Consider the following 70915-nt stretch of genomic DNA (forward strand, 5'->3'; position numbering starts at 1 on the left):
GCATCTGGAAGGAAGGTGGCCAGTGTGAGGCAAAGGGGTTGATTAAGATTTGAGCCATAGTCTGTGTATCAAAGAATAACACTGAATTTTCAATAAGTTGTGGTTTTCAAATCACCTGAGGAGCTGTTAAGAAAAAAACTTTACATAACCAATTGGAAGACATGATGTCATGTGAAGAAAAGACTCCACAGCCATAAATACTATAGAATAAACTTACCAAGACATGTGCAAAACCTGAAAGTGGCTCCAGAAGACACAAAAAGGGATTTTCTTTGCTATTGAAGATTTGACATTATAAAGATGCCAGTTATACCCCAATTAATATATAAATGTAACACAATCCCTATAAAAATACCAATAATTTTTAGTGCTAGATAGTTGATTCTAAACTTTATGCATGAATAATAAAGAAAGCCCTGGGGAAAAAAAGTCACAAGCATGCAGTCCACCAGATATTAAAACCTCCACTACAGCATCAATAGTGAAGAAAGTGTGCTGGTGCCTGAAGAGACAGACTGACAAAAAAACAAAAACAAAACACACGATCAAAGGCCCAGAAAACAGCCCAAATGCACATAAAGTTTGATTTCTGATGAAGGGAGCATCTCAAGGCCCCGGAGCAGATAGATTCTTTAATAGCAGTGGAGGGACAGCTGGATGGCCATTTGGAAGAGGATAAATTTGGATCCATAGCTCATACCACATAACAGATTAACAACAAGTATCAGATCCCAATGTGAAGAAATGCAGGAAGTACTAAAAGAAAGGTGGGGTGAATTCCTTTACAGTCTGGGAGTGGAGAAAGCCAACTGTGTCTCAAAATGCAGAGAAGTCAAATAAAAAACAAACCAAGTTAACATCATGACAATTAAAGCAAACCTAATGACAACTAAAGTTAGCAGAATATAAATTCAGTTTACATTACAAAGGGATAATCTCCTAGTATAGAGATCTTCCAAGTTAAGAAGAACATGAAACCTGAGCAAACAAAGCAGTTAGCTCACAGATAAAGACAGGTGGCATCCTATATAATAAAGAGGTAATATGCAGATTGATCATCACTCCAACACACAAGATGGCCACCCCCATGTGGACACAAGATAGCTAGCAGGGGAGGGCAGTTGAGAAGGGACCAGGCCTGCAAGGGAGGGCAGTTAGGGGCAACAAGGCTGGCAGAGGAGGGCAGTTAGGGATGGCCGGGTCAGCAGGGGAGGGCAGTTGGGGGCAACTGGGCCAGCAGGGGAGCAGTTAGGTGTGGTAGGGAGTGGTTAGGGTGTGATTAGGCTGGCAGGGGAGTGGTTAAAGTGTGATCAGGCTGGCAGGCAGGCAGGCAGGCGAGCAGTTGGGAGCCAGCAGTCCTGGATTGTGAATCAGACATCCCTCGAGGGGCCCCAGATTGGAGAGGGTGCAGGCTGGGCTGAGGAATACTCCCCAGTCCCATGCACAAATTTTGTGCACTGGGCCTCTAGTTTAAACATAGAAAAATGCTCACTGTTTTTAGAGAAATGCATATTAAACCACACTTGCTCACCATTTTGAATGGAAAAAAATCCAAACACTGAGTAACATGTTCTGTTGGGAGACTGTGATTAAATTCATACTCTTATACTTTTCTGATGGGTAAAAACTTGTGCAATTGTTATGGAGGAGAATTTAGAAAAAATTAACAAAATTAAATAGAGCCCTGGCTGGTTCACCTACATTGGTTGAGCAGTGTCCCATGCAACGAAAGGTCACATGCCCAGGTTGTGGGCTCCATACCCAGTAGAGGGCATGCCAATTAATATTTCTCTCTCCTCCCCATTCATCTCTCTCTAAAATCAATAAAAACACATATATATATTTAAAAGTAAATAGCAATTTTCCTTTGACCCAGCAAAACTGCTTCCAGTAATCTGCCCTTAAGATCTATGTCCCCAAGTACTAAACATTGTAAGCACCAGGTCACCATGTTTACATGAACAGTACAGATCGCAAGTAGCCCAAGTATGTACGGATGAGAGACTTGCTGACTGAATTATGCTATAGCCACATGATGGAATATGTGGATCTATGGTTATGCAACAATTTAAAAAAAAAAAAAGAATTAGAAAGATCTTTATGAACTGAGATGGAATTATTCTCAAGGTATATTGCAAGTGAAAAAAGAGAGGTCCAGAACAGTGTATATAGAATTCTACCTTTTGTGTGAGAAAGGAGACATAAGAATATCTATACATATTTGCTCATTTTTGCAAAAAAAAAAAAACCCCAAAAAACAAAAACACAGAATGATAAATCAGGAACTCATAAGAATGGTAAAAGTGGTTACCTACAGGGGGTGAATGTGAACCATGAGCTCTGCCTTCTTACATGGTCTTGACTCTGAGCCATGTAAATGACATGTATTCAAAGATAAATTTAAATTAAGAAGAGGGAAAAGAGCAATTCCTAAAATTGAATACAAACTGAACAAATAAACCTAATGTACAACCACACTTTTTTTTAATAGACTAATTCCTGTCAATTTGGAAAAGTACTGTGTACCTTCTTAGGGAGATGTATTGAAAGCATAAAAGAATGGCAAAGAAACTGGGAACACCTCTCCAGTATGTTTGTTACTAATTATAATACTGGATTATAATTTCAAATAATTTATATTTTTTGGAAAAGGCAAATAACTAAACAAACATATCCTTCTTATGAGAAACAATTATTTTCACTCTTAAAAAGAAATGACAAGAAGGTAAGAAAAATCCCTGCAAAGTTCATTTGAATTTTGCCTGTTAGTATGAATCAATCTGAGAATCTGAAAGAATAATGACTGTAGCTGAATATCAAATAGTCCATGAGGCTTATGGTGAGACAGGGTGGAATAACCTCCAGGGTCATTAGTGACGTAATTCATAACTGAGTAAAAAAAGGTAAACTGAAAGGATAAAAAATGCTTGTGTGACTGCTCTTTTAAAGGTAACACACAATTTGAATAGTGTTGTATGCAAAAAGAAAAGTTACTTGGGAGATTATGGGTGATTTGAAACATATTCTTTAACCTTACATGTAAAACTTTATATTTTGCAGATGCTTGACAATTTCAAATCACTTCAATGGGTTCACGTTAACCTCTAATTCTCATGTACATTTTATTGGAATCTCTGCTCTCATGCCTAATGTATCAGCTGCATTCTTGTCATTTCTTCCAAGTTTATGTACAGGATTCTTATGCTTTTCAAATAAAGAGCATTTCTTGTTAATTCCATTGAAGACTTCAGTGAAAAGATACCCTCTAACTCACCCAGGTAAAGACTTGGAAGTGATGTTTTGCCAAAAGGCAGCCTTGATTTCAATTTCCTAAGATTTATAATCAAAAGGATGCCCCATGGGGACACCCCATTTTGGATTCCTATCACCATAAACACCCACAGCAGTGGAACAAGTTGAGACTTGACTAGAAATTGGGACCCAAATTCTAATCGAGGTTCAGAAGGGCACCACTTTCACCTGTGGAATTGCCTCATGTATCGAGATTTGGACGTTATCCTGGGGCCTCTCTCCCTGCTTCTAACCTCTCCATCCGAAGCCTTTTAACTTGACACTGGAATGAAGAGCAAATCAAAGGTTTCTTCAAAAGCTGCTGCTCCCTTTCTGGATCATTCCACAGGCTCTACCCGGAACAGCTGGGAATGAAGACCATTTTATCTAGAGCAGGCATGCTGCAAAGTGACCCACACAGCTGTGTGGTGGCTTAAACAGACCCTTTTAAAGTGTCTGGCATTTTAGACACTTAGCATCTTGTGACATGAGACTAGCCTTTTAATAAGTCCTCTTCTTGACAAGGTTCCTGGGCCAGTCATTCTGACCTTGTAACTGCTCAAATGAGTACCAGAGAGCAGGGGCTCCAACTAGACATGTATTTCCTCCCGATTCTGGAGGCGAAGGCTGAGATCATGGTGTCAGCAGGGCAGGCTTCCTCCGGAGGCTGTCTATACAGGGTCTCTGGGCACCCTGATCTTCTCTGATGACACACCAGTCAGACTGGATGAGGGCCCACCCTGACAGCCTCATTTTAACTTCATCACCTTTAAAGACCCCCATCTCCAAATACGATTAGGATTTCCACGTATGGATTTGGGGAGATACAATTCAGCCATAACCGTTCATGATTTTTCTTTTTCACATATTTTGACATGCCTTTAGAGTAATTTAACTAAGTATTAAGAAGACATAAAACCCAAAAGATAGGCCTGTTTCATGTGCACGAAAAATGTAACTGATGTGCACAGAGAATCTGTGGTCTGACTAGGCGCTATCCCTGCTGTGGTAGGATCTGAAAAACTTTCAGAGGACTTTGCCCTATGCAGCAGCTACAGGTGGAAAAAGTGCAATTCAGAACAAAAGCCAGAATTCATTCCATCACTCAACAGTCATTTCCTGGCTGTACTTCACCCAAGGATATTTTTCCATTGTTTTGTTTGTTTGTTTGTTTTTTAGGGAGAGTGGAAGAGAGGGGAGAAAAAGAAACACTGATGTGAAAACACTTGATTGGTTGCCTCCTGCACGAGCCCTGACCAGGGCCTGGGCTAGAGAGGAGCCTGCAACCAAGGTATGTACCCTTGACCGAAACTGAATCCATGATCCTTGTGTCCGCGATGCTCTATATCCACTGAACCAAACTGGCTAGAGCCGACTGTGTGTGCTTTCACTGACACATTAAGTGATGAGTCAAGTCTTCACTCAGCCCCATGCAAACCTTGTTTTCTCATATTTCTCAAGGCAGTTCCCAGGCCACCAGCATTTGAAGCACTTCAGAAGTCTGTGATGATCGCAGCCTCTACATCCCACCCGACTCAGTGAATCCAGCTAGGGGTCTGGGAACCTGCACTACAGCACCACCCCTTTGTCACCTCCAGTCTGGGGGAGTCTGTCCTGAGCTGTGTGCTGCCATCTACCCTTTCTCTCTTCACCCATGAGAAAGATCACGCTTGTCCAAGCTGCAAAACTGAAAATACATTTATTTCACAGAGCACTCAGTACAGGCAGAAAAGGACTATTTCCATTTGCTGTGTCATTGAAAACCCAGCACATCCTTTGACTGAAATTCACATAAAAGTTCCCCAAAGAGCCGAAACCGGTTTGGCTCAATGGATAGAGAGTCGGCTTGGGGGACTGAAAGGTCCCGGGTTCGATTCCGGTCAAGGGCATGTACCTTGGTTGCGCGCATATCCCCAGTATAAACATCTCTCTCATCGATGTTTCTAACTATCTCTCTCCCTTCCTCTCTGTACAAAATCAATATATTAAAAAAAAAAAAAAAGTTGCCCAAATAAATGAATCTAATAGTTTTACCCAAACAATAGTCTCTCTTCATCAGTCAGACCAGCACCTGCTGAGAGGGAATGCAATGCAGACCTGACAGTGATATTTCTTAACAAGGACGACTACACATAAGCTTTCAAGTGTAAAGATCAACTTCGAATGCCAGCGAGCCTAATTCATCAGCCACCAGACTCAAAGGGAAGCTACATCAGTGTGGGCGTTACACTCTTCCTGGGAATCCAGCCCCACAACCTGCACGGGCAGGGGTCCAAGACAAAGCAGAGGCAGCAACTGAGCAGCGGGCCCAATTCCCAGGCAGAAACGCACAGACTATGCTCCTTCTGGGCTGTGTCCTTCTCCGAGGTCCGCTCCACTGGCTTCGTATTAACTTGGTCCTCCAGTCTGGCGGTGGCTATTTGGGAGACTTGGTTGTAATCTGTAAGTTCCAAGAACCTACACTGGCTGATTCCAAGGGTAGCATGCCCTGTCCAATATACAGATGCCCTCAGAGTATGAAGGCCACTCTGCAGGTTGCACATATATGTCAGCGGTCTCCTATGGGAGACAGAGCTCCTTCCTCTTCTGCAGAGAACAGTGCAGAGGCAGCGGCTTTGGCTAGCTCATCCTCTTGTGCTCCCGCATGTGCGCAGCGATGGAACCCGCTATTTCTGCATTCCTCTTGTTCTGGCCATAATAATCGAGAAATTCCCCGTCTGGTCCAACCAAGTACATTATTATGGTATGGTCCACCTGCAGAGAAAGGGGCGGGGATGACAAGATTACCAGAAGCTGCTGCTTATTTTACAGGTTAGGTGCTATGGATAACAGAACTTCACACTGATGTTTCAATAACTCGTGGCACCTATATTTACGGAACGGGCCGAAGGCTATCCACCGTGACACATTATCTCAGATAGCTTGTGTTCTAGAACTCTGCACTGACCATCGCTTGAAACATCAGCAATAATTTGGATTTCCTCTGGCTCAATCCTTAGCATATCCACATAATCTCTGCAAAAAGAACCCACTTTTAAGAAACAGCGGCTCTCTAGCCTTTGTAACACAGTCAATGCTTGTGGGTGATACTCTCTTTGGAAGAGCTGACATTTATGAGTAAAATATTTCATCGGACCCTGGACCGTTTGACAAAGACAGAGCACATGGAATTAAAGGTGTTGGGGAGAAATCATGTTCTTCAGTAAGTTCTTTTTTCTTTTTAAATATATTTTTTATTTACTTCAGAGAAGGAGAGAGAGATAGAAACATCAATGATGAAAGGGAATCATTGACTGGCTGCTTCCAGCACATTGGACCGAGCCAGCAACCCAGGCATGTGCCCTTGACCGGAATTGAACCTGGGACCCTTCGGTCCACAGGTCGATGCTCTATCCACTGAACCAAACCAGCTAGGGCTTCTTCAGTAAGTTCTTGGGTATATGCCTTTCTTTGGGGAGAACTGGCTGGCTGGCTGTCAAATAACTCATCACGACCTGAATTCTGCTTACCATGTTTCATGAGAAGAAACCAGAAAACCAACTAACTATAAAAGTTACAGACTCTAACACAGTATTTAGTCCTGATATCAATGATTCAAATGGAAACATGATAACAGGTGTCTTTCTCCCACAGGAGATTTTTACACTGCACTGGACAATCCTATCCGAAGCAAAGCACCAAGAAACTCCTGAGGAGCCATAACCCTACACCTCAGAGGGATCACCTAAAATCCACTATCCATTTTCCAGGCAAAGTTCTTAAAATAGTCCTAGCTCTAACTTAAATTTAGAGTAGTCACCAGTCTTTCTGAGTTATCCGATTCCACAAAATCCCATTTCAAATGAGCAGAAGACTGGGAATTTAGAGTCCTTGGAATTTACTGCAGGCTTGATTGCTATTTGGCAAGATTAAAAGACAGGAATGTGATCACACATACCAAACTGGAGACAGCCCTCAAATATATCCGAACATACGGTACATGTGTGAGGTAATTACTTTTTTATAAACACACATTCATAAAGACACAGCAAATGGAAAGAGCCACCTGCCCCTCAGCGGCGGAAAGAATGTACAGCGCAGGCTCAAGCAGCTGTGACTTCATGTCTTGGATCTTTTACTGCAGGAGCAGGACAGGGGCTCTCTGCTTCTCCCCCCATTTGAAATATTGGTCAAAACTAGGTCTCCAGCTCATATTCAAACCTTATCCTGAAGCTCAAATCCTCCCCCCTCCCCCCACTTCTTCCTTTTCTCTATCTCTATCTAAAAACAGAATTTCAGTGCACTGAACATAATCGGAGTATTCTTAATATAAGTTACTTCCTGCCGAAACCGGTTTGGCTCAGTGGTAGAGCGTCGGTCTGCGGACTGAAAGGTCCCGGGTTCGATTCCGGTCAAGGTCATGTACATTGGTTGCGGGCACATCCCCAATAGGGGGTGTGCAAGAGGCAACTGGTCGATGTTTCTCTCTCATCGACGTTTCTAGCTCTCTATCTCTCTCCCTTCCTCTCTTTAAAAAATCAATAAAATATACTTAAATATATATATATATATATATATATATATATATATATATATATATTACTTCCTAATACATAATAAAAATATTCTACTATTCATGTACGTCAGACTTGTCAGTAGTCAAGTCTCAATGCACATTTGGTTAAGGGCAGAGCAAACTACCACCTGTTTTTGGCGTAGGATACTTTAAAGTTCCTAGAAGAGAAAAATAAACCAAGCCACCCTGGCCAGGGCACAAGCTCTTTCCATTGCCACCTTAACCCAGGGGATAGGTAGTAGACAACAAAATAGGCTGAGAGGATAAATTATCAAATTGGTAAATGCCAGACTGAAGCTTAGAACCTAGATCTGTCCAATTTCAAAGTCCTCAATCATTTTATATCACATTGCCACTATCTCTACTTGATATACACGAACACACCTTTTAATTTTTGAAAAGGTAACCTATGTTCATAAACAAGCACAAACTTATTCAATGAAAGTCCTCCTCCTCTTCCAGACCCTCCGAGTCCTCGGTTCTCCTTAGAGGGAACCCCGCTGCCAGTTCCTCTGTGTTCTCCTAGAGCAGGGGTGGGGAAGGTCCAGCCCGTGGGCAGCAAAAGGCCCATGAGATCACTTGGTCTGGCCCTGCCAAGGCATTAGGGGTGAGTTCGTTAATGTCTGACCACATGTAGCAGCTAATTTTTAAGTGGATAAATTTGTAAGGCCTGGGGATGATGTTATAAATATCCACATGGCCCTTGGCAGAAAAAAGGTTTCCCCTTCCTGTCCTAGAGAAATTCTCTGCCTTTGTTAGTGTCAGTTTCTATCTTCTTATTTCTTTTACCACCTGTCACCTATTTCTCTTTACAAAGAAGTAACAATATACTGTACTTTACTTCTCATTTAGTGGTGTACTGGACATTGTTCTATTATCAGCACATACAGAGTAAGCCTTTAAAAAATGGTTGTCTGGTTTTCAGTCTTTTTAGGAGCAGTGCTGTAGGTTACAGCTACAGGATAAATTCCAAACAGCAGAACCTCTAACCTAAAGAGTATCTGACAAACTGCCCTCTTAGGAGGGTGTTCCCGTCAGCAATGCAGGAAGTACCTCATCCCAACAGCACCTTGGCTCTTTCCCCAAATTCTACTTTGACAACGTATTTCAAACGTTTGATCTCTGCTGACCTAACTAGTGAAAATGGCACCGCAAGTCACATGTCTTTCACTGAATGACACTGAATATGTTTTTGGTTTGAAAGACATTTATATTCTTTGTCAAAAGTAGTTTCTAATGCATACAAAATCACATGACATTACATGCATACAGCGCAGTGCTGTGCACATTTAGCTTTCAGTGGATTCCCGAATGTCTGGCACACCAGTACACACACTACCATTCCGAGGGCTCCACTGGCCTTCGGAAGCCAGAGGCGTACCTTTTGCTGCTGCTGTTTGAGATAAAAACCTCATTCCATTACAACTCAACCTTTAAGATACTCCCTGCCTCTTTGCAGTTCCTAGCATTGCAACAGCAATTTCCCACACCATCTTGTGGATGAAAATCTGTGACTTCCAGGGCAGAAGCCATACTAATGATGAGCCAAGAAACTGGCGAGTGTCTCCCCCTATTGGTTGATTTGGCAGATTTGAAACGTAGAGCAATGGACTCCACATTGTTCCGATAAAAATATTAACATCCCATTCTGGATTATGCACACAGTACAAATCTCAGTGCCCAAACTCGAAACCAGTTAATACAACTCTCTTTTATAGAAAGAGTACATAAGCTGGAATTTCTTGCCATGGCTTCCTCTCTCATTCTTCTCATGCTGCTGGTGCAACAAGGGGAAACCACAGCAGGGTTTCCTCTTTCCTTAAACTTAGGGCTTAAGGAAATATGCTAATTTCTTTCTTTTTTTCCCCCCTCATGAATCCAAGTTTCCCTAAATCTAGGAGGCATCAGAACTGGAAAGTAAGATTACGGAAAATGAGATTAAAGCAAAGGGACCAGAAGCCTAATTTAGGCTGTAGGCTTCAGTGTGCGCCAGGTGCAAAGGTGACGGAAACCGCAGGGCCGCAGACAAAGCACACAGTGAGGTGTCCCCTCTGCACAGTGCTCTTGGAAATGAGCCATGGCAAGCCAGAGATCAATGACTCAGGGTCCTGGCCATCTTTCTTTCTATAAAACAGCTTTGCTACTGAAAAAGCTCTTCTGATTAATCACTTTTGTCCATCCAAATTAATACAGAAACCAGAGTATGAAAATTGAAGAAAAAAATGGAAATGTTACTAAAATACAATGTCAACTTTAAAAAAAAAAAAAATATATATATATATATATATATATATATATATATATTTCTATTGATTTCAGAGAGGGAGAGATAGAAACATCAATGACGAGGGAATCACTGATTGGCTGCTTCCTGCATGTCCACAATGGGATCTAGGCCCCAAACTGGGTATGTGCCCCGACTGGGAATCAAACCCTGACTTCCTGGTTCATAGGTTAATGCTCAACCACTGAGCCACGCTGGCCGGGCAATGTTAATTCTTAATGTGATGGGAAACTTTCCTATTTAGAAAACCGAATAGAGCAGTGTGCATGCCCCTTCTTGGTGCTTCACTGTGAAGCCACTGGTAAGAAACGGAACCCAGGAACTTGGGCATTAGCCTGGGGCTCCTGGGCAGTGCTCATGAAAGTAGATAGCTCTTGATGTATGAGATACAGAAAAACAACTTAACGGAATTTCTGTTCATCATCAAAAAGCACATATTAAACACCTAATGGTGCCAGTCATATAGAGATATAAAAATACACCTGCCCTAGCCAGATTGGTTCAGAGTATAGAGCTTCGGCCTGCAGACCAAAGGGTCCCAGGTTCGATTCTGGTGAAGGACACATACCTTGGTTGCAGGTTCCTCCCTGGCCTAGGCCCTAGTCAGGGCTTGTGCAGGAGGCAACCAGTCGATGTGTTTCTCTCACATCAATATTTCTCTCTCTTCCACTGTTCCTAAAAATCAATGGGAAAATATTCTGGGGTGAGGATAAACAACAACAAAAAGTGTCCTTGGGCCGAGACTGGTTTGGCTCAATGGATAGAGCGTCGGCTTGGGGACTGAAGGGTCCCGGGTTCGATTCCGGTCAAGGGCATGTACCTTGGTTGCAGGCATATCCCCAGTAGGGGGTATGCAAGAGGCAGCTGATCGATGACTCTCTCTCATCGATGTTTCTAACTCTCTATCTCTCTCCCTTCCTCTCTGTACAAAAATCAATAAAATATTAAAAAAAAAAAAAAAAAAGTATCCTTGGGTAAGGATTAACCAAGGAAAAAAAGGACAAAAAAGAAAATACACCTTATAGGAAGTCTACCTATCTGTGACTATCCTATTTTCTCTTGCTTTTCAAAATTCTTATTCATTCAACCCAAAAATACAGTTCCTCATGGCCAGACACTGCTTCTCAAAAGAAGCATATTTCTTTGACCTCTTCACAGGGGACACAGAAACAATATGATGCTTTTAACAAGTAAAAAAACTTTGCTCCAAAATGCTGGCTTCTCTTTATTTCCAATATGGTATAAAATATTATGTTCTGTTGTTTCTAAGGCACCACTAATTTTATATTGCCCTGTAATTTTTCTAAGTTATAACTAGAAAAGAAAAACAGGCAAGTAAATTATGGGAATATATATTAAATAAGCATCCTTAAAAAATTATACTTCTACTCTACTTTCAAATATCCCTAGTTCCTAAGGAATTTGCAAAAATCTCAGGTTTTCTTTCCTCTCTGATGCCAGTCATCATTTAAACCTATGTGAACATCTGAGCCCTCAGAGTTGGTCTGTGGGTAGAAACCTGAGCAAGTACTTACTATGTAGTCCTCATCTTCGTCCCTGGGGCCAGGACTGTAATACACTCGGTAAGCTCTGGCTACTTGATCAATCTGTTCTTTTGTGCCAGTCAAGCCAACCAATTTGGAAGAAAATTCTATAAAAAAGAAAAAGAAAAAGAGAGAAGACAGTGAAAAATGAGAAGCGCACAAAACGGCCTATCCCTACATGGAAAAGCAGTACTAATATAAAGCAGCCCTACTGCTACTTTCTTCCTGAGTGTCCCTAAACATTTCCTCATGTTTCAAAAGGAAAAAATATTCACATAGAGAACAAATAAAATTTCTCCTGTTATATATGTCACATTGAAATTAAACTAAAAATCAGTGATAGAAGATAGCTAGAAAATCCCAAAGTATGTGGAGATGAACACACTTCTAAATAACACGGGTCGAAGAAATTTCAAAATAGAGTAAAAAATATTTTGAAAAATGAAAATGGAAATGCAACTTACCCAAATTTGTGGGATGAAGAAAAAGCAGTGCTTAAGAGAAAAATTTATAGCACTGAATGTATACATTAGAAAAGAAGATCTAAAGTCAGTAAGTTTCCTCCTTAGGAAACTAGAAAAAGAAGAGCAAATTAAACCCAATATAAGCATAAAAGAAAAGTGAGAGCAGAAATCAATGGAGTTGAAAAACAGGATATTAATATAGAAGATCAATGAAACTTTAAGTTGGTTCTTAATAATCTATCAGTCATATCCTTTCATGACTATCTAGTTAAGAGGGAATATATTCTACTTATTTAAGTCACATTTCTTAATTAGTTGTTTTTAAATGAGATATGCTAAAGTTCAAAGATATAGTCATGAATTAAGCACTATAGTTTTTATCTTCATATCAAACTAGAGGCCCGCTGCATGAAAATTCGTGCTCCCTAGGGGGATCAGGCCTAAACTGGCAGTCAGACATCCCTCTGGCAGTCCAGGAGCCCCCAGGGGATTTGAAATAAGGGCCTAAGCAGTTAGTCGGACTTCCTTAGTGCTGCCACAGAAGCAGGAGAGAGGCAGGAGAGGCTCCTGCCACACTGTTGCACTGATATGCCATGAGTAGGCTTCTGGCTGAGCAATGACCTGTGGATGAACAGTGACCACCAGGGGTTAGCTCCTGTGTTAAGCGTCTGCCCTCTGGTGGTCAGTGCATGTTATAGCAACCAGTAGTTCCTGGTCGTTCTGCTCTTAAGGTCAATTTACTTATTACCCTTTTATTATATGGGATCATATGAGATAAAATTTTGTCTCATTAGTTCACACTAGGTCAAAATATCTGTATCTCATTTCCCAGAAAATAATCTCATACTACAAATCTGCTGTTAACTTTTAGGAATTTATGTACGTAAGCTGGTTAAAGTCACTTAAAACACCTGGATTCATCATACTATTAAAGGGATAGTCCAACATTTAACCATAGTACCTTCAAGTTGAGAAAGCCTATTTTCATTCCTTGGACTAATTCATTTTAAACTGAAAAATTGTTCAGGTTCTGAAAAAGCAAGATGGCTTGTCTTTCTTCACTGCTCTGTGAGTAAATGAAGAGAAGGTAAAAGAAGCCTGAACTAGTTGCACATCCAGATCTTTTTTAAATTGTTGAAATTTCAATAATTTTCTGGCTACTAATTTAAATATTTTGAAATCCCCCCAAATGCAATTACTAATGATTACTTCACCAATCACTGTCATAGATGCTGTTGAAGAATATCATCAGAAGGTTTTTTTGTTTGTTTTTCATCACAAGGTTTTGGCAGTCTAGTTAAGTGCAGCAACTCAGATATCTATTCATTTGGGGACATTTATAGTTTGACTACTATTCCTGCTTTTTCTTGCTTTAGAAAATATGCTATTGCCCAAGTTTCTGACAAACTTAAAAACTATGAACATTAAATCTACTTTTACACACTAAAAACTCTAAAGGAGAAAACATAAACCATTGTAACCTTAGATTATGCAAAGATTTCTTACATATAAAGCTAAAAGCATTATCTATACAAGAACAAATTTATAAACTGGATCTCATCAAAATGAAAAATTGCTCTTCAAAAAACATGGCTAAAATGACAAGCCATTGGAGAAAATATATGCAAATCATACACTTGATAAAAGACTTCTATCAGGAATATAAAAAATTTAATAAATAAAAAAACAGCCCCAAAAGATATAAAGAAACACTTTTTATTGAAAAAGTCATGCAATGGCAAACAGCATGAAAAAAATGCTCAACATAGGGAAACTCATTAAAACCACAATGAGGTGCATATCCATGCTCCTAGCAGCTTTATTGGTAATAGTCAAAAATTGGAAATAACTCCAGTGTCCATCAACTGAATACTATTCAGAAATAAAAATGAATGAACTATTGATACATTCTATAACATGGAAGAATCTCAAAATAATTATGCTAAAAGACGCCATTCAAAAAAAGAGTATATATTCTATAATTCTCTTTACATCAACTTCTAGAAATACAATCTAATCTACATAGACAGCAAGCAGATCAGAGATTGCCCGAAGCCAGAGGGTGAGTGAAGTGGAGGGGAAGGAGGGAGGGATTAGCGAGGGTACAAGGAAGCTGCTGAAGGTCATGGATAAGTTTATCCTTTTTGTGGTGGTGGTTTCCCAAGCACACACATATGTCAAAAGGTAACAAACTGCACACTTAAATATATACACTTTATGTCAATTATATCTCAATAAGTCTGTTAAATAATAAAATATATAGTAAGGTCCTTCACAAAACACATTTTTAAAAATAACCTCAAAGGTTTAGAGGACATGTGCACTGGACTGTGTCATAATAAAAACAAAATAAAACTATTCACTAGTCGTTCTGTCCAGTAATTTAAATCAATTTCACCATAACTAGAATTTAAATTCCTGATTTTTAAGCACCCACCTTCTGCACACTAGTATAAGAACAAAACCTGTCTGATCAGATTTTTATTATCAACATACTTTTAAGTTGAAAAAAACTTGAATCCAGAGAAATTAAGCAACTCACCCAAGCTCCTAAGACCTAAGTATTCACCTTTAATTCTACCATAATTTAGTCTTTAAAAGTACCTAATAGGTTTTGACCTGCATGTTGAGATGTTTGAATTGAAATCCTTCCACTAATAGTTATGTTTTTTTCATAATCAATGTTTTGAGTTTATAAGGTATGCCCTGAGTTCAAAATGTGCTTACATAAGATTTATTTTTTATTATTATTATTTTTTTAATATATTTTATTGATTTTACACAGAGAGGAATTGAGAGGGACAGAGAGTTAGAAACGTCGATGAGAGAAAAACAACATCTTGCACACCCCCCACTGGGGATGTGCCCGCAACCAAGGTACATGCCCTTGACCGGAATCGAACCCGGGACCCTTCAGTCCGCGGGCCGACGCTCTATCCAAACCGGTCCCGGCCATAAGATTTATTTTTAATCTCCCAATATACACACTCTCAGAACGCATGCAATGTTAATTTTACAAAGGAGAGAATGATACACAGGCAGAATTAGAAACAAGGCGCCCTTACTCTCAATTCAAGACTTATTAACTACCTTTGCTGATCTACGAAGGCTGAGTTCAGTTCCCCGACCCTGACAAATAAAAGGACCCAGGAATTAAGAAGCCTGTGTCTTATTTATGTACTAGCCACAGTCACAACTCTGAGCCTCATCTTTGTATTTGACTATAAAATTGGGGATAACATTTGTCCTCACTATTTCACAAGCATTTTTAAGATCCAAATGAGTTGATACTGCAAAAACCGTAGAGCTAAACAGATATAAGTATTATTAATGGAACACACCTTTCACATAATTTGCAATGGCTTCTTTTGTGTCCCTCTCTGGGTCAATAGTGATGAAAAGTGGAGTTAAATCTGGCAGACTTGGAATATCATCTGAAAGAAAGTTCCCGTTAGTCAGTATTCACACTGTAAGGGAAATGACAAAGAAAACCAGCAATTACAGTAGCTACAGCAAGGCTTAGGGAAACAGGCACATCTGACAGTGTTACATGACGGGGAAGGGGATGGCATGGCCTTGAGGAGAAACAGATCGTATACTGCCTGTGGTGGCATCAGATAACCTACCAAATACCTGCACCAGCATATCCTTTCTCCTAATCCAGCCCAATATCGTAGGTTATTCCCCCCACCATGCCCCAAAGGCAGGACAAACTATTCATAAGAACCGAATAGCCTGGGATAATTCATTTTAAGAAGGATGTGGCCTGTCTTCTTATTGGTACTAACAAATGCCCCTGACTGCACATCATAGACCATCCTCAAATTTCAGTCTAACCAACAGTATCTGGGAAAGGCAACAGTGGAGTCAATGATGGAACTCTGCTTTGTGTCCACAACAAAGGAAGGGACACAACGCAGAGTTAAGGGAGACCCAGACCACACTGACATTTTTTAAAAATCCTCACCTGAGGGTATTTCTCCACTGATTTTTAGAGAGAGTGGAAGACAAGGGGAGAGACAGAGAAACATCCATGTCAACTGGTTACCTCCCTCACGTGCCTGCACCAGGACTGGGGATTGAGCCTGCAACTGAGGTACATGCCCTAGACTAGAAATTGAACCCAGGATGCTTCAGTCGGTGGGCTGACGCTCTATCCATTGAGCCAAACCGGGTAGGGCCACATTGACATTTTTAAGCAAACTAATATTTAGCATAATAACCAGCTTCTTTTGGTGGAGAATTTATAGGTCATGGAAATCCAAGCAACAGACAAGCCTAACACTAAGATTTTATGTTCACGCAAACCAAATAATTACAAACCTCCATCTAACAGTAATAAAAGAATGTGAAAAAGCATAGTAACATTAAGGACATTGAGTAAATATATATACTTTTCATAGTAAGTGATGGCTTCCTTACCTATTTCATCCACGACTTGAATCATTTTTTCCAGTTCTTCGGGACAAACATCAGGGCAATGAGTGAATCCGAAATAAATCAATACCCACTGACCCAGGTAGTCCTTATCAGTTTTGGGCTCTCCAGTATGAGTTACGAGGGAAAATGGTCCCCCAAGTAGAGGCTTTCCAATGCTTCGCTGCCGTTCCTTCTCCAGCTCTTAAAACAGAGACAAAGACACACACACACACACACACACACACAAAAAAAAAATCAATATAACCATAGGTACTCAATACCTGATATATGATCCATACTATACTAATGGATGTGTGGGGCACAATATGTAGAAGAAGTAGTGTCAGTTTTCAAGAACCTTAAAAAAACCTGTTAAGGAAAATAAGCATACAAAAACCAAAATCAAAATAAATCTAATGTGTACTAAAGACTTTAAGAAACAAAAATATTTGGCAAAAATATTTCTTCTGGAACAATTCAGTCCTGAGCCAACAGGTGTGCCATGATGCAGGTGAGAGGGGGCATAGCTATACAGAATGTCTGAGCCCAAAGGGCACGGTGGGTGGCCTGCCACTGTAAGTCTGAGCCTGAGTGTGCTGAGGGCAGCTGTATGCTGAGGGGAGGGGACAGCGGTGATGGGAGCTTACTTACTTACTGGGAATTGATCAAGTAAATACACTGAGTGGCCAGATTATCATGTGTTCAGAGATCATAATAATCTGGCCACTCAGTGTATATTAGAGATAAGAGAGTTACAAATGGGCAAGGAGTTAGAACAGTAAAGAAAACTAGAATGAAAACTTGCAGTACTGGAAAGAAACTGGAGGTATAATATGAACTTATGGTTTCTATATATACAGAAATATAGATTTAAAAAATATATATATATGTGTGTGTGTGTATATATATACATGTATGTGTATGTGTATGTGTGTGTGTGTGTGTGTGTGTGTGTGTGTGTGTATATATATATATATATATATATATATATATATATATATATATATATCTTACCTAGCTCTGTCTACTGAGAGGACCTGGGAGAAGACACATTGAATGAATTCAGATAACAATAATAAATGAACTCATGTCCTGACTTATAATTATCATCTTCCACAAAAAAGCAGGGCTTTTAGAGAAATAGCTGATATCAGGTCCTGAAAGTCAAGTAAAAACTGAAAAACTTTCAGATTGAAGAAGACTAAAAAAACAACTAGGTCTGAGGGTGGCTCTAAACCAGAAAACTTTGGCCATAAAAGGTATCGGTTGCGCCACTTAAAGGAGGTCTGAACACTGAACAGTAAAGCATATCAGTGTCCATTTCCTGATTTTGAACACTGTACGTGATTATATTGAAGAATGTCCTTATTTGTAGAAATATACAATAAGTATTTGGAGATGCTGAGGCATCATGTCAAGCAAATATTTTCAAATGATTTAGGAACACTTTTAATATTATATCATAATACATTTTCAATAAAAAATGTTACTAATTGCAGGTGAAATTCCAAACTAAAGTCAAACAAAGCTTGCATTTCCTTAAGTGTCTTTACCACCACTTCCTAGCTTTTCAGTTTTATTTCACTGTGAAACTAAAGAAACTTAACTGCCTATAAGAATATGAAAATTATACCAATGAAATACTACAAAAGAAAGGTCTAAATATCTGCATGAATCTTATATTGCTCAGGTTCTAAAGCGTATGAATTCTCACTCCCAGATTTAAACATCATCCTTTGCATAATGGCATCAAAAGAGACACTAAAAAAAATCAAAACAGATTCAAGTGATATTGTCAAGATTTGCTGAAAACTTCTAAAGCAAACCTTAAAAAGTCCTAGAATACTCGCTAAAGTATAAACCTCTTGTAAACAATTTCTAAACACTTCAAGTGTCTGTCCCAAGAGGTTTCTAGCTTTCTTTCTCTGTCTTCCATGGTCAGTCTCTGGCCTTTCTCCATCTGCTGACACCCAGTGGTGTTTATAATGAGCCTTCCTTTGGCCCTCAGAGCACCCTGGACTTCCTTCCCTCTGGCCTAACAGAACCTCAGCTAGTAAAATCTTTACTCCTGTGTGTTTCCCTATCACAGCATCTCAAAGGCTGGAATGCATCTTGGTTATCTTTGTAGCCTCTGGACTTCAAACTACCCACATTCAAATCTGCCCAAAGGGAAGTCATTTCATATTGTTGGACAGTGCTATGCTGGACTGGATCCCGGAACAGAGGTGCTAGACCATAGGCAGAAAAGATGTTATTCGGAGCTGACCAAATGATATCTACTCACTCTCCGTCTTCTCCTTCTTGAAGTACTTCATTCCGGCCAATAAAGCTCCTCCAATAGCAAACGTGACTGCTAAGGACTTCCAGGAAACAGGCTACTGGGGCAGAGATGTCAAAACCAAAACCACTTGTAAGAGGCAGACATTTAACCATACTAAGCAAATGACAGTAGTTTTAAACATAAAAAGAGGCCTTGATCCTGTTCAATGTACAGAACGTCTCATGTTATCTGGGATGAGGAAATCCTGAACGTTTCTGGGGATGCAGTTGTATCTGGGCTTCTAAACACAACCACAAAGGCAGTTTCCAAGGTCAAATCCCCTAAGTCCATTTCTTTTCATTTGGGGGAGAAAAAAAAAGAAAGAAAGAAAAGACTAGCAGCGTGCCTCTGGTCCCAACTGCTGACTTGAAAACCAGTTAAACTTGTGCTGGTGTTGTGAATATAAATAAACCAAATACAATTTGGGAGGCGAAGCTGGCTTCCAAAGTAACAGAGGCAAAGTAGAAGAGGCTGCGAGGGAATTCCTGCAAACCACATTTTTATTTCCTTGTTCTCTTCAAGTCCCAAGAAGAGGGTGGACTGCGCAGGCCCAACTCAGTAACATCCCGCCCAGCTCCGAAAACCACTTCCCTCACCTACCACGTGGAGGTGCTGGCTTTTAAGTTCTTTTTGGGTCAGAAGAACCTGAAAGAACATCCCTCTCAAAAAAAAAAAAAAAAGGGACATATCCAGCAAGCAACAACGACCCATATTTTGCTCAATTCCTACATACACACCGAACCTCCGAAGGGTCGAAATTCTAAAAATGCTCGGACTCCTCCACCATGCTAAGTTTCAGGCTGAGAACGCTAAAGGAAACCTAACAATTTGATCCAGGGAAGCCGGCTGAGCCGCAGGCGATCTCAGGCCCGGCCGAGTGGTTTCTGAGGTTCTGACCGGGTGGGAGGGTTGTCCGACGGCCGCGACGAGGGAAGGGGGTGCTGGGCACTCACCCCGGGCTTCGAGGGGCGCGAGGGGTGTCGGGGGCCCTTGGGCTCGGGCCCTGGCGCCCCGGGCGGCGGCGGCATGGCGGAGCTGAAGCGCCGGCACGCCGGGCAGCCGCGGGGGAGTCCCCGGGCCCGCCATCCCTCCTCCTGCCGCGCGCACAGCTGCCTCAGGAAGACGCCCACGGCCCCGCGGGCCGGGCCCCACACCCCGAAACCCCGCGGCGAGAGGAGGCGAAGCGGACCGCCCGAAAGCAGCATGATCCGGCCCGCTCCCTGCAATAACGCCGCCATTGAGCTGCGGAGGTCACGCCTCCTTCGGCCCGCCCCCTCAACTTCCGGTTCCGCCTTCACTTCCTCCGGAAGTCGGAGGGCTGCTCTTCCCGCCCGGCTCCGCTCGTTGGTGACGCCGTGGTGGGGTTAGTCCGGCCGCCCTTCGCTCGGAGCTGCACGCGGTAGGTGGCTCCTCGTGGTCGGAGGCGGGTCGCCCCGGGCCGGGCGGCGGGACGCTCCGGAGGAGGGGCCGCCTGGGGGTCCCGGCTTCGCGGCGGGGCCTGGGCCCGGCGGCCCGAGCGCTGCGGGCCCCTCGCTCCCCGGGCAGCCCCCGGCCTCGGGGAAAGGAAAACGGGGTCCGCAGACCCGCGAGCCCCCGCAGCCCTCACCCCACCTTGCCGCCCGCCTCCTGCCTGGAATGGGGGTCTCCAGTTGGCTGTTGACCTCTTTGCACCTCCAAGCCGATCTATTGGCTTGAAGTGATTATTGCTAATAGTAAGGTGACCAGTCGTCCCGCTTTTGGCGGGATAGTCCCGATTCTCAATAATTTGTCCCGCGGCGTTTCAAAAAAGTCCCGATTTTTAAAATAGGGACTTTTTTGAAGCGCCGCGGGGCAAATGGTTAAAAATCGGGACTGTCCGGTCACCTTATAATTGGGATGATTTCAGTGGTCGGAGTAGCAGGGGCGAGCCGAGTAGGTCGGTGATGCCCAGGCTCCAATGTAGCCGGAGGACAAATAACGGCACCGGGCGCAGCAGATGCACCGCGTCCTTTCCAACCTTTGAACTTTCTCCCCGGCCCCAGGTCCTTAAAAAAGCTCTGGTCCACTCCCCTGCCCTCTTCGAGGTTTAAGGTTTGGGTGAGTTTTCTGGCCTGGGGCGGAGGGGCCGCAGCCCTATCTATAGTCATTCCTTCTGAAAGTTGAACTCTGCATTCCTTTTTTTCTGCCTTTGCCTCAGTGTCTGTGATCGTAACCCCTCCCCTCCCGACTTCCCTGGTGGGATTTGCGAAATACAGAAAAAAGGGAGAAGTCGCCTTCTAGTTTTCTTCCTTCGCTTCAGATCCCACTCCTGCTCAGTGGCTTCCCCGGAGCAGAAGAAGCTCGGCCCGGCGAGGGTGGCACCGAGCCAAGTGTCCTCCTTTGGGTTGGGGTCTAGCATCACCCATGTTTTTTTTTTAAATTCCGAAGTTGAACTGGAATTTTCTTGAATTTCTGCTCAAAGTAAATGTTTGCTCAGCACTTCAAATCCAGTTTTCTGCCTTGGAGTTGCCTGTGGGTAGGAATATTTTTTACCCTCATGTCTGTGTGTTTGTATGTCCAAGGGGAAATTTTCCCTCAAATTGACAAAAAAGCCAAAAAGACAAAAGCACTTTTGCTTATGCAGGCAATGAGCGTATGGAATTATTGTTCGTCCTTTTCAATTGTAGGTTAATTGATCACACACACATCCTGTACATTAAAATTGAATTCGGTGGTGGTTCTTGCTGGTCAATTAAATTTTGTTTACCAGAATGATTCTTTTCATAGCTTGTTTATCAGAGCATTTTTATACAAATTTTTCATATTTATGATGTTAAGTAAATAGTAGTTTCTAAAACAGTTCTTGACTCAAAGTAGGTACTGTACAGCTATCCTTTGGATGAATTGCTTAGTGACACCTCTGAGCCTGATTTTCAAGGACCTATGCAATTTAGTGTTAAAAGATACCTAAAATATTATCTAATGTAAGCTTATCACTTACTATCAAACCACCAAGATCCCCAAATGAAGTTTTCTTAAAAAAATTTCTTTTCCATTTAAATACTTTTCTTGAAAGAGAGAATACAAAGGATCATCTGACAATGCTGATTACATTTTGTCCTGGCTTGAGACTGTTTTGACCAGGGCCACCAGGCCTTACTTTCCAGAAACCTTCCCAGCACTGTAACTTTATCCTTCATTCCCGGTCCAGATATCTACCCCATGTGTCTAGCCACAGAAATTTCTGCCTCAATTTAGCCATTACTGCAATAGTTAGCACAGTTCCATTTCCAGGCCGCCCTCCCCCTTGCCTTCCTCATTCCACTGCCGCCTCGCCCGTGGACTGTGCAATAAGAGCTTTGCTCACCCACTTGAGTAACACTCTTCTGGCTCAGGCTCTCAGCATCTCTCTATTGGAGCAGTTCCTCTTAACGAAGACTCTCACTAATTTCTGAATTTGTCACCCCTCCCGTTTCTTGATCTTTGACAGTAGTGTAAGGGAAATATTCTTTTCAGTGTCGGGCTGTCTTTCTCCACAAGATGGTTAAAGAACTTCAGCCTTCTGCCAGTCCTGATTATTACAGAAGTTTTATTAGTATCCTCTCGGAGCAACTTTTCAGCAATTAAGCATCTATAGGTATTTCTTCTGTTCTTAAAAATCATTGATGTCTGCTGTGAGTTTCACAAAATGCTGGCTGCTTATCCTGCCCCAGGACTAGAAAAACTTGCAAAGTTTTCTATATTATTTTCTTCTATAAAAAGTTTCAGGTACTTTGAGGTTGACCAGGCAGACATCCTTTCAGATATGTAATTAAAAAATATTAACATTTAGTGCTTTATGATTTACAAAGTAAATTACTGTGTATTAAAACTCAGATGAATATCACATCAACTGATGAGGGTTATTTTGCTGGGAAGTTTTTTCCTTAATGTCCCAGTGAGGATCCTGTGGGAGGCAGCTAATCAGTGCTTCTCTCTCATCCTATCTAATAAAGAAGGAATATGCTAATTGACCATCACTATGTCATAAAGATGGCTGCACCCACAGCTGAGGCCAAGTTTCCATAGGAGCCTTAATGAGCAATCAGCAGGGACCTGAGGCTACACCCTCGCCTGCCCCCATGGGGCTTGACAGGGGACCTCAGGCTTTACCCCCCACCCTGGCATCAGGCTGGGGGACTTAAGGCCACAGCCACTTTCCTGGCACCAAGCAAGGGGACCTGAGGATGTCTCCTGCCCGGCAGGGCTTGACAAGGGTGGGACTGGCTGAGTCTGGATCTAGCCCAATGGGGAGGGCCAGCCGGGTCTGGGTCTCATTCGATTTTGAGGTGCATGTAGGAGAGCAGGGACTTGGCTCTGGGTCCTGGGGTGAACCTCAGACTGACAGGAGGAAGGTTTTTATATACATTTTACTAATTTTCTTCCATCTCACACTCTATTATAAAGGGCAAATAGCAATATTAAATTATTTCTTCTGATTAATCCCCCTCCCCCTTTTAAAAAAATTATATTTTATTGATTTTTTTACAGAGAGGAAGGGAAAGGGATAGAGAGTTAGAAACATCGACGAGAGAGAACATCGATCAGCTGCCTCCTGCACACCCCCCACTAAGGATGTGCCTGCAACCAAGGTACATGACCTTGACCAGAGTCGAACCTGGCACCCTTCAGTCCGCAGGCCAACTCTCTATCCACTGAGCCAAACGAGTTTAAGCATTAATCCCCTTTTAATGTGCACGAATTTCATGTACCAGGTCACTAGTCGTTAATGTTTCTGTCTCTTCCTCTCCTCTCTTTTCTTAAATCAATAAAGAACATGTACAAAAAAGCATAGAAAACAGCATTTGGTGCAGGCAAAACTTGCAGAACAAAAATTTGTTATTTTCCTTTCTTTTCAAAACCAAATTATTTCCTTAGTTATTCTAATTCTTTCAGACTTTATTTATTTAAATATATTTTTATTGATTTTTTACAGAGAGGAAGGGAGAGGGATAGAGAGTCAGAAACTTAAGCCCTTGAAATGCTTCAGTTTTTTTATCTGTAAAATAGAGAATAACTTGTTTTCTTTAGAAGGGTATTAATTTCCAAGAATATTATTCTATTAACGAATAGGCATTAATTCTAGACAAGTCAAATTCAAGTCTGTAATAATCTGTAATTTTTACAAAATATACACTAATTTTAAACAGGCACCCTCTTCCACAAAACCAATAATTCTATAAAAATTTCAGGATTTTTTTTTTTGAAAATCATACATTGTACTTTGTACATTAAATCCCTGCTGTGGGTTATTTTGTTTCTGTCTGGCTCTGTCTTTGTCTCTCTCTTCCCCTTCTACCTCCTACCTCCCTCCCACTTTCTCTAGAAGTTAATGAAAAAATATCCCAGGGTGAGGATTAAAAATAAAAGTAGTAAAAATAAATAAAATCAATAAATATATCAGGTGAGGATAAAAAATAACAAGGTTATGGATAGGATACATGTAACTTTATTACATAAAGAAATTATTTTTAAAAAGACGGAAACTTAAATTCCGATACTGTGATTTCTTAAGGGAAAGATAAGAGGCAAGAGGAAAGGACACAAGCACATTCAAGGAAAGACAATTAGGATCACAGGTGAGTAAGGCAGGGGGTAAAAGAAAAGGTCTCTCCTGATTAGTTCCAAGTCTTTTAGATTATGACTCAGGGAACTTACAAAGAGCAGAGAACAAAACTCAAAGACGGCTCCAGGGGCAAGATTTAAAATTAGTAAGATTAGTTAATTAATTCCAGGACTTTTTCAAATATCCCCCTGTACCATCAAACAAAAAACATGAGCAAGTAGAGGATAATTGTAGAAGCTAGCAATGGTACGTGAGGTTTATTCTCTCTACTTTGTTTTTAAATGTCTACAATACTAAGTTTTAAATATCATTCAAAAGTTTAGATAAAGTCTGGCCAAAACTGGTTTGGCTCAGTGGATAGGGCGTCGGCCTGCGGACTGAAAGGTCCCAGGTTCCATTCCGGTCAAGGGCATGTACCTTGTTTGCGAGCACATCCCTGGTGGAAGTGTGCAGGAGGCGGCTGGTTGATGTTTCTCCCTCATCAATGTTTAGACTCTAAACCAGGGTACCTTCCTCTATACCAAGTTACCTAGTAAATTAGTTATTAAGTTTAAAATTCATTTTACCATTTAGAAGAGTAAGATGTTTATAATTGAGTTATCTTTTATACTTTATTTAGGAATCTGTTCAGAAGTTATGGATGATAAGCCCAGTCCTGGAGCCCTGACTGAGAGTTCAGAACATCTCTTCTCCTTTGGAGTTATAGCAGATATTCAGTATGCTAACTTAGAAGATGGCTATAATTACCAAGGAACCAGAAGAAGATACTACCGACACAGCCTTCTTCACTTGCAGGGTGCTATTGAACACTGGAATAAAGAAAGTCGTCCGCCCTGTTGTGTACTTCAGCTTGGAGATATTATTGATGGCTACAATGCGCAGTATAAAGCATCAGAAAAGTCACTAGAACTTGTCATGAAGGTGTTTGAAAGGCTTAAAGTCCCAGTTCACCACACGTGGGGAAATCATGAATTCTATAACTTCAGCAGAGACTACTTAACAAACTCTAAACTGAACACAAAGTTTCTAGAAGACCAGATTGAACACCATCCTGAAACTGTGCCTACAGGGAGTTTTTACGCTTACCATTTTGTTCCATTCCCTAAATTCCGGTTCATTTTACTCGATTCTTATGACTTGAGTGTCTTGGGCGTGGACCAGACCTCTCCAAAATACCAGCTGTGTTTGAAGATGCTGAAGGAGCACAATCCAAATTTGGAATTGAATAGTCCTCAAGGTGAATTATTCCTTTGAGCTGAGAGTCTAATACATTGTCTTTAAATTCTTCAGCTACCTTTTATTCAGCAGGAAGATGGATGATTAAGGTAAAAGTATATTGTCACTGTTGTTCAGGGTCAGGATTTCTCACAAGCCTCATGGCACATGGATTGGTTGCTGTGTTGGTTGAAAATTTATTTAAATATTTGAATGATTGTTCTGGGCTGAGCACTCTCTCTAGAGCTTAGCTATTTAGGACTGTAAGCAGTATTGACAATATCACTTTTTAGAGAGAGGGATAGAGAGTTAGAAACATCAATGAGAAAGATTCATCTATCAGCTGCCTCCTGCACACCCCCTACTGGAGATGTACCCGCAACCAAGGTACATGCCCTTGACCAGAATCGAACCCGCAACCTTTCAGTCCGCAGGCCAACACTCTATCCACTGAGCCAAACCAATTTCGGCTAATTTATTTTCAATATAACAGGAAGCTAGTGAAATAATCAGAAGAGTGTCAAGACTAGGAGCAAGATACTGGTCCAGTGTGATTTATTTGTATATTCTAAATTCTTGTGGTTTCCTGTTTTTAAGTTGATTGGTGCCAAATGTTCCTAAAGAGAAGTATAAGTTACCCACATTAACTAAGTTAAAATGCCCTAATGATGAGAAAATTGTATTTGGTGGATCTAACTTACAGAATTTATCTTAGGACTTTCCGAGCCTCAGTTTGTCCAGTTTAATGGAGGATTCAGCCAAGAGCAACTGAACTGGTTGAATGCAGTCCTTACATTCTCTGACACAAACCAAGAAAAGGTGGTGATCGTGAGTAAGTATTTAAATGATTTGTGTATCCTACCATTTTAGAGAATGGGAAGCTAGATTTTAAAGCATACTAATAACATTTATGTTGTGGTAATCCTCTTTCAGTAAAATGAATGCTTAGTTTAAATTGAAAGACAATCTATATATATGAGATTAACATTTAAGGTGGAGTCGGGAAAGAATCGAATTATAAAGTAACAAAAACATCTTGCCAAATACTAGAACCTTTTAGGTTTCATAGTAGCATTTCTCCAAATGGGATCAATTTACATAGTAATATTTAAATGAAAAATTCAGTCTAGGTCCCCTACCACACCTCAGCCCCTGCTGCCTGGGTGAAAGCAAAGCCGATGTAACAGGGACAGGTGTTAGAAATAACTGACAGTGAGCTGTTATGTGATTATTGTTTTCATTTAGAGTCATTTTTGACAGACATGCTCATTAAAGACTTAGGAATCTGGAGGTGCTTACAGTACATGCATTGTGGCTGTGTGCGCATGTATGTATAAACAAAGAACTGACTTGGGGATTTGCATTGTGGCTGGTATACTTGGTTTGGGGGCTGAGATTAGATCCCTTGTTTTAAGGATAAAATTGATGTGGCATAATGGATTAAGGGTCACAAGGACAGAATACCATTCTGGCTCTTATATCTGTGAGCTTTCATTAAGCATCTGCCAAACCTACAAACTTCGTTTTCTCAATATTGTATTGAATCAAATGAAATTGTAAATATGAAAACCCTTTGAAAATTATAGGCTGCTCAGGTTATTGATGATATAAAATTAGGTTTCTATCAATATAGTTTTCACTTATTATCTTTAATTGATGTAGCAAAAACATGTAGGTGGAGTTAACGGTGTTTCTTCTACCATTAAATATTCAAGGCTTGGAAAATGTAAGGGACCCTCAGGGGTTATTGATATGATGTGACACTATTTTGGCTTTACAATGAGTGGTCTCAAAAACTGAGACTTCCTGACTTGTCTCTTCTTCACTATTAAGTTGTGCTTTTGACTTTAGAGAATGGGGGGGGGGGGGGGGGTGCTTTTTTCTGCCAAGGGCCATTTGGATATTTATAACATCATTCCCGGGCCATACAAAATCATCAGCTTAAAAATCAGCCTGCTCTATTTAGTCAATCATTAAATTAACTCACCCCTAATGCCTTGGCAGGGCCAGACCAAGTGATTTCGTGGGCCAGGCATTCCCCTCTTCTGCTTTAGAGAATACTGGTGCTAAAAGGGACCTAGAGAACATATAGTCAGACCTTTTAATTTTAAAGATAAAATAATGAACCAAAAAAGATTAAACAACATAGCTAACATCCCGCAGCTCCTGACAATTGAGGCTAGAGAGTCCATGTTTTGTATCCCAGCCCCTTTCCCAAACTATCCTGTCTTCTCATTGTATTTATGTCAGTGTACTTTACCTACATTATCAGTCTCTAAAATCTCTCCTGTTTTCTTATAAGCCTAGAAACTAGATGAACAAACCTTTAACTCAGTGCCTTCGGTTTTCTTTAGCACTAAAGTTTAAAATGACTATCAGAATTTTTCTTTTTGTTTTTTTTTCCACTTCCCTTTTGGCTACTCACATGTCATTTTGCCTAATTCTAGAGTTTGGGCCATGAAGGTGGAAGACAGAATTGCTATTAGCTGAAATATGGAACCCTGCATCAGGAGGGGCTTGAGGGGAGAGCTCAGGAGTTGAAGGTTGAAAATATTAACTTTCAGGTGCCTGTTACACGTGAGCAGAGATGTTGAGTATAATGAATCTGAAATTCAGAATAGAGGTTTGAACTCGATGTAGAAATGTGGAAGTTGAAAGAATAGCAGATGATATTTAAAACTATGGACATTGCTAAGAGATCACCAAGTCTTTAGGTGGAGACAGAAGTAAAGCCCACAACCAAGCATTCAGGCACTCCTAATAAGATACTGGGGGGGGAGGAACCGGCAAGGGAGAGTGAGAATCAGTAGCCTTGAGGTTGGAGGGAAACTGGGTGGATTGGTACTGTCCTGGGAGCCAAGTGTTTCCAGAAAAAGGGAGCAACTAATTGTGTCCAGCGCCACAGCAATTCGATAGGTGCGTCCAGTCACATGGCCTGGAAGTCACATGGCCTCTTTGGACCCTTAGCCCTTGCTGCGTTTTAAAGAGGGGCTGAGTGTAATTGTACGGACAGGTGTCCAATATTAGCCCTCCTTTTTTATACAAAACTAGTAAATATTAAGCAGACTAAAAATATTCAGAATAAAAATAAACAGTAGCAGAGAGCATTAGTGGGAAGAAGCAAAGACCAATGAGCTATTTATTGTGTCTCTCCTTCAGAGTGAAATGTGGCCTGATGGAGGATGTGGCCTCATTTATGTCCTGGCATCTTTCCACTTATCTCCTGAGGGACCTAGTATGAATATTCCCCACTTTTGTTCAGTTTTCTCATCTGTAAAATGGCTATGGCTACCTTGTTCTCTTGGAGGTGTTTAAAGGGGCATAAATCAGTTTCTTATAAAACACAGAGTGTTTAGAAAAATGGCATATTATTCACTGGCCCATCCCTAAGCTACCTTTTATCTAAGGGTACCTCTGTGTGTGTGTAACATGTCTATACTTTCGGGAGTCAGGGAGGCTGGACTCTAGCACAGCACTGGCCTGATTCTGCTGCCTTTGTAGACTGCCCTGGGCGGGATGCCTCAGTTTCCCTTGACATGTGTACATCCTGGGACTTGCAGGGCTTCTGTCTCTGCTGTGGCCACTGCCCTTGTATGTAAACTATCTCACCCTCCTTTATGCTCCAGACACCTGGCTATAGATTACCTCAATGGTCGGCAAACTACAGCTCACGAGCCACGTGTGGCTTTTTGGCCCCTTGAGTTTTTAGCAAAGGCCAGCTTAGGAGTATCCTAATTAAGTTAATAATAATGTACTTACCTATATAGTTTAAGTTTTAAAAATTTGGCTCTCAGAAGAAATGTCAATCCTTGTACTATTGATATTTGGCTCTGTTGACTAATAAGTTTGCAGACCACTGGATTACCTCATTCTTCATGTATGTGAATTTTCACTGGCCTCAGCCCATAATGAAGGAGCAATGCACATTGTTTTCCTGAGTACTCACTTTTAGCTATTTTGGTGAAAGCAGTATATCCTAATTGGCTCACAACTCTTCTCTTTAACTGACAGGTCATCTTCCCATTTACCCAGATGCCTCTGACTCTGTGTGCCTGGCCTGGAACTACAGAGACGCCCTCGCAGTCATTTGGTCGCATGAGTGTGTGGTGTGTTTCTTCGCTGGTCACACTCACGATGGCGGCTACTCTCAGGATCCTTTCGGTGTGCACCACATCAACGTGGAAGGGGTCATTGAAACAGCTCCGGACAGCCAGGCTTTTGGCACAATCTATGTCTATCCCGACAAGATGATGATGAAAGGGAGAGGCCGAGTTACAGACAGAATTATGAATTACAGGAAGGAAAAACCTTTTCCATTTTAGTCTGACTTATTTTATCCATATATAATAGAAAGAGGAGCTTTAGCTTTGTGTTTGTGCTCTGCTACCCCGCCCCTCACTCCTCAGTCTCATTGTTTAGTATTCTCTTAGTGTAACAGAATGTATTTATGGCTTCAGTGTGTTTTGCTCAAAGGACATTATGAAGTCATTTTGGAATGTATATCCAGTGCTAAAAATTGGAAAGAAAATGAATGAAGGTTCCATGAATGAACAAGGGAGGAGATCGGGCAGGGTGGGGGTGGGGTATAGTCCTCAAAACAGACTTTATTTTAGCCTTTCCTGAGACTTATAAAATTTTTTACGAGGAGAATATGCTTATTGACTAGCTATGTAACTAAAATTCATAAAAAAGCAGCTCAGGTAAAGCTTTTCCTTTTAACCATCCTATGCAAAAGAGCTTTGGACATTTTTTTTTGCTCAGAATATCCATCATATTCTATTTTTATAAGCTTGTGTTCCTATTTTGTAGACCAAAACTATCATGTTACTCCCCGGGTGAATGGAGGGTGCTCCCATTCACGTGAGTGATGGGTGCCTCTCGTGTGAGGCTCTCAGGAGGGCCTTCAGAGAAGTGTGTGGCCAGTGCAGCTGTGTGCCTGTTCCTGGGTCTGTGTGGGCCACCAGCTAGAGCTGCGTGAGGGTAGACAGCAGCTAAATGAATTCACTCTTGACTCCCTTCGTAGATAAATGGGACATGTCCAACTCAGTTCTCATACATGCTGAGGCTTTTTTGCAGAAACACTAGATGGCAAATGGGGACTGTTTGGAATGTAGAGAAGGTTTGATTCAGGGCTTAAAAACAGGGACCAACCAGTGCTGATCCACATGACTGTGCCTGCCCAGCACCTTCCCTAGGCAGTACAGGTGCGTTTGTTTTCTATGGCTATAGTGACAAATTACCACAAACTTGGTGGGTTAAGTAACATATTTGTTCTTACAGTTCTGGAGTCAAAAGTCAGAAATTATTTTCACTGGGCTGAGATCAAGCTGTTGTTAGGGCTGCATTTTGCTATGTAAGGTAACAGTCCGAGGTCCTGGAGATCAGGGCCTGGATATCTTTGAGGGCCGTTATCCAGCCTGCCTCCGAGGTGACTGGTGTACTCCCTGCATTAACTAACTGTGTAATGGTGAGGAAACAGACCCCTCCATACCATGTGTGAAGAAAGGCCTGGGGGAATGTGGAGCAGGAAATATGTTGCTTGAGGGGATTAGGGATGGCTTAAAGAAGAAAGAAGAAAGGCTTAAATGGGTGTGGCAGTGCATTTCAAGTAAACAGAATAGCATAAGCAGAGGCATTGAAGGATATGCTGAGCTTAGGAGATGCAAAGTAATGATATAACGATTCACCGGAAGGTGCTGAGGTTGGGCTGGTGGTAAAGCAGGAAAAGGTTAGGCTATGGCTTTGTGCAGAAGAGCCTTGAGTGACCAGCCCAGAGTTCAAACTTGTCACCCAGTGTGAGAGCCCTCAGTTCCTGAGCTGGGCCATATATGATTAGATTGGTGTTTCAGTCCAGGCAGTAGATGATGAGAGGCTTGTGTACAAAAGTGACAACGGGAAGAAAGAAAATTGGGGGTGAAAAGACATGTTTTGATAATAGAAATATTAAACTTACTAGTAATACTTCAATTGAAAATAGAGCTTAAAAGTAATTTCAGTAATCTCTTTTCTAAAGGCAGTACTCTACCAAAAGTTAGTTCCTTTTATATACATATGGAGATGTAAAGGGAACTATAAACTTACAAATTCACAGTGTGAAGTGGGAGATGCAGATACAATAAACGTGTATCTTGGACATTTTTTTTCAAATTGGAACATTATTGTCTTTTAAGCCCAGAATCAAGCATGACTTGGAGGGTGGGTGGGTCCTATATAGAATTTGCAAGTAAGTCCATTTCCTCATGTATGATCTTAATAATTATACTAAAAAGACTTATAAAAGCCATAATTGTTAATGCAGGCTAAATGTACATTGGAATACTGAAATCCTTAAAGTAAATTTCACTTTAATGTCAACTAGATTTTTCCCCCCTTTTACCTCATCTAAATCTTGATCAAGAATTTCTGACTATCCAGAGGCCATTGTGTAAAATAAAACATATGTATACCTCCTTTAACAAACATTTATAGAATACTTAAATTGTATTAAAGCCTGTAAAAATAGAGACAAACTACCAGGCTCATTTTCACTCTGCTGAGTTATGATTGGTGCTAATACTTTTTGAGTGAAATATTTCCTGAGACTCATGAAATCGTGTCTTGAGTAGCCCATGTGAAAAGTTGCCATCTAAAACAGCATTGACCAGCAGAAATATAATGTGAGCCTCTTAAGTATTTTAGCAGTCACATTTAACACAGTAAATAGAAACAGATAAAATGAACTTCCATTATGTTTTATTTACCCCAAAATATCTAAATATTTCAACATGTAATTAATATAAAAATTTTACATTTGTTATACTTTGTCTTTAAAATCTAGCATATATTTTATACTTCAACCCATCCATTCGGACACTAACTTCATTGGAAATACTTGATCTAAATTTAGATATAAAATTTGTAGTAGGTTCACATACTTATTCCAAGCATGCTTAAAACAAGTGTTTTAAACATTGTAAGTTTTCTAATAGCTGAATCGAAATGTTCTTAAATTAAAATGAAAAAGAAAACTTCCTCCATCTAAACACATTTCAAGTGCTCAGTGCCCCACGTGGCAGGTGGCTACTGTATTGGAGAGGACAGCTCTAACATGGTCTCACCCCAGGGTTACTTTTTAAAAAATATATTTTATTGATTTTTTTACAGAGAGGAAGGGAGAGGGATAAAGAGTTGGAAACATCGATGAGAGAGAAACATCGATCAGCTGCCTCCTGCACACCTCCTACTGGGGATGTTCCTGCAACCAAGTTACATCCCCTTGACCATAATCGAACCTGGGACTTTTCAGTCCGCAGGCTGACGCTCTATCCAGTGAGGGCCCAGGGTTACTTTTGAAAATCATTTTTCAAATGTGTATAGACTTCAGTCTTATTTTTCATTTATAATTAATTAATATTCCCTTTTTGATTCCAAATTCCTTTATCTAATTTTCCTTTCCAAGACATGCTTGCTTATTTGGTTCATCTGGGGTCCTCATTTAACTCATGGCGCTGTACAGTTAAATGTAATGAGATTAGGTCAGGGAGACAGTCCCCTCTTGAACATTCACTCTGTTTCTGTCATATTAACCAAGCCCTGCTTCCTTGTATTTTAATCATGTGTAGTAGCCCTTTGCAAGCACTTTATATTTTCAGAGTGCTCTCATAATATCTAGTTTGATCCTTCCAACTGTCTAAGTAGCTCTTGTTTTAATCCTGGGTTATAGATAAAGAAATAACCACCAGAGTTTTTTTAAAAAATATTTTCCAAGTCACATAGGTAGTGGGGAAGCTGAGTTAGAATTCATATTTCTTATCTTTTCCCAACTGCCTTTTGTACTACACTATGACAATAGGATGTCCGACCCCGACTCTTACTAGTCCCATCCAACCTGTGTTTTAATGTAGTCAGCCTTACATTTCTGGGATTTAAAAAAAAATCCATGTTTATAAAAATGGAATATTCTCATTTTAAGAACAGGATTCTTCATTTCATTAACACATCTTGCAGTGAGTTGTCCAGAGGGATTGCATCTCCTTGGTAATACTTATGTAGAGCCATGCAATAAATGGTAAAACAGCAGTTATACTGGCAACAACCACCCGAATTCTTCCACCAACTGGATTCCTATAAAGATACAAAAATTATCATAAATGAAAATCCAGTAAAAATTATAGATTACCTTGAAAACAAGTATAAAGATAGAATTTGGTAAAATACATCATTACTTTTTTGTATGATCCTTTCTAAAAAACACTGAGCTATAACTTATTGATCTTATAAATTTATATATTCTTAATGCAAATCCTGTTTGTTTACATGTGTTGCAAATAGCTGTTCCCACTACATGATGTCTTAGATAATTATTTGAGGAGCTGAAGTGGTTGACTAATTAAGCAATGTTAAAATTTATTCTTTCATAATGATTTTTGTGTCCTGTTTAAGAAAACTTCTCAGAGGTCTGGAAAATATTTAGTTATCTTTTTGAAGTTTTACTGTTTTGCTTTCACATTAAATCTGTAATCCACCTGGAATTGATTTTTATAAAAGTTGTAAGGTAAGGGTTGTTTCACTTCTTTCCTTTATGTTATTCAGTTGCTCCAGCATTGTTCATTGAAGACTGCCTTTCTTTGCTACCTGCAGGGCCATTGTGTCATTAGTCAAGAGGCTACGTGTGGATGGATCTTTCTAGATTCTATTTTGTTTCATTAATTTGTTCTTTTGCTAGTAATAGATTTTAGCCTATACTGCCACTAGATAATTACTTAGGTCTTCATTATTTCAATATTTAGGTCTTATTTAATTTCTCTTATAATATTTTATAGTTTTGTGTAGAAATATTTTGCATCTCTGCTAGATTTAGTCCTAGGGATGTTAATTTTATTATGTTATTATGAATGCTAACTTTGTGTTATTATTTTGTTACTTGCTGATAAAAGTACAGTTTATTTTAGTATATTGTCCTAGTATCCAGCAATCATGTTACCGTCACTTATCCAAATAACATTTTAGATTCTTTTTGATTTTTTATGTATGCAATCATGTCACCGTAAATAATAAACATTTATTTTTTCCTTCTCAGTCTTTGAGCCGCCTTCTTCTTGCCTTATACTGGTTAGGACAGAGCTAGAACAATGTTGAGTAGAAGTGTCAGTAGTGACTAACCTCATCTCATCCCGGATCTCAGAGGGAAAGTTTCACCTGCTCACTATTACCCACCATGCTTTGGCATAGATACCCTTTCTCATGTTACCTTCCCTTGTATGCCCATTTCCTGAGAGCTCTTACTGTGAATGGATGTTGAATTTTATCAAATGCTCTTTTTGTATATAATAGATTGAGAAGATTGTTTTCTTTTATTCTGTTAATGTAGAAAGCATTGTGGTTCTTTAAATATTAAAACCATCTGTTTTCCTTGAATAAACACAGCTTGGTGGTTGGGTTATATATTGCAGGATTTAATTTGCTAATGTTTTGTTTAACATTTTTTCATCTGTGGTCTTAAGTGAGATTGCCATATAACTTCCTTTTGCTTTGTTTTTTTGTTTTGTATTATCAATTTTAATATCAAGAATATTCTACCCTAATAAAATGAATTGGAAAGTGTTTCTTCTTTTACTGTACTTTGTTGAAGTTTGACATTATTTCTTCCTTAAATGTTGGATAGAATTTGCCATTTGGTCTAGTTTTCTTTTAGGAAAAATTATAATTATGAACTCAATTTATTTAATATTATGGGACTGTTCTGAGTACTTCTTGTGTCACTTTTGATAACCTGTATTTTTTAACGAATTTGTCCATTTTTGCCTACATTTTCAAATTTATTGACAAAAAATTTGTTCATACTACCCACTTATGAGTTTTGCAATATATATTAGATATTTAGTAACGTTCTGTTTTTCATCCCTGCTATTGGTTATTTGTGCCTGTTCTTCTTTGCTCTCTTATTATTTTGCCAGGGTTTACCAATTTTATGAGTCATTTCAGAGAATGAATATTTGACTTCCTTTATGTTGCATTTCACTGGTTTCTGTTTTTATGCTTATTTTTTTCTTGTTTCTTTAGGTTTAATTTGATGCTCTTTTTATAACTTCTTGACTTGGGGAATTCCTAAGTTTTTGGAAGCTTAGCTCATTGGCTTTGTACCCTTTCTTTTTTTTTTTTTAAATATACGTGTTTAGGCTATACTTTTCTAAGCATGATTTTTAGCTGCATTCCACAAATTTTAATATATATTACTCCATTATGTTCAAAGAATCTACTAAAGTCCATGTAATTTCTCTTACCCAAATATTATTTGGTAGTGTATTTCCTAATTTCCAAGTATACGATAATTGTCTAATTATTTTTGTTAATGATTTCTAGCTTAATTTCTAGCTGAGGTTAAAGAATATTCTCTTACATTTTTTGGGTTTCGTGGCCCAACATCCAATCTTTTTGTAAATATTAAATGTGTATTTGAGAAGAATGTGAATTCTGCCATTCTTGATGATAGTGTTCTGTGTACATCCATTAGGTGAAGTTTCTTATTGTGTAGCTCAAATTGTCTGTATCCTTATCGAGTTTTGTTTTATTTTCTTGTCCTATTAGTTAGTGCCTGAAAGTCTCCCAAGATGATTGTCAATTTTTCAATGTTTCTCTTTATTTTGTCAATTTTTGTTTTATATATTTTGAGGCTATATTATTAGTTTTACACAAATTTAGAATTCTTACCTGTCTGATATAATGGTTTATTATACTTTCTGATTTAATGAATTTTTAGTCATTAAAAAATGTCTTTCTTTGGCATCTTAAATCCAAATAATATGTGGTGTTGAGATCACCGGATAGCCAAAAGGGATAATGTTGACTCAGTTTTTTATACAATCACACTAGGATAAATTCTAAATAACAGGGAGTCCCAAAACCATGTACACATACTTTTAACAGCTGATAGCTCAATTGATGTTTCTTTTCAGCCAGAGTAAACTTTGAACAAAGGAAATTCATCCTTAAATGCTACGGGAAGTTTGAAAATGCAGTTGAAGTACAGACACTGCTTTTTATAATTACTCAAACACCTCATGGCCCCCCAAAAAGATATGTACACACTTAACAGCTGATAATTTTCACTCCTTTTTAGGTTTAACTGATTTGAAATACTGGGTGAAACCAGACTGAGCTTTGAACAAAGTTTATCCATTAGACTTTTTTATTGTGATACATAAGAATAAAGTTTATGGTACAAAACTGGCAACAGTTGAATTGAGGGCACACAAATACATAGCAAAATGATTCTTGATGAAGCTATTCCTTTGCTTCACATTATCAGCAATGCCTGGACCAGGATGGTCATCAGTTTGAAAACAAGCATTGACCAAAATCAATTATTCGTTTCTATAGAATTTTAAATTTAGAAAACGAACTGTATATTAATAAACAGTGACTTTATAATCATTCAAAGTGTGTATACACTTTGAGATACCTTGTAGATCAAAGATTTAAATGTAAAAATAAAACTATACATGTATTAGAAGAAAACTTGCTATACTTTAGAAAAAAGAGAGATTTCCTATGACTCCAAATCCAAAAGCAATAAGGGAAACCATTGCTATATTTGGTTACACTTAAAGCATTTTCATGGCAAAGTAAAAGGAGGATAAGAGACTGCGAAAGAAAAATTTCTAACATATCACAAAGTGTTGATAGCCATAGTATATAAAGAACTTCTAAAATCAGAATAATAACCTTAGAAACAGATTAAACCTATATTTCTCAGAGATGAGCCAATATTTTATATAAAAAATGCAAATGGATTTTAATCATATGCAAATATGCTCACCTTTGCTCATAATACAAATTACAACTACCCATTTCTCTCTCTAACCTGTTTGGTTCAGTGGATAGAGCGCTGGCCTGTGGACTGAAGGGTCCCAGTTTCGATTCTGGTCAAGGGCACATGCCTGGGTGGTGGGTTCAATCCCCAGTAGGGGGTGTGCAGGAGGCAGGCAGTCAATAATGATTCTCTATCATCGATATTTCTCTCCCTCTCTGAAATCAATAAAAATATATTTAAAAAATAAATCTACCTATTTTTCAATAATGATTAATAAAAATTCAAAATTTTGACAATATACTCTTAGAATTATATTTAACAGCAAAAGATTGCATACTCTGGACCTATCAGCAGATAATGAAAATTTGTATATACTACTGAGTGATTTTTAGCATTTAGTGATGGAAAAATCAGAGAGGACACTGTATATTCTCTAAGACAAGCAGCAATACAAATAAGTGCATATATTTTCTCTACTAAGAAACAATGAAAGGATAAGCCATAAAATGGAAAGAATGTTCTACATGTAGATAAGAAGGTATAGGGTTGGGGGACTGAAAAGCTAGAGTTCTTTGAATATACTTAGTTTTGTAAATTTGACTCTGGGGTTCTTTGAATATACTTTATATTATGAAACAAAATATATTATTAATATTAATAAAGTTTTCCCTAGAAATGAAAGAAACATTAACTGTATTCCCTTGTTAGGGTTAGTACATAGAGTAACTATCTCAAGCAATTTGAATATACATCCCTTAGAGAGCTGTTTCAAAACAAAACAAAAATACTTCAAAGAAATATTTAGTAATCATATTGTTATTCTGAGGTTGTGTTTGTATCGTGGGATAAGTCAAATGAGTTATGTTGATATTGGGATGAGATTTTTTTTTTTTTTTCAACAGTCTATATCAGTGTTTCCCAAACTTCTCTCATGATGAGAATCACCTGGTGGAGTTGTTAAAACACAGATTCCTGAATCCCAACTAAGAAGTGCTAAACTAGAATTTTTGGGAACATATAGGTAAAATTGCATACCTAACTTAGTGCTCTGTATATAACATCTGTCTTAGAGCACTAGTTAAGTATACAATTTTACCTATATGTTCCCAAAAATTCTAGTTTAGCACTTCTTAGTTGGGATTCAGGAATCTGTGGTTTAACAACTCCACCAGGTGATTCTCATCATGAGAGAAGTTTGGGAAACACTTGTCTATATGGTCTCCATTTTCAGCCCTCAGGTGTCAAGGTTCTCTCTTGCCATTGATTATTCAGGAAGTTTTTTCTGTATTTTAGTTAAGATGAGATTTTTTTGACATGATTAAAAGGAATTGTAAGATTGCTGATAAGGTTAAATGAAAATATGTGTTTTTAAATTTGGACTGCTGGGATTAGTAGGAACACATAAGATATTTTTAAGTATATATGTAAAACTAGAGGCCCAGTGCATGAAATTCGAGCAGGGGGGTGTCCCTCTGCCCCACCTGCACCCTCTTGCAATCCAGGACCCCTTGGGTAGGGTCCCTAGGCCTGGCCAGAGATCAGGACCTATTGGGGCTTTCCTCCCCCCAGCTGCCGGCACTGGACCTGCCTTGCAGCTGGACTTGCCCCTGCCACTGCCACTGCTTGCCATCTGTGCAGCTCTGTACCCCCTACCCCAGCCATCAGTCTCCCTCTGCAGGCGACAGGTGTGGGGTGCAATCGCTTGGCTGGCGTGTGTCTCCCTCTGTGGGGCAATTGGTGGCCAACCCTGCACACCCGCCACAGCATCACTGGCCAGTGGCCTGGGCTTCCCTCTGGGGACACCAGGCCAGATGGCCTAGGCCTTCCACTGCAGGGCAAATGATTGCAGGGCCCCCAGATTACAGTGCAGAGGAAGTCCCCACCCACCTGCCACAGTGTCACCAGCCAGGTAGCCTGGGCCTCCCTCTTTGGGGGGCAATTGGTAGCAGAGTCCCCTATTGATTGCCCTGCAGAGGGTTGCCCGGGCCTCATTCTGTGGGGCAATGGTGGGGCCCCCCTGAGCAATTGCACTGCACCTGCCTTGGCTGGCCTCTGGCGCCAGTGCATGTCATAGTACGGTTGTCTGGACGGTCGTTCTGCTGTTTGGTCGTTTGGTTGATTTACATATTATGCTTTGATTATTATAGATTATCTTTTTATATATATAATATATATACATTACACATACATGAGAATTCCTTAGCTCTGTCCACTAAAAAAAAATAATCAACCGATCCAGTAGCAACAAGCACTGCTTATGCCTGGATTGTGACCTCTAAATACCATTACCTACTGAAAATAACCAGGGCTTTCTTGGGAAAATGGTTGATTCCAGGTCTGGGGCTTAAAATGTACAACATTATCTTGGAACATTTTGTCATACCAAAAAGCAATCAAAGATTACTGTGATTATGTCAAAAAGAACTCAAGATCCAAACCTGAATAAGAGCCACTGGTTAAAGATAAACAGGTACAGAATCAATAAAAATAACTTCCATGGCCTGGAAAAACAAACTATGTTGAAACCCATGACTTTAAAATGACACAAATAACAGAACATAAACAAAACGCACTGATCACTTTTGGAAGATGCCCAGGCATGAAAGACTCATTATTTGATAACTGGTAAATTAAGAACTCCTTTTTTCCCTTTTCCTCTTATGATCTACATCTCAAAGACTTGGTAAGTGGAAGTTTCTCTTTATAGAAGTTTTCCAACTAATAATCAAGGAATGGTATAATTAGAATAGCATCATTTTGCAACTTGAATTAATGGGCTTAGGCAGTAATCATAAAGACTATTAATGCAAAGAAACAGCTAGGCATTATGTATATTATGATGGAAGTACATAATACCAGCCATGAAGTAGTTTTGCTTAGAAGTAGCAGTAATAATACCAGAATATGACCAGGCCTCTAGATCTAATCACCAATTTATTGGGAATATAGAGCACAGATGAATAGGCATTTACAGCACAGTTGGGAAACTATAAACATTGAATGGAAAACTCAGTTTTGAAGAATTATTTTTTTATTTTTTGTGTGTGATGATGGTAGAGTGGTTATTTTTTAAGTGCTTTTAAGGATACTGAAATATTTACAGATAAAACAATATGTCTCAGATTTATTTCAAAATAAGTGTGGAGAGGACAGTGATATAGATGAAACAAGACTCAGCATATATTGAAAATTGTTTAAGGTAGGTGATAGATACATCTAATTCACTATGTTTATTAGTCTCTCTGCTTTTATATATGTTTGAATATTTAAAAAAATGTTTAGAGAAATCAAGATGGTGGCATAAGGTATGCACCTGTACATACTGCCTCTCACAACCACACCAAAACTACAACTAAAAGACAAAACGATTATCACCCAGAACACGGGAAAGCTGGCTGAGTAAAAGTTCTACAACTAGAAGGAAAGAAAAAAGTGCATTGAAACCAGCTAGGACATGCAGAGACACGGAAAAGCAGAGTTATGGAAGCATAAGAATCAGGCTGGAGATACAAGCTCCCTACTGCTCTGAACTCCAGTTTCAGGCAAGACTCTGGGAACCCAAACTCCTACGGGGAGAAGCTGGACTGTCTGGCATCAGGTGGGAAAGAGAGGGTGGCTTTCTTGCAGAGCTGCTCACAGGAATCATTGTTTACTGTACTGGGCATGGGATGTAGAGATGCAGATGGGGCTGACTGGCAGTCATGGCTGTTTGCCATGCCCTAGTGATTCCGAGACCCTGTCCAATTTACAAACACACTGGAGCTGTGCGCAGTGGCTTTTGCATATGAATGGCCTGCCCTTTTGCAGCTTAGCCTAACAAACTGCAGCTGGGTCAAACAGCTCCAAAACTTCCAAACCCCAAACAAAGGAGAAATCTGCAGATCTCCCTGTAGGTCCTGCTGGGTGGCCTCAGGCAGAAGCTGACTTGCCCCTCCTGGGATCTCCAGGAGCCAATGTACCTAGTGATCAGTGTGAGACGACACCAGATTTCAGCTCCTCAGATCCATAAGTGACACACTCAGGCAGACTCAGTGAGCACTAAAGCAAGTCCTGTCCCATAAGGGTTTCTCCAGCTCAGCAGTTCTACCATTATAGACACAGCTGATCCTCACAACCAATTGGCCTGGAGGTCAGTGCCTCCCAGGGTATCAATAGCAATCAAGGCTTAACTACAACCAGACTGTGCACCCATCCCACAAAGGGGTTCACCAAGAGTGTCCACCACAGGTGATTGGGGAGACTAAGTCATGGGCCCTATAGGTCACCTACCACACAAAGCCACTCCATTAACACAGGGAAGCAGCCAAAATGCAGAAACAAACATGTCACAAATGAAAGAAATGGAGGAAAGCAAACTACTGGATATAGAGTTCAAAACCACAGTTATAAGGTTATTCAAGAATCTTCTAGAAACCTCCGAGGAACTTAATGAGACCTTCAAGGATCTTAATGAGAATGCCAAAAATAAATAAATAAATAAATAAATAAATAAATAAATAAACAAACAAATAAATAAAAATGGAAAAGAACTGGTTAGAAATTAAGCATACACTGTCTGAAATAAAGAATAATATATAGAAATTCAGCAGTAGACTAGAGGACCCTAAGAATCAAACGAAAGATTTGAAATATCAGGAAGCAGAAAACACCCAACCAGAAAGACAAAAAGAAAAAAAAATATCGCCGAGACCGGTTTGGCTCAATGGATAGAGCGTCGGCTTGGGGACTGAAGGGTCCCAGGTTCGATTTCGGTCAGGGGCATGTACCTTGGTTGTGGGCATATCCCTAGTAGGGGGTGTGCAAGAGGCAGCTGATCAATGACTCTCTCTCATCGATGTTTCTAACTCTCTATCTCTCTTCCTTCCTCTCTGTACAAAATCAATAAAAATATATTTAAAAAAAAAAAAGAAAAGAAAAAAATATTAAGATAGTTTAAGGAACCTCTGGAACAACTTCTGGCGTACCAACATTTGAATTATGAGGGTGCCAGAAGAAGAGAGAGGAAAATATTGAAAACCTATTAGAAGAAATAATGATAGTAAACTTTCCCTATCATTGAAAGAAATAGATTTACAAGTCCAGGAAGCATAGAGAACCCCAAACAAGAGGAATCCAAAGAGGACCACACCAAGACACATAATTAAAATGCCAAGGGCAAAAGACAAAGAATATTGAAAGCAGCAAGAGAAAAACAGTTAGTTACCTACAAGGGAGTACCCATACGTCTGTCAGCTGATTTCTCAACAGAAACTTTGCAGGCCAGAAGGGAGTGACAAGAAATATTCAAAGTGATGAACAGCATGAACCTACAACCAAGATTACCCAGCAAAGCTATCATTTAGAACTGAAGGTCAGATAAAGAGCTTCACAGATAAGAAAAAGCTAACAAAGTTCATCACCACCAAACCAGGATTATATAAAATGCTGAAGGGTATTCTTTAAGAAGAGGAAGAAGAAAAAGTTAAAGATAAAAATTATGAACAACAAAGTGACAACAAATACATACCTATCAACAAGTGAATCTAAAAATCAAGTGAATAAAAAATCTGATGAACAGAATAAACTGGTGAATATAATAGAATCAGGGGAACAGAATTGGACTGGAATGATAATTCTCTGGGGGAAGGAGATGTGAGGGGTGCGGGAAGAGACAGGACAAAAATCTTATACCTATGGATGAGGACAGTGGTGGGGGTTAAGAGGATGGAGTGGCGGGGGATTGGGTGGATGGGAGCTATGAGGGGAAAAAGAGGAACATCTGTAACCTGAACAATAAAGATTTATTTTAAAAAAATGTTTAATCACCAACAGTCCTTTTTCTGTAATTCTGCTCTTAAAGTCTACTTTTCAAAATTGATGTACTAACTTTCATTTGATTGGTATTTAGATCATGCATTTTTTCCATCTTTTGACTTTCAGTCTTTCTGTATCTATATATTTAAGGGGTGAATTTTATAAGCAGTGTTTAGTGGATTTTTTAATCTTTTTATCCACGTTGAAAATCTTGAACTCTGAATTGGAATATTTAGAACATTTACATTTAATGTGATTTCTTATATACTTGGGTTTCTCTAAACATCTGTTTCCTATTTTCTCTATCTGTTCTATCTTTTCCCCTTCTCTTTTCCTGCCTTTTATAATCATTCTTTTATGGTTACCCTAAGGATTACCACATGAATTCTTGACTTATCAAAGTCTAATATAAATTGGTATTACTTCCTAGATAATTTAAGGATTCTAGAATACTGTACCTTCATTTATCCCCTTCTAACATATACTATGCTTGTCCTGCATTTTTATTCTTTATATGTTTAAGCCCACAAAATATCATTACTGTTTTATAAAGTTAATATTCATTTATATGTACTCACACATTTTAAAAATTTGCTCTTCATTCTTTCCTAAATCTCCAAGCTTCCTTCTGAGATCATTTTCCCTTCTTTCTGAAGAACACCCTTTATGCTAGCAACTCCATATGATTACACTGGGCCATGTAGGAAACTGGTATTCATGATTAATGATCATGAAACTTTGAATCAACTATTAGCTTTCCTTAGGGGAGGAGATTTTTATTTCAAAAGATTACTGTTTTTATTTGTGTTTCAATATTCTCACTAACCTACTTGAACTGATCAACCTTGAACACATCTGATTTGAAAACTTACTTTGATGAATTGTGGCATAGACTCATCCATGCTATGATAAGCACCAGGCCAAACAGCTCCCTATAAAAGAGCATACATTTCATCTTTGTGACATGGCTGCAAGTGAGATGCATATCACCCCATTATCTTCATGACACGTAATTTCTGGTTGTTGAGTGGCTTCCCCCAAGATATATAGCATCTATATAATACTTTTCAAGTCTGGTATGATTTAAAAATTACTTTTTTCTTCGTTTAAATTCCTATGTAAAAATAAATTCCATTTTATAAAGCAGATATGAACTCCATGGCTGTACCCCAACTTAGAAGTGAACAATAACAAAACCAATAAAACAGAACCACAGCTAAATCACTTCATGTCACTGGGTGGAATACTACAACCAAGAAAATTTCAACTTGATCAGGTATTCTTTTTAGATAACCTCAGAGTACGTGGTGTTAGGTAGAGCACAAATGGTTTGAGCCCATGTTGCAGAGATCAGGCCATATCTTTGTGAAGATAAATGATTTGTAGTGAGCCAGACTAATGCTAGAAATATGTGTTAAAAGCACTTATTTTTTTTCCCCAGAGAGGAGAAAATAATTGTATTTGGCCATAGTACCACTGGAAACCCCACTTTGAGTTCACCCACCAAGCTGGTGGAGGTGATTCAACTCATTTGGTTTAAATTCCCACTGAATGACCCAACCTGATCCAGTTTTCCAAGGACTAGGATTTATCACATAGCAGTACCTCACCAGTGATACCAAAAGGTCTCTAAAATCTTCGTATTGCAGATGTTAACACTGGGATAAAAAGTAAAGGAATCTGGCTGTTTGGCCAGGAGGGAGGCAGCAAAGGGAGAGTTGATAAGAATGAATGTCCGTGGCAAAGGGAGATGCCATGAGATATACCAGGGCCAAGCTGAACCAGGTTGACCTCTCAGGTGGCTGATCACACTTATAGGTAAGAGTTTGGCTTCACCCAGAACTGAGTCAGTGCTGATGGAGTTTTCACCTGATTAGACTGGACTATTATCTTTGCTCATTGTAAGGGGCCAAGGTCCGCTGCTCATTGTGGGGCCCAAGACTGAAGTCAGTGTAATGTAATATGCAATGCTGCCTGGGAAGTGATCACAGCGTGGGCTAGATGGTGCTGGGTTTGAGTACATTTTTTCTTCAGTTTCCTCAACTTGTAATGGAGATTACACCTTCCCTGCTTTTCCTAGTGTAGTTTGAGATAGGCACAGATAAGGAGTTAAGAAGGATCAGGTTTTCTCCTTCCCACTTCTCCCAGAGAGCAAAGGCCAGTGCTCACCTGCCTTCTTCCTCGTGGAAGACGTACCACTGTGAATGAAGCATGAGGTAGTGTGCCAAGCTGGCAGCCCACACCAAACAAAAGAACGCGAGGACTGCTGCGACACTCTTCCAAATGAGGTTATCTGAAAACCAATCACGGAATCACATTCCAGAGAAAACCAGTCTGTGTGTGCTTTGCTGTGGTCTGCTTTCAGACAAAGCACTCAGGATAGGCTGGGTTTGGTTTGGTTTGGTTTTGAGGGACAGCATGGAAGTTAAAGCCGTAATTATAAACTTAGGTGGACATTTACTATTTTTGCTGTCCAGCACTCCTTTTTCTGTGATGACTACCTTTCTTTTCCTTGAAAATCCACCCTAGCCGCATGGACCTAAGCTAGGTCAGTCAATATGTTTCATTCAAGCTCAGAATAAACAGATGACAAATCAGGGCCAACAACTCAATTCTTGAGATTCCTGTGACGACATCAGGGAAGTTGGTTCTCTCGTATGTGGGACTTAGCATAGTGAAGAGGTAAACTTGGCCCTGCCGGCTACTACGTGGGGCCCAAGACTGAAGTCAGTGCAATCGATGGAACTGAGAGTAGAGAAGTTAAAATTTTAAGCCCAGTGCCCAAAGCTAGCACCCTTTGCCTTGCCAGTAAAGTATCCCAGTACATCTACTTTGCTGCTTGGAGCCCCTTCGAGTTTAGCTTTTTTCCTTGCTTGCAATGACTGGAGCCCTAACACACTTTAAAGATACAGACAGAGCTCTAGGGTAGGGGTGTCGAACTCAATCAGAGAAGGGGCCAAAATCTAAAATCCAGCCTAAATCGCGGGCCAAATGGTTTACTGAACAGTCATAAACTGACAATGTCACAAACTGACAGCGGAGTGCAGTGATGACAGCGCGGTGCGGGCCACATTGCAAGGCCTGGCGGGCTGGATTTGGCCCGCGGGCCTTGTGTTTGACACATGTGCTCTAGGGGCTTATACAAGGAGCCCATTCACCTGCGGATGGGAGTTTTCCCCACCCAGGTGAGACTCAGTTTTTATTCTACGAGTAGAACCTGTCTTAAAGAACGTAAACAATAACTTGCAGGGTAATATTCCCCAATAATAAGAAAATGATAGTCAATAATGTATTTTTTCCTAAGGCACTGCTTTATAGTATACAATTGTCCAACTTAAGGTTTGTTGAGAGTTTTTCGGGCCATACAAGGGAAGCAGCTACGTTTTGCCCACAATTAAGGAAGTGCTCTATGGGCAATACAAACCAGCTACTTTGAGTGAATCATTTACGTGTACACCCATCTGGGATAGATATATATGTATGGAGTCCACGAAGCAGGTTACAGAATCAATATATGGTAAACCTCTGTTTTTCATTGTTTCATTCACAAGCATTTTTTTAAGTATCTCCATTCAGACTCTAAGGTTCATACCTGTGACAAGAGGGTCAAGTCCAACAAGAAAGGTCAGCACTGTAGGAATCGCATATATAACCTGTTAGCAGAGAGAGAGAGAGGAAGTCACGTGGGTTAGGTATTGAAGTCAAGAAAGACATCAGGGGCCATCACAGTCCATGATTTACTGTAGGTTTCAGTGGTAACCTGTTTTTATGGCACGCACCATGTCAGGTTGTCATGTTATCACTGACCTCCTAATCTCTCCCAAGCAACATCCATGCCCAAATGGCCCTTCCCCACTTGCATTAAGGAAAATGCTCTTTGACAAGTAAGACAGGAGGGGCCACCATCAGCTAGGTGGCCCCGCTGGGTCTGGCACCAATAGACCATCCAGCCCAAGATTCCATCTCTGCAAGTGAGACCACAGAAAGTTCCCTCACAGTCGATCAGATGTGCCCAGTAAGGCCAGGCTCTTCATCTCAGAAACTGTTGGTTTGGAGTTTGGAAGCCTGGACCTGAAGGGGCCCTATTTTCAAGCCTCAGTCATAGCAAGCAGACCTGCTATTGCATGTGTGCTGCGGGAAGAGGGCAAGTAAGGAGATGGTGGGTTTATAAGAAACGTGGTCTTGCCAAAACCGGTTTGGCTCAGTGGATAGAGCAATCGGCCTGTGGACTGAAAGGTCCCAGGTTCGATTTCGGTCAAGGGCATGTACCTTGGTTGCGGGCACATCCCCAGTAGGGGGTGTGCAAGAGGCAGCTGATCGATGATTCTCTCTCATTGATGTTTCTAACTCTCTATTCCTCTCTCTTCCTCTCTGTAAAAAATCAATAAAATATATTTTTTTAAAAAGAAAAAAAGAAAAAGAAACGTCGTCTTTTCCAGGACAAGTAAGGAGATGGTGAGTGTATAAAAACATGGGTTTTCCCTGAAAAGTAGTTGCTTCACTGCATTAATTGCGATCCTTACGACAGAACGTTTAGTTTATTTAGAAGTTGTCAGAGCTGAATGTTTTAAGTGATTTGCTGACACTAAAAACATGTCTTATCTTTTTTTAAAAAATATATTTTATTGATTTTTTTTAAGAGAGGAAGAGAGAGGAATAGAGAGTTAGAAACATCCTACTGGGGATGTGCCCACAACAAAGGTACATGCCCTTCACCAGAATCGAATCTAGGACCTTTCAGTCCGCAGGCCAACGCTCTATCCACTGAGCCAGACTGGTTTTGGCAAAACATGTCTGTCTCGAACTCTCTTGAGAGAGAGTGTCTAGATGATACCGATTCTGTTAATCTTTCCTATTCCCTCCCTAATGATTCCTGGTGTCTTAGCCAATGTAGGCAGGTCCTCTCACAGGTGGGCAGTCATGCTACTGAGGGCTAGCCCAGTGCTTCATTCTTTAACGTGCATGTGAATTACCTCGGAATCTTATTAAAATGTAGGTCTGATTCTAAGTTCTGGGGTAGGGCCCGAGATTCTGCTTCTCTAATTAGTAGCTCCCCGGGAAGGTGCTGCTGCTGTTCCAGAGACCACACTGAGAGCAGTGAGGGGGTGGTTTTCCCACTTTGAAAAACCACATGGCTTAGCCACCGTGAGGGAGAGAAACTGAACACACACAGGCCGTGCAGTATTTCACTGTGCTTTCTGTAAGAAATATCTGGCAGAGATTTTTAACATGCGCACTCAAATATGTCATGTTTTTGTGACTAACAGAGTAAAGTAAGATCTCATTTCAGTATATTATAAACATTTGAACAAAGTCACCCTTAAAATTAAGTAATGGTTTCCCATGGCCATTGTGCCATGTTAATCCTTATTTAAGTTATTTTCTCTCTCTTGAATGAGATAATTTTTGGAGGGCAGAGAGGCTAAAAATAATTGTTTTTAGTAACAAGCAAAAACACAGTATAAATAATAGCTCAGTAGAACCCATTTTAATAGTCTTTTTTCTGTTGGTGGATTTTTTTTAACTAAGGCATCATACTATTCATTCACAATATTTAGTTTAATTCAGCCCTTGTCACTCCTCATACTGCCTCCCTTGTCCCCTTGCCACTGTAAGAATGGGAAAGCCCGCTTGTTCTCCCAGCCCCTTTTGGCAGCAAGGGGCCGTCACATTCCAGCACTGAAATGGAAAGTCTGGGGGCAAAGCTGATGCTTAAAGTACTTACATGCATGGATGCTGACCAACATGCATGGATGCTGACGAATCAGAATGGATCCCAGCCCATAAGCCATATTTGTGTGTACAACCTAAATAGCCTGCCTGAGGGCTCCTAGGGAAAGATTTCTCCCCGGATAAAAGGGCAGAAAGCACAGGACAAACACTCTTTTGCTCCTGCCTTGTTTCTTCCTACATGGGATGCTCTTGTCTGGGGATGAGATGTTGGGGGTCACAGCAGCCATTCTGTAAACATGAGAGGATATAGCACACATTGAGGAGCAGACAAGAGACAGAAAACCCAGGCCCTTGATGATGCTGTTGACCATGGAGTAGCTGCCTCTGCACTTCTTTTAAGTGAGAAATTCTGTATTTTTATAACCTGATGCTAGTCAGGAATTCTATTATTTTCACTGCATGTATCTTGATACTAGTACGCTTCATGGGTAATATGAAGTAGGGAACATGGAAATGAGGAAGGTGCAGTACAAGGCCCGGGGTCCAGTAGCATAGTATTCATCTGTGCATACATTTATTCTTTCATTTTTTCAAGAGTCAATAAGAGAAGGACTGCTATGAGAAGGTACTATGTTAGGCTGCCTGAGGACATCAAGAAGAAGGCACTGGCCCCTGTCCTCCGGGGTGTTGGTATGTAGAGAGTCAACTCCAAAGCAAAGAAAAATGCATAGTGCTATAATAAAGGCGCAAAGAAGTAGGGCTGGAACCTACAGGAAAGGAAGAGAATTTTTTTTGGATAAGATAGCATACACGTTAAACTTTGAAGCTTGAGTAGACATGCAGGAATTTTAGGCACAAGGTACAGTAACTATTATAACTGGTCTGGGCTTCCAAGACCAAGCTGAAAGGTGGGTTGAGGCCAAATTGTGATGGGCCTTGAATGCCAAGTTGGAGTTTCAACTTCGACATCTTGAGAAATGACAAAAGTTTTCTAAGTAGGAAAACTTAGGAAGTGTTCTCAGTAGAAGAGATTAGAGGCAGCTAGAAGAATTAGGAAGTTATGACGAGGGTTCGTGTGGGAGGTAATGGAGACTAAACTGGGAATGAGGGAGGACATCTGTGGGGACATGGTGTTTATTATTCATATTATGGCATCTAAGCATGAAGTGAGTTAAGATGTACAGGTTCTGTACAGATAAGCAATTAGACTTACACTGGATTTTCTGTTGTTGCTGGATTGCTTTGTTTGTTTGTTTTACTTGTCTTTGTGTGTGTGTGTGTTTTTGAGGGGATGTCAAATACAGTAGTAAGACCAGAGAAATGTTTGAGATGACAGGTTTTGAGCAAGGATGACTCAGAGAATGATTCTGCTAACAGAAATTGTTGAGTCATAAAGAGGAGTGGGCTTCAGTGGGAAGATGCTGGGTAGTCCTCTATTTGAGGACCCAGTGTGACTTACAGGTGAGTATATCTAACAGAAAGCCTTTCGCCGTTTGCTGCATATCTGAGACTTGTCTGCAGAGAAATAATATTTGGAACTCAGGATGCAGGCTAGAATGCTGAAGAAGAGGCAATTTTATTTGATGCAGGGACATGTGAATCTGGACAATATGAGAATATAGTTCTGCACTAAAAAACTGACTTAGAACTTTACATTATAATTCCAAATGCTTTCACTTGTTGCTAATCCGTACATGGTTGACATTATTCCAAAGCCTAAAGTCATCTCATCAGTGATATTGCAGAGTCTTATATATCTGTATTGAAAGAAACTGGGCACAATCTAGATATTTAGAAAGTGTGTGGAATAATTCACCCTTCCTAACCCCTCCCCCCCCAAAAAAAATGGTTTAGAGCAGTGGTTCTCAATCTTCCTAATGCCGTGACCCTTGTGAAATACAGTTCCTCGCGTGGTGGTGACCCCCAACCATAAAATGATTTTCGTTGCTACTTCATCACTGTAATTTTGCTACTGTTATGAATTGTAATGTAAATATCTGATATGGAGGATGTCTTAGCGACCCATGGGTTGAGAACCACTGGTTTAGACTGGTTCAATGTATACTGTAGGTGTGTGGGCTTTAGTTATTTCCTATAAATATAACTCACTAAACTAGCACAAACTTTAAGCCTGCCTTTTCTGTTAGATGGCTGTTGGAATCTCTGGGTAGAACTCACATAGAATGGTTCAGTTGACCTTGAGAGTTCTCCTCTGTGTGTCAAAAAAGTGTCCTCAGTTGGACCATTTTATTCGAAGGAGATACTGCTGGAAGACCCCTAGGTCTCTGGGAAATTCTGAGTTCACACACACTTGGACCAATTTCCCCCAAATATTTTAAGGGAAAGAGTTTACAAAGGATTTGATTTCTACATATGTAAGGGCGCAACGGGGAGGGGGTGGTAGCAAATAGGTAATATTGTGTGTTTGCTGCAATCCACAGCTCTTCCCGATGGGGAACAGCAGTTCAGACTCACCACCCAGAGTTCTGCGTCTGGATCATTCACCTGGAATTCAAAACATCAGACTCACTGTCAGGTTCCAAGCTCAGGTCTGCTCTTTGATTAGTCTGTCATTTGTTACCTGGCAAACGCTGCAACAGGCACCCATTGAGCACTCATTTATATATTCTGGTTTGAATTTCTGGTTTAAACAGGAGGAAGACCCAGCCTGGCATATCACAATGGGGGAAGGGCCTTCGGGCTGAGCACAGCGGTGATTGCACATCCATTCAGGCTTTGAACCGCACAGAAGAGCCACCTAGAAGGAGTATTGTTCCAGGCCGGCCCTCCCGCCTCAAGGAACCAGGAGAGCTATGAGGAGGGGCCTGAAGGCCTCATCGTGCCCTTTAGAGCTTTGTTTCCAGGTCCTGAATTCGGTTCAATCTCATCTAGGGGTCGGATATTAAGAAAAGCGCCGGGCTGCTTCTGCTAGCCCCAGCATTTAAACAAGAGACGGGTGGGCTGCGGTCGTAGGAACAAACATACCCCTTAGGTAGGGGAGGCCTAAGCCTTAGGGGGCTACGGAAACATAACACCCAATTCCCGTTGTTCTACACTGCAGGCCGGCCCGGCCAGGCGCCTGGAGCCCGGCGCCCTCTCCCACCGCCCTCCGCCCTCCGCCCTCCGCCCGCCTCCGAGGCCGGGAGGCTGACCTGTACCAAGGCCGCCAGCGCGAAGAAGGCGGCCATCAGCATATTGCAGGCCCTCCACAGGGCTAGCACCCACCGGCCTTCGAGCGCCATGGCTGAGCTGGAGCGATCAGGGGGTCCAGAGCGATGGGCGGGGCCGGAGCGATGGGCGGAGCGGGGCCATGGGCGGGGCTGCGGGTGCTGGAGGCGGGGCCGCGGGCGCCATGGGCGGGGTCTCGGGCGCCATGGGCGGGGCCATCAGAGACATGCCCTGCCTGGCCAGGTCCAGGGACCAGCAGGTGCAGCAGGTCGGTGCGTAGCCCATCCTCCTGACCTGGTCTGGGAAGGTATGTAATTCAAATTGCTCAGATTCAGCCCTAGAACCTGCATGAGACTGAGGGTTGTCAGATAAAATGCAGCATGCGTACTTTCATTTGAATTCCAGATTAGCTAGGGATAATTTCGTAGCATAAACGTGTCCCACATCATTGCTGAGTCTGGTAGTTGAACTAGCTGGACGATTAAAGAGAAGCTTGCTTTTTGGTAAGCGTGGTGAGCTGGTAGAATGCCAGAACTCATGGACAGGAAGCAGAACTCAGAGATAGAGCGGGCTGATGACATCATTTGAGGCCCTGGATCCAGCCCACCTGAAGCTGGGAACTGCCTCTCCACCTTTCAGTTTTGTGAGCCAACAAAGTCTCTTCTTTATATGTAAGCCTGTGCGAGCTGGGGTTTTGTCACTCGTGACACACAGTGATGCCTTGATAAGGTGACCAGATCATCCCGCTTTTGGCGGGACAGTCCCGATTCCTAATAATTTGTCCCGCGTCCCGCGGCGTTTTAAAACCGTTAAAACTGTTTTAAAACTGTTTTTAAAACGCCGCGGGACGCGGGACAAATTGTTAGGAATCGGGACTGTCCCGCCAAAAGCGGGATGATCTGGTCACCTTATTATGTATAATCATGATGCAGCCGTTAAGCCAATGCTTGAGATCCCATACCCCCACCCCCACCCCTGCTGGAGGCGTGTCCAGATTTTGCAGACAGGGAAGAGAAGTCTTTGAAACATAATGATTAAGTTTAAATGAATCCAGTATCCCAGGGAGCGCTGCGTGAGGAGACATTGCATTATGCACGTTCACCGCAGGGGTACGGTGCTCCAGAGATGACAGGGTGGGTGTGGGCGCTGGAGGTGTGGCCCAGGCTCGCAGCAGAGAGGGGAGCCCTGGACCTGGCTCCCCAGGGCCGCCTGTGAGTGGAGAAGGAAGAGAGTGGGAAGGGGCGGGGAAGGTGTTTGGTTTCAGCCAGAGGGCGGTAAAGAGACTGGGCTCTCTGCTCCGTTTTGGGACCTCTCAGCGATTTTAGAGACCGGGGAGCAGGGGGGGTGTCACACCCGTGTCCTTGACCTTTGAAGCCCGATTAGTTGAAGCCGAATTTGGAGGTAGGAGAAGTTGCGTGACTCTGACTGTTTTCTCTCTCATCCTGACGCTGTGACCAGGCTGCTAGGATGGTCCTTGTCCAGGAGATGGCAGGCTCCTGCTGCATGGGCGGCTCTGGATGGAGGGGGAGGGAACGGTGGCCGCCGTGGCTCCTTCCGGGAGGTTGTGACGTCGGCTCTCTGGGTGGGGACGCGATGGGTGCCAGCCCGAGGTGAAGCGGTGCAAACAGAACTTGGTACCAGGAGACATTTGGGGGAAGCGGGGAGTCCCAGGGAAAGGTCTGAGCTTTGTTGCGGTCCTGGCAGAGCTTCAAACCGGCGCCCAAAATCACAGAAAGCCAGACTGGAGCAATCACATCTAAGGAGGGAGCGCTCCAAGAGGAAACAACAGCGGCAACGGCTATCAGTTACGGAGTGTTTACAGCGGCCCGCGCTGCACTTTCATCTGGCCTCTGAAAGTCGCACCATGCCTGCGTTTCCAAATCCAACTCACACTCTGGCTCCTGTCCCGCAAGACCTGCCTCACCCACGCCACGTCTCCCCCGCTCTGTGCATGGCGCCATCCATCACACACTCAGTTACTCCTGGATCAGCTGCTAGGGCTGCCCTAGCAAATTAGCACAAACCTGGAGACTTAAAACAATAGAAATTCATTCCCTCACAGCTCTGGAGACCTGGAGTCCAAGTCCAAGGTCTTCTCAGGGATGCACTCGTGCAGCAGGCTCTGGGGAGAGTCCTTTCTTGCCTCTTGCGGCTTTTGGTGGCTCCTTGTGGCCACACCACTCCGGTCTGGCTGGCCCTTCACGTGGCCTTCTCTGGGTCTGTGTCTTCTCCCCTCCGTCTCTGACAAGGAGCCTCGTGGTTGGCTTTCGGGGCCACCCGGAGGAGCCAGGATGATCTCAGCTGGAAGAGAACCTCAACTTAATTCTATCTGCAAACACCCTCTTTCTTAATGGGGTCAGGTTCACAGCTTTCAGAGATAAGGATCTGAGATGTCTTTTCAGGGGCCACCATTCAACTCGGCATTCTGGGAGGAAACCCCGAGTTGTCCTTCCGCCTCCTCCAGTCTCATATTGAAACTCTGACTGCCAAAGTGACTGTCTCAGGGGGGAGGGGGGAGAGGGGATAATTAAAGTTAAATGAGGTCATGGGGAGGGGCCCTAATGTGATAGGACTGCTGCTTTTCTAACAAGTGGAAGGGGCGCCAGCTACCTCTCTTCATGCACAGGGGGAACATGTGAGGACACGACAAAGGAAGTTGCCAGGGAGGGAGCTCTCAGCAGAAACCATTGTTTTGGACTTTCCGTCTCCAGAACTTTGAGAAAATCCAGTTTTGCTGTGTCAGCCTCCTAGCTGGTGACATTGGTTATGGCAGCTCCAACAAACGAATGCACGCTCGGAGCTTCTTTCCAGCCCAGCCTCCATACGGCAGCGGTGAGACGCAAACCTCTGCTTAAAGCAGCTCTCGCCTTCCCTTCTTCAGATCGATCCAGGCACTGCCCTGAGCACCAGGGATGTAACAGTGAACAAAACATCCCCTCCCCCCCAACACACACACACACACACACACACACACACACACACACACACGCCCGTCTCCTGTGAAACTTAGGGTCCAGCGTGGCCTAGCTGCCTGGGGCTCTGAGGTTAAAGGCCTACATTTTGAACAAGGTCTGCACAGCCCAGCAGGATCAGCCTCCACTTAGTCCCTGGGCGTTGGCCTGCAGACTCAAGGGTCCCAGGTTCGATTCCGGTCAAGGGCCTGCACCTTGGTTGCGGGCACATTCCCAGTAGGAGATGTGCAAGAGGCAGATGATTGATGTGTCTCTCTCATCAATGTTTTTCTCTCTCCCTCTCTCCTTCCTCTCTGTAAAAATCAATAAAATATATTTTTTAAAAATCATTAGTTGTGCAATTAGTTGTTTGGGTCCTTGAAAGCCCCCGAGGTCTCTGCCTGTTTGTTTCCTGTTTTCTCAGCGCTTAGGGAACATGGCAAGTGCTTGTTAGGGATTGTTTCATGAATGAGCAAAGGCATGAACAAACAACTCGAATCCTCATAAGCAGTTTCTACCCTTTAGATATTATATTTCCAGGGTTCAGGTGTGGAAAGCAAGGCACTGTGTGGCTAGGTCACCGGTCAGAGGTCACCCATTTAGTCACAGTTGGGACTGAAATTGAAGTCCTGAGTTTTCTGATTTCAAAGGTGAGGCTCCTAACAGCCATGACTCAGATCCAGTGCGTGTGAGATATGAGAATTCTTATCAGAAAGGCAGAAGAGAATAACTACAAATTAATTAAAGAGTAATTTTCTTTGCAAAACTAATGACTGCAGTCAACAGGAGAATGGATAAATAATCAGTGATATCAACAATAATAAAAGCAGCCGAAACCGGTGGATAAAGCGTCGGTCTGCGGACTGAAAGGTCTCAGGTTCGATTCAGGTCAAGGGCATGGACATTGGTTGAGGGCACATCCCCGTAGGGGGTGTGCAGAAGGCAGCTGATCGATGTCTCTCTCATCGATGTTTCTAACTCTCTGTCCCTCTCCCTTCCTCTCTGTAAAATATCAATAAAATATATTTTAAATAATAATAATAATAATAATAATAAAAGCATAATATGCTAATTAGACCGGATAAACTTCCGAAAGAAGCTGTGGTTGTGAGGGCCAAGCCCATTGCACGAATTTCATGCATCGGGCCTCTAGTATTCTTATAATGGAACAGGACTAGCAAAAAAAGGGGAAATGAGCTGCCAAGAACAAGTTATTGCATTGATATGTTGCAAAAACATTATGCTGAACCCAAGAAGCCAGACTCAGAAGCGCACATGCTGGGGATCTGAGTTATGAGAAACTCTAGAACAGGCAGGAGCACCTGCCTCTGGGGTCGGAGTGGGACTGTCTGGGAAGGGGCACGAGGTGACTTCTGGGGCGATGACCATGTTCTTTTCTGTCCGAGGTTTCGGTTACCCAGGTGTGTTTGTATTCGTCTGAACTCCGCAAATGTATGCATGAGATTTGTTAATTTCTCTGTTTGCACACTTTATCTTTTTTTTTTTTTAATATATTTTATTGATTTTGTACAGAGAGTAAGGGAGAGAGAGATTGTTAGAAACATCGATGAGAGAGAGTCATCGATCAGCTGCCTCTTGCACACCCCCTACTGGGGATATGCCCGCAACCAAGGTACATGCCCTTGACCGGAATCGAACCCGGGACCTTTCAGTCCCCAAGCCAACGCTCTATCCATTGAGCCAAACCGGTTTCGGCTGCACACTTTATCTTAAGAAAGAAACTCTTAAGCAAATATTGAACTCCAGTTAATGATAAACACACCAAAGTGCTGGAGGTGGCGTGTGCTAGCATCTGCATCTTACTGCAAATTGCTCTCAAAATAAGAGGGATTGCTGAGGGATAGAGGGATGAATCGATGGGTAGGCATGTGATGGAGCAAGTGGAACAAAATATTAAATGCGGATTCAAGATGATGGTGTATAGGTTTTTGCTGCATAAGACTTTCAACTTTGCTCGGCTTGAACTTTTCATAAGAAGATGTTGGAAAAATATGCCCTAACCAGTTTGGCTCAGTGGATAGAGTGTTGGCCTGCGGACTTAAAGGTCCCGGGTTAGATTCTGGTCAAGGGCATGTACCTTGGTTGTGGGCACATCCCCAGTAGGGAGTGTGCAGGAGGCAGCTGATGGATGTTTCTCTCTCATCGATGTTTCTATCTCTCTATCCCTCTCCCTTCCTCTCTGTAAAAAATCAATAAAATATATATTTTTTAAAAAAGATGTTGGAAAAATAAAGTAGTATAAGCTGAAAATGTATTTAAAAATAGCTAATGTGTACTGTAATCAATAAAGCAATCTAAAGATGAAGGAATAAAAAGATCATTTGTTGTTTTGCATGGGTTTCCAGGGGGTGATAGGCAAGGAGGATGCGGCATAGGGGCTGGGAGAGGTGGGACCAGGGGGGGCTCCCTCTTGGCAGGCCCTGCAAGAAGAGGCAGCTGGCGTGGCTCTCTTCAGACTAGAAGAGGCTCCAGAATTGGGGACCAAGCAGAAGGCAGCAGCCACCTCCGCCCCTGAGCATGGAGGGTGGCCGGGTTAGCCCTCGGAACTTGCTCACCCATGGTCTAGTGAGAAACAATGACATTTTTCTTTAGAGCTAGCAGAGAGAAAGCCTCGAAAGTTTTAGGAGACAATGAAAATGAAATGCCAGGCTTATGTTTTGAATTTGATCAAGCTACTTCCTGGGTCTGCATGCTGACCCCTCCCACGTGGCAGGAAATTCAAGGCTGCCTTCCCTCCAGGGGCCACTGAGTGTGGGCCTGTGTGGCCCAGGCGTGAGGACTGGGGGAGGAATGGCTGCACACATCTGCGTTCCAATCCTGTCCCACCATTCACTGGTCACATGGCCTGGGGCACGTCTTGGTCAAATAGACCTCCTTCGTAACTGTCTTATCATCTCCAAGGTGGGTCCTCAGCTTCCCTGTGTATTGACCAGTGGCTCCTTCCATGGCCGATCAGGTCTTGAAATACTCGCTCCCTCAACCATAAGACCCCAATCCCTCACAGCTCACTCCAGCCACCCAGGCCACTCTTTCCTAGCCTCCTTTGCTGGTGCTCTGCTTCCCAGTCACATGACGAACTGCTCCAGGGCTCAGTCTTCAGCCCTCTCTGCTCTCCTTACACCCAATCCCAGGGGGGATTTCATTGTAAGCCCCACTAAGCGAAAGTTCAAATGGCGCCACCAATTCTCCCAGTTGCTCCAGCCAAAATCTTTGGAATCATCCTTGACTTATCTTTCACTTCCCACTTCACTCAGCAACAACCCTGTTGCTCTCACATTAATAGATCCACAATGGGACCACTCCTGCCCACCCTTATGGTTAGCACTAACGTCTCTCATGTGGACTATTGCATTTGTAGCCTAACTGGTATCTTCCACTCTTGTCCTCCCAAACTCTGTGTACCCCACAGTAGCTGGGAATGTTAAAAAAAAAAAAAAAAAAAAAAAAAAAAAAAAAAAAATCAAGACTCTCCAAATCTCAGAACTCTCTAATGATAGCAGAGTCAAGTCCCATGTCTGTACCCTTCCCACAAAGGCCCATGACCTCTCTGATCTCATGTCCCACCTCTCTCCCCTGTGCTCATTCCACACCATCCCTACCGACTTGCCAGCTGCTTCCAACCTCCCCAGTGTGCTCTCACCTCTCCCGAGATAGTTCCTCTGGCCACTTGGTTCTCTTGGGGGTCCCTTGGTCTCTCACTTCCTGTAGGTTTCCCTCAAACTGCTCCTTATTCTAAACACTGTACGGCTCTCAGCCACTGCCCTTGTTCACGTCCTAAACCTTCACCCTGCTTTATGCATCTTCTATGCCAGTGGTTCTCAACCTTTCTAATGCCGAGACCCTTTAATACAGCTCCTCATGTTGTGGTGATCCCCAACCATAATATTCTTTTTGGTGCTACTTGATAACTGTAATTTTGCTACTGTTAATGAATTGTAATGTAAATATCTGTGTTTTCCAATGGTCTTAGGCTCTACAGCAGCGGTTCTCAACCTGTGGGTCTCTACCCACAGGTTGAGAACCGTTTGCAGGGTCGCTTAAGACCATTGGAAAGCACAGATATTTACATTACGATTCATAACAATAGCAACATCTAAGTGCTTCTCGTTGCTTGATTTGGGGTATTTATTTGCTCATTCTAAAATTACATCTCTTCCTACTTGAAGGAGAGCCTCATGAGAACATAGACCTTGTGTATTTCACTCACCACTGTGTCCCCAACACCAGACACAGAGCCTGGCACACAGGGCTGCCATGAAGGATGTGGAGGATGGATGAACACGTGAAGAGACATCTAGCTCAGGGCTGGCCTGGCAGATGCACCACAGTGTGATGTTCGTTACCATCATGCTGGGCCTTTGTGGGGAAGAGGACAGAAGTGATGGAGAGGGAGGGAGGATCCAATTCTGGGCCCAAAGTTGGGGCCTGAGTAGGAAAAACCTCCATCTGTTGGGCAGTTTCATCATGGCGCTAAGTAGGAAGTTGCTTTCCTGACCGGGAAGCTACCATGTGTCACATGATCCCGAAATTACTGCTCCCACTTCCTGGTAAATCCCTCTGCCCTCCTCCCTAAATCCCTCCCCCACTTGGCTATCTGGTTTCTGCCTGGGGAGCGCTTCTTTGGAATAACCCTAATGTGAAATGGCCCAATAATTGAGCCCAGAGCACGGAGCATGGAGCACAGAGCAGGGACAGGAAGGGCTATTACCAACATTTCAGAAGAGCCAGTTAAAACGCGGTAATCAGGAGTCCCTGCTCTGAAATCAGTTCAGCTTTGATCTTGGCCCTTCTTATCTTTGTGATCCAGCCTGCAGGGAGTTAGCCTTTGATCTCTATGGGGAGACCTGCTTTGTGATTCTTGTAAAAATTGCATTCCATTCTAAGTGTTTTTAAGATACTGCAGCCTATTCATTCCTGATAAAAGAAGCAGATTCATTTATCAGAAAAGACATTTTGTTGTTGTTGTTAATCCTCACCCAAGGATATTTTTTCTATTGATTTTTAGAGAGAGTGGAAGGCAGGGAGGTATGGGAAGAAGAAGGCGGGGATGGGAGGGGGAGGGGAGGGAGAGAAGACATCCTTGTGAAAGACACACACCCATTGGTTGCCTCCCTCAGCAGGAGGCCTGACCAGGATCCCTGCCAACCAGGTACATGCCTGCTCTAACCATTTAGCACACTGGCTGGGGCCTGAAAAGAAATTTTAAGTTCTATAATCATACAACAAATATTGAATCCTACATGGTTGATAATGTACTAACTGTTTGATAAAGTCCAAATGCCAAGACGGATAGGGAAGAAGATTGAGAAACACTCACAGGTGCATAGGAGGGAAGTGGGGAGGGGAGGGAGGGAAGAAGGGAAGGAGAGAAGTAACAGTTTGCTCTTGGGGAAGAGCAATCCCTAGGGGCCAAGCTGATGGCCGGGGGCATCACTGCTGCTTCCCACCTGCTTGCTGAGCTGGGAGCTAGGGGCAGAGCAAAAGACGCCTTCCATTTCCCTTCCGTTGGCTTCCAGGTTGTCTGGGCAGAAGATAATTTGCCAGACGGATCCCGGCAGCAGCCTGGCCCACTCCCAAGCAGTATCCTGGCATGGGCACAGACAGTTTGGCCCCCCCTGTGAGTTGCTGGTGGTTACCCTGAAATCTGAGGTGGTGTGACTTGTCCGATCTCAGTGTGAGTTGGAGGCAGGGTCCCCCAGAAGCCTCCAGTCCAGAAGCTCAGCTGCTCTAGCCTCCCACCCTCACCCAGAGCAAACACTGAAGACTATCACACCTCATTCTCTATGGGAGTGGGGGTGGTGATTCTCCAGGGATTGCTGTCCAGGGGCCAGGGAGGGGACGCAGAAGGGATCAAGTGGCTGAGGTGGCTCGGATCTGGTGCCCCTCCCCACCCCCATTTTCAATCAGAGCAGGTCCACTCAGCTTTGCTTTCCACCATATAGTATTTTGCTAGGCTATTTGCCACCCAAAGAAAACCTACTGACACGACATCTCACCGGCTAACATTTATGGAGCAAGGGCCACGCACCAGTTTCCCCCTGGTGGAGCTGGGCATTGCCCTCCCGAGGCTAAAACTCAGTGTCACGGGCAGACAAGTGGGTCAACAATGCCAATAAAGTAAGGTTATCCTACCGTTAAACATAGGGTGTTGTATAAAAATACAAAAAAATATGTATTTTTATTGGTTTCAGAGAGGAAGGGAGAGAAGAGAAAGATGGAAACATCAATGATGAGAGAGAATTATTGATCGGCAGCCTCCTGCACACCCTACACTGGGGATGATCTGAGCCCCAACCCAGGACCCAACCTGAAATCGAACCATGACCTCCTGGTTCATAGGTTGATGCTCAAGCACTGAGCCATGTGGGCCGGGCTTGACCCTCCTTTAAAAGCTGGTATTTGCAGTCTTTGTGTATGCCTCCGCACAGAGGAAAGTGTGTTAGGGACGATCTCTGGTGCCATGGCAATGCAGTCTGTTTCCTTCCCATTTTGCTTTATTTTTGCAATGAACCTTCATTATTCTAATAACCAAGAGGGGAAATGTTATTAAAATCAGAATGATAAACATAAGAGCTGGGAGAGGTACCGGAAGCTGTTAGGAGCAGTCAGCAGGGACCTGCCTGGGGCTGCTGCTAATTGTACCGGGAGCGTTAGGGAGGCTCAGTGTGCTCTGCTGTGCTCAGAGACCTCCCGCCTCCGCCTGGCAGGCCCACCCTTTGCAAAGCTTGGGAGTGTGAGCTGCTCAGAGGAGCCGCCCCCCACCCCTTCTCCAGACTGGTGGGCGCAGGTCCCCTGGTGGTCAGAAAGAGCGTTTCCCCAGCTCATTCTTCCACCTTGTCCTTGGAGAGCTGGTTACTGGCAAAGCAAGGCCCTTTCCTCGCAGGCTTCAGGAGCTGAGCATTAAGGAAGGCTTGCAAATGCAGTAATTGCTCAGAATGAGCATTAATGTCCTATTAAAAAGAGGCATCTGCTGTGGCTGTAACCTCTAATTCAGCAGAGTTTCCTGAGAACCATGCTAATGTGATCTGAGCTCATTTCCTCCTTGCTGCCTGGGGCCCAGACCAGAGCTATCCTGGCTCCTGCCCTCCAGTCCCTGCAGAGGCACAAGAATCCAGCCCTCCCTTTCCTGACAGGCGGCCGGCAGGCGTTCATCCATCAGCACGCTGCTGTCCACGTCCACTCTTGTGCTTGACATTGAACGGGGTCCCGAGAGGCGGGCTTGGGGAAGGGGATGGGCACTTACTTTGTCGTGTGAAGTGCCTTTGAGGCATGTGGCATTTGTCTAAAAAGCCAGGACAGCCCTGGCCCATTTGGTTCAGTGGATAGAGCACTAGCCTACAGACTGGAGGGCTCCAGGTTCAAGTCCAGTCAAGGGCATGCGCCTCGGTTGCAGGCTTAATCCTGGGGCTCATGGAGAAGGCAACCAATCCATGTGTCTCTCTCACCTTGATGTGTCTTCCACTCTCTAAAGATCAATGGAAAAATATCCTCGGTTGAAGAATTTAGAAAATAGATAAAAAGCTAGGACAGTTGTGCTAAGAAAGGACAGAGTTGAAGGGGAGTACCCTGCCCGTTGTCCTCATTCATTTCTTCACTCTGGTGTTGGGGGTGCACTGCGGATGAGACGGCGCTGGCCGGCTGTCATGGAGCTTAGATAAACCAGAGATTCAGACATTGAATAAGCAATCTCACATGATTTATCTAACCACCACAGTAACACCTGTGATGATGAGAGAATAAGAGGGAAGTGGTGGGATCTGACCCAGCCTGAGGCCCCAAAAACTTCCCGGGAAGGGAGGTGTGAGGGATGGGCTGGGACCAACAGGTACCGAGGAGGGAGAGGCTGGCAGTGGAGGCAGAGTCAGTCAGTGCTGACTAAGCAACGCAGGAGGCTGGACGCAGAGATGGCAGGTGGTGCCCAGGAGGCGTACTGTCCCCTTGCCTGGACAGTGTGGTGGATGGGACCGGGAGCGGGGTTTGAGTCCCACTCTACCTCCCCGAGCCTTGTGTCCCCAGAGGGTTACTCACACGCTGTGCGGAACCCACTGTGAGCACCTGGGCCTTAGCTCTCAGCGGAAAACCCTGAGATGGTTCAGGTCCTTTCCAGGGCGGAAACCCTGTGATCGTGTGAAGCCCAGGCCTGGGCCTCTGGGGTGGGGCAGGGCCACTGCCATGGGGCCCCCGTGGTGGGCAGAGGTGGGAGGGTGGGAATGAGGCCAGACCAAGGCAGCCACAGGGCCGAGGGCGTAAAGGGTGAGCCACGTGTGACCACGTATGTTCCTTCGGGCCCTGCCTTAGGCTCCTCCCCCACATCCCCCTGCACTTCCCTGGGGGAGCGGCTGCACCTCACCTCCAATCGGGGAGGCTGCTGTGAGTACTGGAAGGACTGAGAGTGACTAGGGTCCTGGTGGTTTGTGTTCCATCTGTTCACGAGGAACAGGAGGGATCTCTGGCCTGAGTGAGAGCTCCTTTGCCTCAGGGGTTGCCATAGGGTTTGTGCTTCACGTGTCCGGGCCCCTTGGAGAGGATGCTAGGTTGTGTCTGATACGGGGACTCCAGGGACCAGTGGTGGGGAGGCGAGGGTGTTTCCCAGTGGTGATGGGTTCCCTTTAAGAGGCACTGCTTTGGAGCAGGTGTCGCAGCGGGCCCTGCTGGCCTGTGGGCTGGGCAGTTCTCTGTGTGGGGCTGTGTGTGTGTGTTGGGGTGCGGGGTGGGGCTGGGAGCAGGGGGTCCTGTGCATTGTAGGACAAGTGCTTCCAGCCATTGTGACAACCGGGGCCTCCAGTCACCCACCTGCCCCTGGGGGAGCGCTCACCTGGTTGAGAACCGAGCTCTAGAGCACTGTCCTGGGGGCGCGGGTGGGACATGACTCTGTGGGGAGCTGGCAGGTCCACTGGCCCTCCTTTTGAGCCCACCCCCTGTTTTTGTAAATAAAGGCGGACTGGCCCTGGCGGGGGGTTCGTTCGGCTGGAGCGTCATCCCGATGTTTTATTGATTTCAGAGAAGGGAGAGAGAGATTGAAGCATCATTGACCGGCTGCCTCCTGCACGCCCCCTACTGGGGATCAAGCTCAACAACCCAGGCATGTGCCCTTGACTGGAATCGAACCCAGGATCTTCAGTCCACAGGACCTTCTATCCACTGAGTCAAACCAGCCAGGACGCCAAGGATGAGATTCTGATCACTGATCAGGGCACATGCAGCAATCAACCAATGAATGCATCAATAAGAGGAACAATAAATCTCTCTCTCTCTCTCTCTCTCCCACCCCCCTTCCTCTTTCTCGAAAATCAATAAAAAATTTAAATAGCTGAAACCGGTTTGGCTTAGTGGATAGAGCATTGGCCTGCGGACTGAAAGGTCCCAGGTTTGATTCTGGTCAAGGGCATGTACCTTGGTTGTGGGCACATCCCCAATAGGGGGTGTGCAAGAGGCAGCTGATCAATGTTTCTCTCTCACTGATGTTTCTAACTCTCTATCCCTCTCTCTTCCTCTCTGTAAAAAAATCAATAAAATATGTTTAAAAAAATTAAATAAAGGCCAACTAGCACACAGCTCCGCCCATTCACGGATGTGTTGGATATGCTGCTCTCTTGCTATGATGGCAGAGTCGTTCGCAAAACCTAAGATATTTACATTAGGTGCTATCTATCAGGAAGCATTTGCCCAAGGGGTCTGGTGGGCTGGGCTGAGGGGGAAGGGCCAGGCCCATACTGGCCCAAACCAGCCAACATTAAAGAGAAAGCGGGAGCTCGGGGGCTTCTGGCAAAGGCTGCCCCCGAGGGGGTCCTCAGGCTGCAGCTGGATGGAGGCTCCTAATGCTCTGAGCTCACCGGGTTTCCTCCGTGCTCCGGCACAGGCTGCCAGCCAGGCGGGGATTTTCCACATGCCCTGCTGTGCCCGCCTGGCTCAGGACCAAGCCATGCTCACCTCGCACTGACCAGACCTGGCCCCTGCTTATCTGCTGGGTAAACAAGGCTCTGCACGCAGCCCCGGGGGAAGAGCCCAGCCGGCAGGTGCTGGGGGGCAGGCCACAGGATGCCGGGTGTACACAGCGTCTGGGTCTGCTCCTCCAGGGGCACGAGGCTGCTGGGGCCGCCTGGGAGGAGGGAGGACCGGTCATCCGGTCACTCACTCTCTCACTAGAGGTCTCTGCAGTGCCCCCCGAGGGCAGGCACTGCCTGAGGGGCACAGTGGAGGCACCATCCTCTCCCTCTAACTCTCCCAGGTCTGGGGATGGAGCCCTGGAGGGAAGGGTTATTGGAGAAGCACAGGGGAGATGGGAGCACAAAGCAGGCCCCGCAGCTGGTGCTGGGGCCAGGGAGGGCTCTGAGAAAAGAGAGACACTCCTGCCTACCTAGAGCCAAGCCTCACCTGTGTTCCCTACCGCCAACTGGCCAGCACGAACCCCAATCCGTTCCTATGTGCTTGGCTATGAATCAATTCAGATCTGTGCCGATCCCTACCCTCTGCCATCAGGGGGCCCCGGCCTTCTCCGTTTCTCCTGCTCAAATCTCTGGGTGCAGGCCGCCCGCAGCCACCGAGAGGCCAGCAGGGTGCAGCTTCCCTGACTCACTCGTGCAGGGCCCGCCACCTTGCCTTTCTCCAGGTCCCTTTGGGTGCCAATCAAGGCCATGGCGATACTTCCTCACCTGTGAAGGGTGGTGTGGGTGGCGCTGACTGGGACTGTTCTGGCCGACTGTCTGCGTCTGGCCGACTTCAGGACCACGCAGCCTCATCCCCGCCTTCTTCCCCCCTGGTCCAGCACCGTGCTCACCTCGATGGACAGACAGGGCCTGCGGAGCTGGTGGTGGCCATTCTGTTCTCGGAGTCTGTCTGGCACTGGTTACTGCTGGGAATCTGAGCCTTGTCACTCCTTGCAGAGTGGGGGGGCCCAGCAGCATGGGTGCTGTCTTTTAGGCAGGGCTCTTTGGTGATAAGCAACAGAAAATGGCTTTGGCTCATTCAGCCAAAAGGACACCTAGAGGCAGGGCAAAGGGGAGCACGCAGATTTGGTGGGAAACGGGAGGACCGGTTCTCTGAAAGGCTGGTGACTGGAAGAAGCAGGGACAGGGAAGAGTGGATGTGGACCAGAGGTGACAGTGTGGCAGAATGAGCTGGGGAACCCAGCACTGGCGATGGGATCCATGTGACTGGCTCCTGGGCATGACTTTGGCTTGGCCTCCCTTTCAGCTGCCCTTTCCTGGAACCTGCTCCCCAGTGTTTGTGACCACCCGGCATTCCTTCCATGTCTTCTAAGTTAATGCCTTTGCTCCTTAAGTCAGCCAGAGATGACATCTCTCGACACTTGCATGTACAAACCCTCACAGACACCCAGGACCTTGCAAATAGTAAATGTTTGCTGATGCAATGGATCAGTCCCTCTGACGCTCAAAGTGGCCATTCCAGCTTTCACCTTCACCTCTTTCAAGCCCACCCTTGGTCTTCACTCAGAGCACCCTGCAGCCAACCCTTGACCTTGGCCATCTTTCCAGCCAACAAGGCAGAGACATGGCTTGTGTTTCTTCCTCATGGAGACAAAGTTACTCTGGGCCCATCTCAGTGACGGCTGTGGTTAAGGGTGTGACAAGCAGGCAGGCTGGTGGGGTTGGAAGGAGAGCGGCTCCCTTCGGAACGGGGATAATGGATTCTGGCTTCCCGTAGTCCCAGCAAAGCAGCAGTGTTTCCTGGCACTGGCTCACTAATGAAGTGTATCTGATTGTTCTCTGAGGGCAGGGATTCTTGGGGGGAAAACACATTTACTCCTCGTTGATGATCATTTCCCCACTTCTGAAGATCCCAAGCCAACCCTCTGAGATCAGTGACATAGACTTAGGGGTTCATCAGAAAGAGAAAGCCAATGGGGGGTGAAGCCCAGAAGGCACCCCTCGCTGCCAGTGGTAATGATGGGGGTGGTGAAACGAGAAGATGGGAATTAAGTAGCCTCACCTTCAGGGTCTGGCCGCAGCTGGGAGGCGCCCTCCATGGAGCAATGGAGTATTGCTTGTTAAAGTGACTATTTTGCTATGTGGGCACCGGTGAGATAAGCCAGTTAGGAGAGCTGATGAAGCACCAGGACTGACAACAGCCAGGGACAGGACCCCACCACCTGTAGGCCCGAGGGACAAGGAGATGGAGCTGACGCTGGAGACTGGGGAGGATGATCGTCGGAGGGCTGCTGACAGAGGCTGTGGCCTTCAGCAGAGGGACACAGCATGGCCACCAGGCGGCGGGGGTGGGAGATAAACACCCTGACCTCTTTGCCAGTCCTCTGGTCTCCCATCAGTTCTTCTCATTGACTGAACCCAGTTAGAAGCTAGAGGGCAAAGGAGGATCTATGTGGCCCATGGAGTCCACCTCCTGGAGAACGGGTTAGGGAGGCAGAAAAGGTGGGCAGCGAGGGGAGACCCAGCACCGTGGCCTGTGCAGCACTTCCCATGGGCTGCATGAGCACCTACACAATAGAGCAACTCATGTGCATATACGTAACTCATGGAATTCTCGAAGGAAGCTTACGTACTGTCATCACACTATTTCACTGATAAGGAGGGTGAGGTTAAAGGGTTTGTCCAAGTCAGTGTGAGAGTAGCTCCTTCCCAGGCAATCTGAATTCAGACTCTGTTCTTAACCATTATGTTGAGCGCTACAGTGAGGTAGCCACTGGCTACACATGCCTATTAAAATAAAAATGAGCAGAAATTAAGTATCCACTGAGTCCCACGAGCCATATTTCAAATGCTCACTTCCTACACGTGGCTAGCAGCTACTGGCTACCATTTTGGATGGCACAGATGTAAAACATGCCTATCCTTCCAGAGAGTTTTACCGGTAGTTTGGCATTAGACCTGGACCCTTGCACCTGAACCCTCTCAACCTCTAATCCCTTAAAACACATGGACTCGTGCTCCCATTCGAAGCTGTGGTGCTCCTGGGGTGGTCAGGACAGGGGTCAGGCCAGTGTTGTGATTCTGGAGACATTATTTTGCATTCTTTTTAATTTCACTTATTTTTTATTTTAAAAAAAATATCATTGATTTTTTACAGAGTGGGAGGGAGAGGGATAGAGAGCTAGAAACATGGATGAGAGAGAAACATTGACCAACTGCCTCCTGCACACCCCCCAGCGGGGATGTGCCCGCAACCAATGTACATGCCCTTGACCGAAATCAAACCTGGGACTTTCAGTCCACAGACCAACGCTCTATCCACTGAGCCAAACCGGTTTCAGCTTCTTTATATTTTAAAATATATTTTATTGTTTTTTTTACAGAGAGGAAGAGAGAGGGATAGAGAGCTAGAAACATCGATGAGAGAGAAACATTGACCAGCTGCCTCCTGCACACCCCTTACTGGGATGTGCCTTCAACCAAGATACATGCCCTTGACCGGAATGGAACCTGGGACCCTTCAGTCTTTAGGCAGATGCTCTATTCACTGAGCCAAGGCTGGTTGCCTTCTTGATGGCTGTCAGATTGTGGTCTCCAGCGCAGCTCAGAGAGATAAACCTGAGGTGGTTTTATATATGCCATACCCTTTTCATGTTCTCAAGTTCCTTTACTGTCCTGCCTATCTTTATTTTATTGTCCCGTCTCCTATTTCAATACCAAGGGCATCCCATAATAAGCAGCAGCACGAACACGGAAAGAGACAGGAGGAACGGATGGCGCATCAGCATCCATCCCCACCCCGTGTTGGAGATGCTTGTCCTTGGGGCTCATGAGATGCCGCCGTCCTGTGATATACAGCGTCTTTCCACCAGCTTCCACGAGACACTCCTCAGCTGGATTTAACAACTCCCCCAACCCTGACACCGATACATCATCTCCTAAATGCCCAGCGTCTGTAGACGAGACGAATGCTGAAAGATGATATAAATCCCATCTATCAAGCAGGCTAAAGGTGAAACCTAGCTCTGTCTAGAAGGTCAGAATGTTCTAAAAAGGAAAAGGAGTCATTATCAGATGACCTTTCCTACACACGAGGAGATGCAGGGTCTTAGAAATCTACAAACCACTTTCTGAGAGGAAGAAAACAGTTGCAACTCTAAACCACTTGTAATCCTATCTCCCAGCAAACACGCGTGCTGACACATATGTGTACGTTCCCTCACGCGCAGTCATTATACACGGACATGCAGATGGTGACATTGCGTCTGATCTTTGCTCAATGCATCCATGAACATTTATTGCACCTCATTAAACAACAACAATAACTAGCTGTCATTGTTGCTTATTTTTTAAAATATATTTTTATTGATTTTTTTTTACAGAGGATAAGGGAGAGGGATAGAGAGTTAGAAACATTGATGAGAGAGAAACATTCATCAGCTGCCTTCTGCATATCTCCTACTGGGGATGTGTCCGCTACCAAGGTGCATGCCCTCAACCGGAATTGAACCTGGGACCCTTGAGTCCGCAGGCCAATGCTCTATCCATTGAGCCAAACCGGTTAGGACCATTGTTGCTTATTACATCCGGAGCTCTGTGCGCTTCACGTGTGTTGTCTCATTTTCACAACCGTAACGATAGGATGGGAACCATTGTTACTCTTACTTTACAGATGAGGAAACCGAGGCACAGAGGGAGCAAGCACCTTGCCTAAGGTCACACAGCTAGTTTAATGGCAGAACGAGGACTATAATGAATCTGTCTGACCCCCAACCCTATGTCCTCTCTGCTAGGACACTATTTACCACAATGTTTAACTGTTTCAGCTCTGGAATGCTTCTAAGGGGGTTTTCCCACAAGCCTAAAATATAAGACATAGGGGTGAAGCTGGACTGGTTGCACTGGGGGTGGCACTCCCCGGTCTCACCCGCTCTTGTTCCCTGGCCCTCTTTCTGTCCTGAGGTTCCCCGCACCCTCACAGGCCACCACTGAAGCGGCTCAGGAAGCCTGGGGCGTGGGAAAGGTCCGTCTGGAAAACGCTGTCTACACTGGCACAGGACTTGCCCTGTAGCTACAGCATCATGAATGCAACCGACTGCCACCTGCTGTGATGGGTTTTGCACACATTCAGGATTTTTTTTCCCCTGGATAAACGTTTAGAAGTTTTAACACCACACTCTGTTTTGGAAAGATGGTAGCACAGAGATTGCCACCGCAGACCCGGGTTCACACATTCTGTCCACACTGGATAGGAACAGTGTTTAAAATGGACTTTGCCATGGTTTTAATTTACTTTTTCCAGTTACTAAAAAATAGACATTTTGAAGTTTATTGACTACTTGCCTTTCTTCATTTGTGAACATCAGACCCTTGGTTAAACGTTGAAGTTCGTACTCTTTGTTTTTTTGTTTTTTCTTACCAGGACAGTGCTCTTTGATGATGTGTCCGTAAAATTTACTTATAATGTAGGTCCATTAATCTTCATGTGGGACATGGCTTGTAGACTGTCATTTGTTCCTATGTTATATGTGATGTAGAATATGTCACTTGAATTTTATTTTTTATTTATGATGCTTCTGATTTACAGTCTTAGTTTTTAGACCATGGAGGGGTCAGGTAAACATTTTCCTATATTTTTTTTACAAATCTCTTTAATCCTCTTAGCAGGGGTGTCGAACTCAATCAGAGAAGGGGCCAAAATCTAAAATCCAGCCTAAATCGCGGGCCGAATGGTTTACTGAACAGTCATAAACTGACAATGTCATAAACTGACAGTGGAGTGCAGTGATGACAGCGCGGTGCGGGCCACATTGCAAGGCCTGGCGGGCTGGATTTGGCCCGCAGGCCTTGTGTTTGACACATGTGTCTTAATGGATTCAGTTCTCTAATCCACCTGGAATTTAATTTGGTATGCTGTGTAAGGAAGTGAAGAGCTTCCTTATACAACTGACTTCCTTTATTTTCTTTTCTTTTTTT

At 43.2% G+C, this 70915-nt stretch overlaps 3 protein-coding genes across 6 annotated transcripts; 1 reads left to right on the forward strand and 2 right to left on the reverse strand.

Moving 5' to 3' along the window:
* Window positions 1-4971: 4971 nt before the first annotated feature.
* On the reverse strand, window positions 4972-20162 carry SCO1 (synthesis of cytochrome C oxidase 1). 2 transcript variants are annotated; one of them, XR_014793131.1, is made up of 7 exons: window positions 19831-20162; window positions 18842-18932; window positions 16561-16758; window positions 15480-15572; window positions 11666-11781; window positions 5819-6045; window positions 4972-5779 (listed from the first exon to the last, which is right to left on the reverse strand). XR_014793131.1 is itself a non-coding variant. In XM_084863946.1 (6 exons), exons 1-6 carry the CDS (start codon window positions 20113-20115, stop codon window positions 5911-5913), a joined length of 918 nt encoding a protein of 305 aa, XP_084720072.1. In that variant the 5' UTR covers window positions 20116-20161; the 3' UTR covers window positions 4972-5910. The 2 variants fall into 2 exon arrangements, 1 of the variants encoding a protein (XP_084720072.1); XM_084863946.1 differs by having other exon boundaries at window positions 4972-6045; window positions 19831-20161.
* A 21-nt stretch (window positions 20163-20183) lies between these two features.
* ADPRM (ADP-ribose/CDP-alcohol diphosphatase, manganese dependent) lies at window positions 20184-34712 on the forward strand. 2 transcript variants are annotated; one of them, XM_084863944.1, is made up of 5 exons: window positions 20257-20276; window positions 24390-24453; window positions 25060-25677; window positions 26371-26487; window positions 29667-34712. In XM_084863944.1, exons 3-5 carry the CDS (start codon window positions 25077-25079, stop codon window positions 29975-29977), a joined length of 1029 nt encoding a protein of 342 aa, XP_084720070.1. In that variant the 5' UTR covers window positions 20257-20276; window positions 24390-24453; window positions 25060-25076; the 3' UTR covers window positions 29978-34712. The 2 variants fall into 2 exon arrangements, with proteins under 2 accessions (XP_084720069.1, XP_084720070.1); XM_084863943.1 differs by lacking the exon at window positions 24390-24453 and having other exon boundaries at window positions 20184-20276.
* Window positions 33390-52184, reverse strand: TMEM220 (transmembrane protein 220). Of its 2 annotated transcripts, XM_084863960.1 has the most exons (6): window positions 52065-52184; window positions 51388-51417; window positions 46832-46892; window positions 45409-45532; window positions 44112-44171; window positions 33390-33758 (listed from the first exon to the last, which is right to left on the reverse strand). In XM_084863960.1, the coding sequence occupies exons 1-6, from the start codon at window positions 52152-52154 to the stop codon at window positions 33626-33628; spliced, it is 498 nt and encodes a 165-aa protein (XP_084720086.1). In that variant the 5' UTR covers window positions 52155-52184; the 3' UTR covers window positions 33390-33625. The 2 variants fall into 2 exon arrangements, with proteins under 2 accessions (XP_084720086.1, XP_084720087.1); XM_084863961.1 differs by lacking the exon at window positions 51388-51417.
* Window positions 52185-70915: the final 18731 nt, after the last annotated feature.

This window comes from Pipistrellus hanaki (genome assembly GCF_964339955.1).
Source record: "Pipistrellus hanaki genome assembly, chromosome: 16".
Taxonomy (NCBI): Eukaryota; Metazoa; Chordata; class Mammalia; order Chiroptera; family Vespertilionidae; genus Pipistrellus; species Pipistrellus hanaki.

What these genes read in the sequence shown, in the direction of transcription:
- ADPRM (XM_084863943.1), top strand. Translation starts at nt 25,077, where the DNA reads ATGGATGATAAGCCCAGTCCTGGAGCCCTGACTGAGAGTTCAGAACAT. An exon ending in GGAATTGAATAGTCCTCAAG is followed by an intron (nt 25,678 to 26,370) that starts GTGAATTATTCC and finishes AATTTATCTTAG; the next exon opens with GACTTTCCGAGCCTCAGTTT. An exon ending in AGAAAAGGTGGTGATCGTGA is followed by an intron (nt 26,488 to 29,666) that starts GTAAGTATTTAA and finishes TTTAACTGACAG; the next exon opens with GTCATCTTCCCATTTACCCA.
- TMEM220 (XM_084863960.1), bottom strand. Translation starts at nt 52,154, where the DNA reads ATGGCGCTCGAAGGCCGGTGGGTGCTAGCCCTGTGGAGGGCCTGCAAT. An exon ending in CGCTGGCGGCCTTGGTACAG is followed by an intron (nt 51,418 to 52,064) that starts GTCAGCCTCCCG and finishes TTTGAATTCCAG; the next exon opens with GTGAATGATCCAGACGCAGA. An exon ending in CTATGCCACAATTCATCAAA is followed by an intron (nt 33,759 to 44,111) that starts GTAAGTTTTCAA and finishes GTATCTTTATAG; the next exon opens with GAATCCAGTTGGTGGAAGAA.
- SCO1 (XM_084863946.1), bottom strand. Translation starts at nt 20,115, where the DNA reads ATGGCGGCGTTATTGCAGGGAGCGGGCCGGATCATGCTGCTTTCGGGC. An exon ending in CGCGCCCCTCGAAGCCCGGG is followed by an intron (nt 18,933 to 19,830) that starts GTGAGTGCCCAG and finishes CTGCCCCAGTAG; the next exon opens with CCTGTTTCCTGGAAGTCCTT. An exon ending in CATTGCAAATTATGTGAAAG is followed by an intron (nt 11,782 to 15,479) that starts GTGTGTTCCATT and finishes TCTTTTTTATAG; the next exon opens with AATTTTCTTCCAAATTGGTT.